This window comes from Saccoglossus kowalevskii, chromosome 6 (assembly GCF_978046115.1).
Source record: "Saccoglossus kowalevskii chromosome 6, keSacKowa6.1, whole genome shotgun sequence".
Taxonomy (NCBI): Eukaryota; Metazoa; Hemichordata; class Enteropneusta; family Harrimaniidae; genus Saccoglossus; species Saccoglossus kowalevskii.
In genome coordinates, this window is record NC_140646.1 from 23116418 (window position 1) to 23179580 (window position 63163).

General features: G+C 33.8%; 1 protein-coding gene across 3 annotated transcripts; it reads left to right on the forward strand.

Annotated features, from left to right (window-relative positions):
* The first annotated feature begins 1957 nt into the window (after nt 1-1957).
* On the forward strand, nt 1958-46026 carry LOC102809674 (lysophosphatidylcholine acyltransferase 2-like). Of its 3 annotated transcripts, none has more exons than XM_085500213.1 (11): nt 1958-2219; nt 5468-5610; nt 8577-8791; nt 14426-14599; nt 14913-15006; nt 15746-15883; nt 16262-16387; nt 36965-37115; nt 38257-38355; nt 43238-43379; nt 43596-46026. In XM_085500213.1, the coding sequence occupies exons 1-11, from the start codon at nt 2106-2108 to the stop codon at nt 43718-43720; spliced, it is 1521 nt and encodes a 506-aa protein (XP_085356339.1). In that variant the 5' UTR covers nt 1958-2105; the 3' UTR covers nt 43721-46026. The 3 variants fall into 3 exon arrangements, with proteins under 3 accessions (XP_085356339.1, XP_085356337.1, XP_085356338.1); XM_085500211.1 differs by lacking the exon at nt 8577-8791 and adding an exon at nt 9361-9584; XM_085500212.1 differs by lacking the exon at nt 8577-8791 and adding an exon at nt 11724-11941.
* The last annotated feature ends 17137 nt before the right edge of the window (nt 46027-63163 follow it).

Below are 63163 nucleotides of genomic sequence, written 5' to 3' on the forward strand. Positions count from 1 at the left end.
TCTTTTAAGGGGATTCTGTGGATATTTTAAAAGTGGACACACTTCCAGCAAAATAGGCAAAAATTAGTACCCACTTACTTAATAAACATAATTATATAAAATTTAGAACTTACTTCTGAACCAAAACTAACGTGAAATGAAGTGGGACTATATGCCCTAAAAAAGACTGGGGTAAACACTGAGTATATACAAAACATTATAATTTCAGTAAAATCAATTCCATGGCGGACGATGAATGTCTAATCATTGAGAACATGAACACCGCGGCAAAATGTATTCACATTTCTTAGTCTTTCAAAGGTGTTTTTATTTGCAGCGGTTTCTTTGTTATCAGTCAACACAGAAAAAACTAAAATTATGGTTTTCAACAAATCGAATAGACTATTAGAAGATAACATATTTTTCTATGAAAGCAAAGAAATTTATATTGTTAAAAAAATCAATTATCTTGGTATCACTTTAAGCCCAAATGGGAAATTCAAAGAAGCCATAAAAAACTTAAAACGTAAAGGTCAAAGGGCCATGTTCTCTTTAATAGGGAAACTAGGACAAAATCCTAATATAAATATAAAAACATTGATGTCCCTATTCCATAGGCTCGTAAGACCTATTCTGACATATGGCAGTGATATATGGGGCCATGAGAGTTCTTATAAATCGGAAGTTGAAGATACCCATTTACATTTCTGCAGATTTATTCTCGGTATCAAGAGAAACACTCCCATAATGGCAATATACGGAGAATTGGGTGAATAACCGCTACATTTAATTATACAAAGCAAATGATCAAATACTACAACCGCGCAATAAACTCGCCTAACGTACTAATTAAAGAAGCAGCAATACTAAACAAGCAAATGAACAGTAAATGGTATATCGCAATAACGACACAATTAAACAACATCAATGAAAGTGACAAAATTAATTTGGACAGAATAACAACAACTGCTGAAAACAAAAATTTACAAATACAGTTGGAAAAACAATTTAAACAGTACTGGAAAGAAGAATTGAATAATGATCGAGAGGGTAATAAATTGAGAACATACAGAAAAATAAAAAAATAAATTTGAATTAGAAAACTATTTGATATCACTGAAAAATGTTGAACTAAGACAAGCATTATGTAAATTCCGACTAAGCAACCACAATTTAAAAATAGAAACAGGACGACATTCCAAACCAAAAACATCTGTAAAAGAAAGAGTATGTGAACTGTGCACAAAAAAACAACTAGAAGACGAACAACATTTCATCATGACTTGTTCATTTTACAATGACCAAAGAAAATTAATATTTGAGAAATGTAAGAAACAAATTAGAAATTTTGATAATTTTACAATTAATGAACAATTTGCACTGACAATGAGTTATAATTTTACCTCATTTCATATCACACTCTGACAATTCATTAAAATTGCCCTCGACTTAAGACAGCAACACCTCCACAATTTTTAACCCTTAATGCATTAACGCATCATTATTGTTATTACTTTTTTAACAATGGTTTCTTCTACCTTTATTATTGCTGTTAGTGGGATTTATTACTATTCATGTTTGTTTTTTTTAAGTTTTTTTTTTTTTTTATTTCGATTATTATTATTATTGTTTTTTAATCATTACTTTAGTCTTAATGTTTTGTATTATTAGTCTAGTTTTGTTTAGTGTAAATGTAACCATTTTAATTCCTCCTGGGGAATTTTACGTGTTTAATAAAGTATAAGTATTGCAGTCTATACTAAAATCGCACAATGGGATATGGTTTTAATAACAATATTATGTTATTAGTCAAATTAGTAACATCTCCATCAGTACCGGGTCATTACGTCACTCACAGTCGTTCAATGAAACTGAATAGCGCCATGTTGTTGATAACGCCTAGTATCATAAGGTGTCTACATCAGGTGACCCTCCCCAGTAACCGGAAGTGATATTTTTTACATCAGTTAGGGGACTCGGGGTTAACATATCCTTGATCGTTAATAAGCAATAAACTATAATATGTGACGATGCTCCAAATTAAGTTGCTGAAAGTGTCCATCGCTCATTAACCAGGCTCGTATCATCTCTCGCATACAGACCAAGTGTTGTACAAGTTTACAACAATGTCAAATATGACGGACAAGTCGAAAATCTTGCGACAAGAGTCGCTGATGATGCCGACGGTACACAACCCGTTCGTGCACAAGATCGAGCTATCCATACTAGACAAAATACGGGTAAGTATCAACCAAGGTAATTCTTCATATATAAATGTCTATTTTTAAATGAAACATATGGTATACATTGCTAAAATAATGTGCATTCGCCTGTCACGTTATGATTGTTTTGAAACGTCCGATCCGATCTCCGTGGTACGACCAGCACGAACCGCCCATCCCTTTCCAAGGTTCGTTCGTCCACGCTATACCATTTATGATGTCACATCATTGTCATGATTTAGCCGAAAGAGAGTAAGTTGGGTCACCACAGTTGGGGGACTGTGCTTTCCAACCGGGTGTTGAGGGACTACATGCATGTATGAATTAAATTCAGGGAAGAATCGACCTCGAAGTTATTTATGGCAGAACTAGCAAAGGCTGGTTTATCAATTCCCAGGTGATATGCTAATGAGGTACAGATGGGGACCCAATCAAAGTAAGGCTTTTAGAGTTGGTGACTCATTTGCCAATCAGAAAGGTTGCATCAAAAATCGGGTTGACTTATTCTAGGCTGCCAGAACTTGCCTTTTTCGCCACATGTAATCTTTTTTGGAGGTGCCCACTTCTTCCCTTCCTCCACCCAAAGTTTTTCTAATATGGGTGACATGGTTTGTCTCCAATCCCTTAGCCGTAATTTATTCTAATGAAAGATATTGTATTTTACCAAGGGTTTATAAGAATAGGGGTTGATAAGTTTGCATGCAAATTGAAGAAGTTGCACGAATTCTGAAATGACCACAGACTTGTGAGAGAACTTTAGAAATCTAAATGTAAACTTGTGAGTCTACAAAAGAACCGATTTGTGTTCATCTCAGACAGTTTTAGTTGTGTCCTTGCTCGCAATGCATTTAATGCACGTGTTTTTGAATATGATGAAAATCAAACATTTCTAAGCACCAACTGTGTTCTGTATTGCTGTTGGTTAAAACTATGTATTAGAAGCTGCGGCTTCTATTAAAATGGTACAATGCAACAGAGGGGATGCGGCTTCTATTAGAGCCTCTACACATATGAGAAATGATGAATTTTGAGTTCTCAATTATTAAAAACAAATGGATGCGACTTGTATAAATACAGATTTTATGGTACTATTCGTATGTACATGTATTTAAATAATGTTATTTGGTAATAAATGACGTTTTAGTTGATTTTATGAATTTATACCATTTGATATTTGAATGACATTTTCACTACTGCAGCAGTGTTTATGTGTGCCTTGTATTTATACATTATTAATGTATTGTATATAATTATATATTATTTCATATATTATCATATTATTCTAACTGTGTACATTTTGTATAAGTGTCATGAATACATTATTGTGATTGAGATCCTGTTTTATTTATGCAAGCCATGATTAAATAGAGCCATGATTTATAAGATAATGGTTACACAAATGGTGGGATAAAATATGCAATAAAAATCTCACAAGAATTGAAGAAAAGTGGCATGGATTGTAAGATAATCTCATAATCACATGGCAAATATGCAAGTTTTTAGAGGTTCTACATTATTTTGTGCTAAATAACATTAGGGATTATTCTTTTAAAAAAAACTAAAATATAAATTTAACCAGTTAGAAATATTAAAGCGAGAGGGTCATTACCTGTGCACACGCGCAGGAATTGAGTTCCATGCGACGATAGCAACACACCCTAAAAATGCAAAAGCTCATGGGTAGATGCTTGTTTGTAAACAATGATACGCTATGGCCATCTGATGCATGCGCAGGTGACGACTCCCCCGCTTTAACCTCTGGAATATCGGTATTGTTTTCATGATCTCGGATCTTATATTTATGTATATCACAATAGCACTATAATGCCCAATTTAAACGAATCCATTGAGTAAGATATGTTTAGGCCTGTCATGAATACATTCATTTTGTAATAATACTATAAGGTTATTACGAAGATACCTTAAAGTATGCACGAAGACAGTACAGCGGCAGTATCGACCGATGCAACAGCGTACTGTCTGAGTGCATACTTTGAGGTATCTTCATAATAACCTTATTATTATACATCTTTTCCTTCCAAGGATACATCATGGGAATGTCAAAATCCAAAAAATTTAGAACAGAATCAGCGAACTTCTTTGTATGGAGTCCGGTCAAATCCTGGTGGCAGCCATGTTTGTTTTTATTATTAGAGGATGCTTATGCGTGTAATCATTCCATATTTGGAATTTGCATTTCCTAATATGGTAGTATGAAAATACCCTGTAAAATACCGCAAAATTACGACACGCTGTAATTTATGGCGTTACGGTGACAGATGTATAATACTACCTATTATTGTATTATTATATATTCATTCACATATTTTTAATTGCTCTTGTTTTGTTAATAATTAAAATTCATGAAATTGTAAAACCATATTATTAGAAGCGTATCTCAAATAGAAACTACCATAAACAATTTATTGTATACTGAATTATCTGTGTTATTTATCTAGTAAAGCTACTAATAGAGCAAATATGGTAGCTCTAATATGAGCAGAGTGAAATTTGAAAGCCTGTGAAAATAAATATGTTATGTATGGCATATGTTCTGAATACAACAAGTCTCAGTCATAATAAAAATAATAATTATAATAATAATAATAATGGCAAGGTCATACAATACCAGTAGAATATGTTTATGTTATTATATAATAATTCAGATGTACAGTGAAAGGATACAAAGGCAGGCACCTTTTAAATTATTTTATTTATAAATATTAAGTATTCAGAAATTCAAAACAATAAATATAGTGGCCATCGTGGAGACAAAGCTTTGAGATTCCTTGTAGACATTACGTGTGGAAAGTTACATCCTTATGACACAATGTTAAAGATTGCTGTAGAACATGTAGAGCCATCAAAACATACACCATGTCATTCCCTACTGATGTAAGTAGTCAGAGATGCATGAATTACTGGATTTTGAACAATATATGTAGTAATACACTACTCAGTTTATACACTATGATTACTCAGTGATATACTATGAATACTACTGTGCCGAGTAATATGATTACAGAGTACTTTGTCAAATACTACTTAGTTATTAATTATGATTATTTACTACTGTGCTTCGTAATACACTATGAGTACTTCCTTGTCAGTTGTAAAATGTCCTAAAATTGTCAAAATTCTTATAAATATTTACATCAATTTTAATTTCTATGGTAACCCATATTTTCATTTAATTTTCATCGCATATATCTAAATAAAGAAAATTACCTCATTTTTTACTGTTTAAACTTCATTATTTATTTCAGATTGCAGTGTGTACAGTGACAATATTCCCAATCCGACTCATCATCTTACTTATATTGTTACTGTTAGCATGGTTAATAGCCCGTATAGCACTCCTAGGACTCAAAGATGAAGATTTCAAAGAACCATTTTCTGGCTGGCGAAAGTATGTAACTTTGCATAGAATATACATTGATTTTTTTATGTTCGGATTTAGTCCCCTGAATTAAAACTGTTAATAAATATTGGTAAATATTAATTATTTTCTTAAGTTAAGAAGTAATGAAGTTGATTACTTTTTTTAATCTGGCATAATTTTGAGAAGCTGCAGTCAACTTTTGTCACTTTTTCCAACAAGAATTTTTTTTTCTTGATAAAGTTCTATCAACAGTTGCAAATTTAGAACTTATTATGATCAAATAATTATTTACTGAGATAATAGTGGGAAAAAAGGGATTGCAATTATGGCCATGAAGGAAAAACTGTCAGAAAGCCATGTAATTGTTAATTTTACGTTTTACTTTGGGTTGGGTAAAAAATTACGCAGTTTATTTTTCTTGATTTTCATTTAAAATTTGAAGCACGTTCCATACATTTACATACACTACAAATTTATTAGATGATGTCTCATTAAATTTGCCCATAAACACATTCACGTAAACATGTGCTATTAATAGAACAAATAAGGTAATATATTTCAGGTTTCCAGTGTGCATTTTACTGTTTACAAAAACACCTTTCCTTTAGTAGCCTTTTCTGGTGAAGGGGCAATGCCCTCTTTTCACTCAAAATCATTTAACGATAGTGATGGCCCTACTTCTAAGCACATACAACACATACAATCTCTTTATGATAGCAATGGCCATCCTTTCATTCACATACAACATATAATCTCTTTATGATAGCAATGGCCATCCTTTCATTCACATACAACATAGAATCTCTTTATGATAGCAATGGCCATCCTTTCATTCACATACAACATATAATCTCTTTATGATAGCAATGGCCATCCTTTCATCCACATACAACATAGAATCTCTTTATGATAGCAATGGCCATCCTTTCATTCACATACAACATAGAATCTCTTTATGATAGCAATGGCCATCTTTTCATCAACATACAACATAGAATCTCTTTATGATAGCAATGGCCATCCTTTCATTCACACACAACATAGAATCTCTTTATGATAGCAATGGCCATCCTTTCATTCACATACAACATAGAATCTCTTTATGATAGCAATGGCCATCCTTTCATTCACATACAACATAGAATCTCTTTATGATAGCAATGGACATCCTTTTATTCACATACAACATAGAATCTCTTTATAATAGTAATGGCCATCCTTTCATTCACATACAACATAGAATCTCTTTATGATAGCAATGGCCATCCTTTCATTCACATACAACATATAATCTCTTTATGATAGCAATGGCCATCCTTTCATTCACATACAACATAGAATCTCTTTATGATAGCAAAGGCCATCCTTTCATTCACATACAACATAGAATCTCTTTATGATAGCAATGGCCATCCTTTCATTCACATACAACATAGAATCTCTTTATGATAGCAATGGCCATCCTTTCATCCACATACAACATAGAATCTCTTTATGATAGCAATGGCCATCCTTTCATTCACATACAACATAGAATCTCTTTATGATAGCAATGGCCATCCTTTCATTCACATACAACATAGAATCTCTTTATGATAGCAAAGGCCATCCTTTCATTCACATACAACATAGAATCTCTTTATGATAGCAATGGCCATCCTTTCATTCACATACAACATAGAATCACTTTATGATAGCAATGGCCATCCTTTCATTTACATACAACTTAGAATCTCTTTATGATAGCAATGGCCATCCTTTCATTCACATACAAAATAGAATCTCTTTATGATAGCAATGGCCATCCTTTCATTCACATACAACATAGAATCTTGTCACACGCAACATAAATATTACCGTAATTGGTATAGTACAGGTGTGATGGTTCAAATACCAAAATGGCAACAGTAACAGAAAGACTTCCCTGGCGGCGATGATAACATACGAACACGGAGCCAACAGATGAGGTTTCAACTGGTACTAATATTATTATACTCTGCAAACATCAAGTACAATAACGCGGTAAAACTCCAAACCTCCAATAACTAGATACTTAATCTCCAATACAATTCAACGAGATCTCCGATCTGAACTCAGTGCTGAACCATTACATCAGCATACATAATGAGTCTGGAATTTTCTATAAATTTCTAGAATGTTCCATTACCTTCTATTGCCTCCTACAGTGTTCTATTACCTATTCAACTAGTTTCTAAAAAAAATCTAGAATATTCCACCCAGACACAGTACGGTTCTAGAACATTCTCAGTGACACGGAAGTGGTAAATAAGTCATATGCAACAAATCTCTTTATGATAATACAAGATAGCCACTTCCAGCATTTTGTGAGATCATGGCAAATAAACTGTCCACATGTCATATTTTTCATTCTAAAGTATATCCATGTTTTGTAATTATTTATTTATTTAAATGATAGAAATACTGTATAAAACATTATTTTCAATTCACTCATGGTTTACATGTGTGATATTATTCTGGATATACTTACTTTGAACTATGACAGTGCTGCCATTTAAGTGTCTTTTGTCACATGATTTAGAATAGACAAGACGCGCTTCTTGCGAGATCTTGTTAGAAGCTTGAACTGATTTCATTACCAACCCACAGTGTACAGCTTTAATACTGCGTTTTCACCTACGTACCAAGTACAAGTAATTCCTCACTTTGAAGCTACGTCTTGAGTCTGGACTGAAGTTATGTATATACATGTATACCCCCCCCCCCCCCCGTATATATATATTTGCGATGTTCACTTAACTGCGTCTAACTAGTTTATCTCTCTTCCTTATTTTAGTTCTGCATTATTATTAATGCATTCAATTTAGACATTTGCTCCATATTGCAGCGATGCCTTCTTGCTTTTCACATTGTTTAATTTGCATATAATAATTTACCTGCTGCTGTTAACATAGTCGTTTAACTCGCCTACTAACCCAGGCTGACCAGCACCTTGTTCTTATCACCATCTTTAGGAAGCTTCATAAACCCTACGTATCTGTTTGTTGCCTCGGACGCTTGTTTGCTGGATTCAGAGTTGCTGTCAAAGGTCAAAGGGCATCTAGAGAGGAGGTCACCCTCTTGGTCGTTGCACCACACTCCAGCTATTTTGACTCTGCCGTTGTTTCTGGCTTAGGAATGCCATCGGCGGTGTCGAAATTAGAAATGCGATCAGTTCCAATAATTGGAAGTATGTTTTTTTAAGAGCCAAGGATTTATATAGTGCCTAGAAGATCTCTTTCACGGTTCTGGTGTTAATGCCTTTATGTTTTTGTGTTTTATGTTTGTTTACTGACATGAGATTCTCTTTTTTACCAATCCTGTATTTCTTTGGAGTTTAAAATTCTAAAAAGATCCAAATCTCATATGTGCACCAGAACCATGAAAATTTATCAAAAGCAAATAATTAAAAATAATAATTTTAACACCAGCTGTTTTTTTAAGGGTGTATAAGTTCAATGTCATAGTCACAGTTAATGGACGGATTTCATTACATTCTCCTAAATGATCATTTTACTAATATTAGTATTCTCTGTATAAGAGTAATCTTCTGATTATCTCAGATCTTACTCGTAATCTTCTGATTATCTCAACGCTTAGTGTGTACATATGCACGTATATTGCACCCATACATTTGTGACTCGCATTGCCTTGGAATGTCATCAGTGTCAGAATGCATGGAGTGTATTGAACACTCAAAAAATGTTTGTTGATCTTAATTTTCTCTCTCTCCTCTCATTTTCGGTTACTACCGATAAGATGGATGAAGGAACACCCGTTCTATTACATCCTCCGAGCTTCATTCTTTGTAAGTGGAATTCACTGGGTCACTATCAAGGGTACACGTGCCTCGTCGCAAGAGGCGCCTATGGCGGTTATTGCTCCACATTCTTCTTATTGTGATCCTCTTGTGGTCCTTGTGGCATTCAAAGTTTGTAGTGGTGTTGGAAGGGTGGAAACAGCTGATACACCTTTTATTGGAAGTATGTGCATGTTTTTTTCTCAAATTACTAATTCTCCTTTTCTTACTTCATAATTTACATATGGATATGTTTTTATGTCCATTACCCTTATTTAGATTTAGACTTCTTATTTGCATATGCATTTTTCTACTTGCATATGCATTTCACTCATTTGAATATGCATTTCTCTCATTTGCCTATGCATTCCCTTATTTGGATATGCATTTTCCTTATTTGGATATGCATTTCTCTCATTTGCATATGCATTTTCCTTATTTGCATATGCATTTTCCTTTTTTGCATATGACTTTCTCCAGGATAACTTTGATTTGTATATAGAAGTCTCATTTGCGTATATTGGAAATTATTCAACTAGTTTACTATAATTAATAATTGTTATACAAAAAAATAATTATTTTACCTTATTTAGTTTTATTACAAAGATTTAAACTATCATTGAGAACGAAGGTATGATTTCATTTTTGTTCTCTGGATGCCTGTTTGTCCTTTTCACAAGTTGTGTAATGAACTTGTATAGTAAGGCTTCTCACACGTGCTTGTCAGTCGACAGCACTATGTTACTGCTATAGTTTAACTTGGATAATATATCATATCAATTGTACATGTATATCAACCAAGAGATCAAGTAAGTTGCAGTAATGTCTGGGTTCTTCTTCTATATTTAAAAGCATCATTAAATGGAAATTAGTTTCTTCATTGCAAATTTATAGTTATCACTTTGTTCCTTTTTGAAAGGCACTATTTATATTTTATTGTACATGCTAGGAATGACCCTAGGAAATGAAATATTTTATTCAAAAATAACGAAATTGAGCCAAAATATAGATCATAACACAAGTTGTGTTGTATTTCTGGTGTTCATTGGGAAACATATGGTGTCTATTTCATATCTTATAGTATTTGGTGCTCATTGGGAAATATATCTATATCATTAAAGAAAGTTATTAACAAAATAATGTACATTATACAATGAAGGTGTTGTTCGACAATCCCGAAGCGTATGATGTATGATTGCTCATTCATTTTTGCTTGGCTTGTATGAAACTCAAGTAGAAATTAATTAGTTAAATTATTTAAAGCTGGTTGGCTAGCATTTTTTTTCATTTGAATTTATTTTTTTGGCTGTTGAAGATCACACAGAATATCGATTATTTGACGCCATGAAAACTGTGTCATAATTGGCCATTGTGCGGACATGCCGTGGTGGATGTTGGTTCCAAATCACTATTGTTTGTGGTCAAACAAATTGACTACCGGTAGTATTTCACATCTTCTGCATGATGTAACTTTCTAATGCACTGTTACGTCTACTTTATATCGCTTTAGAATGAACATTGTACCTGAAATACTTCTCATAATATTTCTTGGACTAGATATTTATGTATTGAAAATAACTATAAACAACTAAATTTTTGTGATAATTTTTTACCAAATAGACATAATTTCTCATCGACTACAAGGGTTGATTAAAATTCATGAAAAAAAATATCACCAAAAATGATGTGGGTTTTGTGAAAGGTGAATATGACGCTCAAGGAGTTAAATAGATTTGTTTAGACCAGCCAGCATGTGGCATTTGTAGCGGAATTATGTGTACCGATACATGGCGGGAAATATACAGGTATAAATATTTTATAATATGACAGTATTTGCCATCAGACAGAAATCACTGGTGAAAACATGATCAAAAAGTAGTAGGAAGCATGTGACAAAAGTTGACAATTGCATTAAAAATAAAAGATGATAAAAGGAAAGAAATCACTTCAACATTTCTTGACCCGTCTTTCTTCAGATTTAAAAAAAATGGAAATAACCAGATTTTGATATTTATATGGAAACAGGAATTTCTGTTTTGCTAGTGCACCCACAGCTGTGAAATATTTTGCATAATCAAGATTAAAAATGCGTAAAATATGCAAGATTATGTGTTAACAGAAAGACTGCAGTCATTTTAAACAAAACTGTGTCAAATTTTGATCAAGGTTGATTACATGTAATTGTTTAGAGAGTGATTTTGCAAATTGCCAGCAAAGTTCAGAAACTTCTTCTCACATTCACACCATGCATGTCCATCTTTTCTTTGTAGATCAACACAATTACTGCATACTGCATGCCTTTTTCCATGTATCTCCTAACTAGGGTTGTCAAGTCACCTTTAGTCCACATTGGTCGCTTTCAGCTCTTTCTAGCGGGATTTCATTACGTCACTATAAAGGGCAAACAGGCATCGTCCGCAGAGGCTCCTCTTCTGGCCATCGCCCCACACAGTTCTTATTTTGATAGTCTCTGCTGGTTTATCGCGGGTTTACCCGGCGCTGTATCTAAAGAAGGCAATAAACAGACGCCTATATTTGGAAGTAGGTGTTAGAGTGGTTTTGTCTTTTTTTATTTTGTTGGTAGCTCATTTACATGTATAAAGAAATCAAATCTAATGGTTACACTGTTTGCAAATATTATTAAAATCTTTTTTTTTTCACAAATAGTGAAAAAATTACCGACTTTTTCCATGCTTGTGATAGAGTTGATCAGAAAGCTTCAAGATTCGTCACGAATAACTCATGAACGATGTAACTTTTGTATTTGGTTTATGGCTCAAGGTACTTCATATGTTAATGGCTTTCAACAAAATAAAGCAGACATGACGATTTCAAGAAAAGTGTTCTTGTTTATTTTTAAAACTGTTATTAATAATAGTGACTCAAATTAACATTAAAGTCCATTTTTCTGGATTATAATAATTTATCTTTCGTCATACCGGTATGTAATGTTGAGAATTGACTGGGTTTCAGTTTTTGTAATTGGTGAACTTGGAATGAAGAGAATGTAAAGTTAAATATTGATAAGAATGTAAATTTAAAATTCCAAACATCAAAACAATAAAATGAAACCCAGTTAACATTTTAACTCCTTTTAATTTTTTCCGTACATTAACTTCTTTTTAAAACATGATACTTTTGTGAAGAAGTTCAATTTCCTGGACTTGTTTACATAACAAAACTCTATTCTCGACCGACTGGAATCGTGGATTCGTACAGCAAACAACTGAACATTGAAATGTCTGTGATGATTTTCTTGCTGAATTTGAGTTCACTTCAGACTGTGACATTCCTGAATAAAGTGTCCTTTTCGTTAAAATTTTAATACAAGTTATTAGTGCAGGATGAAGTAAATTTGCAACTCAAGTTTAATTTGTATGCTTCACCCTGCCTTTCTTAGGTACATTAACGTTCCAAAGTCTTACAGGGAAGCTGGAAATTGTTCGTGGTCGAGAATTAAGTTTTATGAATCTAGCAATTTTTCGAGTATTTTTGTTGTTTGATTTGGACAGGTTTTATTGTATTTCTGTAAACAAAACCATTTCATATAAACTCCACACATGTATTTAACGGGCAGTTACTTCACTAAATTAACATGCTGCTTTCTGCTTTTCACAAGCGGTTTGCCTTAAGCAGCGCCCCCTAGTGACAATATTTGATTGAACTGCTGTTTTAGGTTATGCTTGTTTTAAAAACAGAAATTACTGTATTTGATAGGAAATCCCTAATTCCTGTTTTGCTAGAACTCCTTAAACACATACAATGTGGGGGGGGGAGTATGAAATTGGTTTTAACATAAATAGATTAATCTATGATTTTCATAGTTTGCCTGATCTTGAATTTGATTCCATTCTGGCAATTATCATATCAGAACTAGAATTTAAAATGCCACACATTACAACTTCGCCACTGGTATCCCACTTCCTTATATCAGACTGTTCTGTTCAAGGGAACAGCACCCTCTTGGACATCTTCTATTCATATGTTAATTGAAAACCTCTGTCAACAGATCGTACGTATCTGACGCACCTCGCATTTACACACACTCATTCATATACTTGACACATCCGATTGGTCGGATTCATACCGTGGATGGATTTGAACAGTGCACACATACTCACCATAATATAATTTCAATGAAACGTTATTGTTTTATAAAAACAACTACAGATGCTAATGTACATACAACTATTGAATGTTTGCCGTAATGCACATATTAAAGTAACAATGGAAATATGGAACATCTGAGAATTGCCTCCATGTTTGGCCACAACAAGAATAACATTTTTTTTTTAAATCTTGACCTTGCTGTACCAAACTGAACACGACTTCCATGGAGAAAAATGCATACCGTTAAATCTTATATAAAATGCATGATTTAATATTTGAAACATTTGTAATTGCAAACTTGACTGTGTCTAAACTGAATACAGTTAGACGAATGGGTCAAGTTGAATTATAGTGCTGTTATATCACTATGAAATGACACTCTTGGCTACTGAATCCTAATTGTACATTGCACATTCATTTATCCCCAATTACTGTCTCAAATTTGTGTTCATATTTTTAGGTAGTAAAAGAGACATCAATTTGAGTACAGTGAAAAATTAAATGAAAAACGTCTCAAATATATTTTACTAATTTCAGCCAAAATAAACCACACAAAATCATATGCAATTTATAGTTCTATGGTCATTGAGTATAGCCTTGAATAGCATGTTCATTTATTCATTTATTCATTCATTTATTAGTGTATTAGCTAGGCTGTCCACTCATAAAAATTAGCATACTTAATTAACTTAATTATCCTAAGTTTACTGAGTTTTGCTGGAGCAGAGGAGGAAGTGGGATACCAGTGACATTTTTGTAATGTTTTTTTCACACACGTTGTATTCCCCATGTTGGATATGACGTGTTGCAAAGTTCGTGGCACTTTAAGATCAAGAGTTGTACATTTACAGTAAAATTGTAAAATGGATAGATATGTGGAGATGATAGTGTTTAATACAATCCTTTCCATATCAGGTTTAGTTTCTGTGCTACAGCCAGTTTTTGTGTCCAGAAATGATCCAGAATCTAGACAAAAAACAATAAAGGAAATTAAGCGTCGGGCACAGTCTGGTGGCAAATGGCCACAAATTATCATATTTCCCGAGGGGACGTGCACCAATAGAAGTTGTCTCATAGGATTCAAAGGAGGTACGTACGTTAGATTATATTAACCGTTTTTGACAAAGCATAACATGCGTATCATCACAGTTTGACAGTGTTGCGTTACATACTGCTAAACTTTGTTTATTGTACGTCCCCGTCATTTCACTGTTTCACTCGGCCTGCGCCTCCGATTGGGACACAATTCTGGTGGCAATCACTGATATCAACGTACAAAAACCAATATTCAGATTTTAATGAAACTTGGTGCATGGGTGTTTCATGTCTACAGGACCATTTTAATGAAGTCCCTTGGGTAGTCGATATTCACAGGTTTGATTGTATGTGCATTTGCTTGCAGGTGCGTTTTACCCAGGTGTAGCTGTACAGCCAGCGGTTATAAGATACCATATATTCCCAGACACTGTCACATGGACATGGGAGGGACCAGGAGCGTAAGTGCAATTCTCACTTTCAGACAATTTTGCAGCATTTATTCTTTTTTGAGAGTTGGCGCGGCTACAACTACTGATAGTAAAAACATGCATCAAAGTGTGATAAAAAAAATCTGATGCCTAAAACACGAAGTTAGGCTGAGTTATTTGTCAAAAATGCTCTGATTGGATGAAGAGATGCAAACTGATTGGTCAGAAACAAAAGGGCAGTGATTGGCTGAGTGAAATGTACTAGTGTTTATACGCAAGTATGTTCATATTATATCCTAAAAAAGAGACTCACTATTGTACATGTCTGCACCTGTATCTTGTTCATTCGTGGACTGATCAAAGCTCATATACACATCATGCATCCTAGTGGAATACATATGGTATTTTTTATAAATTAAATCCTGTTTTAAAAATGTAGGATCGTTGAAGCCTACACTAGATACCAGCCGATATCCGTCCACTCCTTGCACATTATTATTATATTATAGTTTAAAGAAACATACTTTTATAGTATGTCTACCAACTCCAAGTGGGGTTGCATAAAATTGTTTTTGTTTTTTGGAAATATTGACAATTTGATAATGGCCCTCAAATTAAATAAATAATGAAGTACCCACACACGCACAATGACAGGGATTTTTTTCATCTTTATTCAAAGATGTATGTTTCAGGCCATGGGCATAAATATTTGGGTAAACAAAAACTCTTGACTTTAATGTTTTCCAAACAACTCTCTTTAATTCTGCAGTTACACAATACTGTGGCTTACACTGTGTAATTTCAATAATCAAGTTGAAGTGGAGTTTCTACCAGTTTATCATCCAAGCGAAGAAGAAATCAACGATCCTAAGCTTTATGCTAGAAACGTACGAGCTGTCATGGCAAAGTATGTATATTTCACTTGTACTAAGAAGGAGAGGGAAAGGAAAAGGGGCCTTTTTTTATCCAAATGATGAATCGTATTGATCTTACTACCTACTATTAGTAATTTTCTGGTAATTTCTCCAGTGTGTATACATATTACATGATTGTTGAACAAAATTCTAACCTACAATTCAAAAGACATGTTCCAGGGCCTCATGCCATATTTAGGTAATCCTTGACTTTTATTTGAGACATGTTCCAGGGCCTTATACAAATGTACTATTTTATTTGAGACATGTTCCAGGGCCTTATACTATTTATTTTAATCCCTAAATTTTATTCAAGACATCTAATTCTAGGGCCTTGTATCATTTTTAGTAATTTCTACTTTAACTTTTAGGGCCCTCAACGTACCCGTAACAGACCACACTTACGAAGATATCAGACTAATGCTTCAGGCCACTGAGGAAGGATTACCTTTACATTCTGGATTAGTGGAATTTCAAAAGCTCAGAACGAAACTTGGGTAAGAAATTATTGCACTTTATATCATATTTCTCCAAACCAGCCAATGTGTAATTTTATCCAAAGTCCTGAAGTTGAGCAAAGTGTGCCCTCTGGTGTTGATAGTTTATACCAAGAGTACTGCCCTCTAGTGGTGATACAGTATAAACTTTCTTATAATCCTTTTTGGTTTGCCAAGTTGATTGGTATTGTATTGTGTCGAAGAATTCTGAATTGAGGAGATTAATTGTGATGTACAGACAAAATTATTAAAAACCTGATATATTATACAACTTAAGTATAGAGTAAAATTTTGACATTGCAATGTTATCTTCATTATTGTTGAGTTTTTAGTGTAGAGGAAATTTTTTGGAAAATTCCTCATTGAAACTTTAAAAAAAATTGTCAATCCTTTTTGATGCGTTTATGTTAGTGTTATTAGAATGATGACCTGCTAATAATAATTAATAATAATAACACTTTATTTATTGAGGGTAATCAAATTTACATACATAATTTTAAATTTTTTAATTTCGGAGAAAATGTGTTCATTCAATTTCATTTTAGAGGAATATTCACTTATACAGCTTATAATATCGTCTGGCGATGAGTTCCAAAGCCAAGGAACTGTATAACAGAACGTGTATTGACCTTGGTTAGTGATAAAATTAGATTAAATGCATTTACGAAACAAGTAACATAATCGTGAATATGAGCTGTAAACTTAAACCTGCTGGCAAGATAATCGGTTGCATTACCAGATAATGACTTGAAAGTCTGAAGGGCTGTAAAATAGAAGATAGTCGATCCTGTGAGCGGCATGATTTGCATACGACAAAACATTTCAGATGGACGGAAATTTCAGTGAACTTCTAAACCGATCATTTCTGTGAAAACTTGGGTAGTGATATAGATTAAATATTAAAAAAAATATATATATATATTACGGGGGAAAGTCAAAGTTTAAACTGTTTATAGTTATTAATTAGATAATTCATTTCATGAAATATACCTGCTAAAGCACATGGCATTTGTAATTATTCTTGCACTGATAACAGCTGAACTTGTTTTTGGCGATAATGAGTGATCGTTTGACTGGTATAATTTTCAGTCGTTCACTTGTTTCTTATCATTTACTAGTTTGCATTATTACCATTATAATCTTTTTTAAATATTTTTTTTTTTTTAATAAATCAGGCGACAATTTTATAAAATGAAACCATTGTGTGAAATTCATGGAATTCTAAATATCTGTTCTAATACCCACGTACGACCTGGATTTTGAACTGTGTAGATTAAAATATGAAATAAATGAAGCCGTTTGTTGTTTGTTTTGTAATAAGTAATAAAAAAGTAAGATACTATTTCTATAACAAATGGTTGTATGTTTTCAGATATCGGCTAAATGCAGCAATTTTCACAGAAAACCCAAATGTCTGCATGATCAACAATTAAAGACGAGTACGATTGATTAACGATTGAACTTTTAGTGACGTCATTGATAATATCTCAATTTGGTCATGCTCTGTCGTATAATCTATTCTGGTCATTATACTGGCTTTTTTAGTTGTTTTGTAATTGACTTTGATAACGATTATTGCCAAAAGGCTGTATGTATAGCGCATGGTTGACTGAAGTCAAATTGATTATAATTATTGACCCCCATGTAGTGTGTTTAACTAATGGTGTAGGTACATAACATGGCCAATATGTTGCTGTTATATATAAACTCTGTATACTCAAAGGGGACAATTATAGTAATTTTAACCGATTTTCTCATCAGATAGGTGATTAGACAATCCTGACCTTGACATTGTCGATATAAGCATGGCCGTCTATTTTTTCAAAGTTGTTGAATCACATACTAAAAACTGCATGTTACTCATAATCCTGATCAATATATGTCATGGGGGTTAATCCTGTAGTGATTGACCTGCAAAAGTTTGTTGTTACGCTGGAAATTATCATTACAGTGGATTACCATACCTTAAATTTTAAGTGTCAGTGACTTTCACTTAATCTTGTTTTCAAGAATGTCATAAAATCATTAAAATGCATAAAATTCCCATTAGTAAAAAATAAGCAATTTACAGTATTTGTGTGTCGCAAATATTGAAGCTGTAAAACTTATATACAAACCTACATTTAACACTGTTGTTCGATTCATAAACTATTTTGATATGGTTTTTACATGAACTGACATGCTTTGAATAAAGAAAATACAGTATATGTCATAGTAATCTGGATGAAATGTTACGTGTGTAAGTATATGCTCAGTTGGTGTATGTCGCCGCTAACTACATTACATCAATTCGTTATGGAGAAAGAGCGTCTTACTGGTTAACAGTATGTAACTTCAGAGCATACTTTTGGTTTTCCTGGTATGTCTAATATGCTTTTCGTGCTGCTCAACAGTGTGTGCTGTTTCCATTATTGAGAACTCTACACTATCGAGAGTTTTGTACATGCAGGAATGTTGGAAAATATATTTCACCTAATACATTGTGTTTTGTTTGATTCTGTGATTCTGTTTTCTCATCCCTAGAGCAATAGTTTGGTATGCTTAGTCAAAAATAAATTAATCATAATCGTTATTAATTCCCCAAAAATAATGATCCAATGTGACATAACGCTCAATGTTCAAAAAAAATGTTCATGACATTTTTTAGCTCCGCTGTCGAGCAGAGCTTATATGAGTGATTGTTCGTCGTCGTCTGTGTCAATGTTTTACTTTTTCGACTTCTTCTTGAAAACTACAAGCCTGAATGCTTTGATACTTGATGTATATGTACCTTGGGTAGACCTCTCTTAGGTTTGTTCATTTCATATTGATATCTTCAATTCTCTAATTTTGGTGAATATTTTTGTCATTTTTGGTAAAAAGTGATATTTTCGACTTCTTGTTAAAAACCACAACTGCAATTACTTTGATATTACATATATAGGTACTACATGTGGACCTTTCTCAGATTTGTTCATTTTGTAATGATATCTTTAATTCTCTAATTTTGGTGAATATTTTTGTCATTTTTGGTAAAAAGTGATATTTTCGACTTCTTGTTAAAAACCGCAAGTCCAATTGCTTTGATACTACATATATAGGTACTACATGTGGACCTCTCTCAGATTTGTTCATTTTGTGATGATATCTTCAATTCTCTAATTTTGGTGAATATTTTTGTCATTTTTGGTAAAAAGTGATATTTTCGACTTCTTGTTAAAAACCGCAAGTCCAATTGCTTTGATACTACATATATAGGTACTACATGTGGACCTCTCTCAGATTTGTTCATTTTGTGATGATATCTTCAATTCTCTAATTTTGGTGAATATTTTTGTCATTTTTGGTAAAAAGTGATATTTTCGACTTCTTGTTAAAAACCGCAAGTCCGATTGCTTTGATATTACATATATAGGTACTACACGTGGACCTTTCTCAGATTTGTTCATTTTGTGATGATATCTTCAATTCTCTAATTTTGGTGAATATTTTTGTAATCTTTGGTAAAAAGTGATATTTTCGACTTCTTGTTAAAAATCAATAGTTCAATTGCTTTGATATTACATATATAGATACTATATGTAGACCTTTCTCAGATTTGTTCATTTTGTGATGATATCTTCAATTTTCTAATTTTGGTGAATATTTTTGTAATTTTTGGTAAAAAGTGATATTTTCGACTTCTTGTTAAAAATCAATAGTTCAATTGCTTTGATATTACATATATAGATACTACATGTAGACCTTTCTCAGATTTGTTCATTTTGTGATGATATCTTCAGTTCTTTAATTTTGGTGAATATTTTTGCCATTTTTGGTAAAAAGTGATATTTTCGACTTCTTGTTGAAAACTGTAAGTCCGATTGCTTTGATATTACATATAGAGGTACTGCATGTGGACCTCTCTCAGATTTGTTCATTTTGTGATGATATCTTCAATTCTCTAATTAATTTATTTTGGTGAATATTTTTGTAATTTTTGGTAAAAAGTGATATTTGCGACTTCTTGTTAAAAACTGTAAGTCCGATTGTTGTGATACTATACATATTGTTCATTTTCTAATGATATCTTCAGTTCTTCAATTGAAATGTGCATTGCTAACAGCGGAGCTATCTCAGCCGATAGGCTGCTTGTTTAGCTCCGCTGTCGACTTTGTCGAGCGGAGCTTATGATATGAGTGATTGTCCGTCGTCGTCCGTGTCAATGTTTTACTTTTTTGACTTCTTCTTGAAAACTACAAGCCTGAATGCTTTGATACTTGGTGTATATGTACCTTGGGTAGACCTCTCTTAGATTTGCTCATTTCATGATGATATCTTCAATTCTCTAATTTTGGTGAATATTTTTGTCATTTTTGGTAAAAAGTGATATTTTCAATTTCTTGTTGAAAACCACAAGTCCAATTGCTTTGATATTACATACATAGGTACTACAAGTGGACCTCTCCCAGATTTTTTCATTTTGTAATGATATCTTTCATTCTCTAGTTTCGGTGATTATTTTTGTCATTTTTGGTAAAAAGTGATATTTTCAACTTCTTGTTGAAAACCGCAAGTCCAATTGCTTTGATATTACATATACATATACAGGTACTACATGTGGACCTCTTTCAGATTTGTCAATTTCGTGGTGATATCTTCAATTACTTAATTTTGATGATTATTTTTGTCATTTTTGGTGAAAAGTGATATTTTTGAATTCTTATTGAAAACAGCAAGTCCCGTTGCTTTGATACTATACATATTGTTCATTTTCTAATGATATCTTCTGTTCTTTAATTGAAATGTGCATTGCTAACAGCGGAGCTATCTCAGCCGAGAGGCTGCTTGTTTATAAATTTATGTAATTTTATCTATTTTAATGAAATATTAAAACAAAAAGCTGCAATCTTAAATTGACGTTAGAATTTGATCAATATTTAGATTAACTTTCTCTATTTTCTGTGTGAAAGAATGTGATATGTTTGTTGGAAAATGGCAATATCTAGAGATTACAATTTTTGGCAGTTTGTTTCTTTAATCAAGGGAAGTTTTAATCTGAAAATTTCCACTATATTGTATAATCTTTTTATGTTGATTAGGTCACAATATTACACATTAATTGCTTTCTTTCAAAAATAAATATATATCCTCGATCTGAAGAAGCCGCATAAAAAAAGCATTTACTCTTATAATCTATTTCCTTTTGGGAGATTATACATATATGTGTGTGCTACCGTTGTAAACTAAGATTATGGTTGCTTATCATGAAATACCGACGCAATACAGTTCTCTGTTTTTTTCTATTACCATCAGCAAGACATATAAGCTTGCCAACATTCTATTCTGAGTATGTGTGTGATATCTCGGGTGGTAATAGATAAAGCGTATGCAAGTAATAAGATACAGAAATAGTTCCGTATTGATTGAGTGATGAGTAACATGTATGTACCTTGTAAAAAAAAAAAATTGTTATACCCGCTGGTACATGTACATCTATTTACTTGGATGGTATTGAAATGCATTGTCAGTTAATGTTGTGAGTCTATGTGTATTGATTGTTAGAGTGGTCGTAACTATTGCCTACTTATAAAAAGGAATGTCTTTTAAGTCTTCATTCAAAGACATTGATTTATTTTCCTTCATTCAATTTCTGTTAGTGATTTTGTGTTCATTTTCATTTTTCATGTGTACATTTCCCCATTTTGTTGATTTCATTTTTATTCATGATCCACCTGATAATTTTTTTTATCTGCTTCAAATTTCCAAAAATAGTGACTTTTGTATTGCTTTTTCATGCATATATGTGGGCCATTCTGAGTTCGAGTTTGTAATGTACTTGCATGCACACACTTTGGTGATTTTTCATGTGTTTGAGGCTATCAGACTGGTGCCATTTTAATTTGAAAAATTCATGTTTATTGATTGAAACATTGTGATTACCATAATTTTCTCTTTCTTAAAGTTGGTTGATTACTCTCATCAACTTTTTGTCAATAACAAAATTTGTCTGGCAAAAGTCGATGATGTGCAATCAGATGATCCTTTTACTTCTTAATATTGAACTGAGTAACTCTGTTAACTCTAGTGAGTAACTCTCTGTTAACTCTAGTGAATAACTCTGTTAACTCTAGTGAGTAACTCTCTGTTAACTCTAGTGAATAACTCTGTTAACTCTAGTGAGTAACTCTCTGTTAACTCTAGTGAGTAACTCTCTGTTAACCTTAGTGAGTAACTCTCTGTTAACTCTAGTGAGTATTTCTTTGTTAACTCTGGTGAGTAACTCTCTGTTAACCTTAGTGAGTAACTCTCTGTTAACTCTAGTGAGTAACTCTCTGTTAACTCTGGTGAGTAACTCTCTGTTAACTCTAGTAACTCTCTGTTAACTCTAGTGAGTTACTGTCTGTTAACTCTAGTGAGTAACTCTCTGTTAACTCTAGTGAGTAACTCTGTTAACTCTAGTGAGTAACTCTCTGTTAACTCTAGTGAGTAACTCTGTTAACTTTAGCGAGTAACTCTAGTACAGCAGTATGTCATTTGAAATGAATTTCTGAATTTCCTGATAGTAAGGTTTTTATAGGTACACTATGTTCCATGCGACACAAAAGTAATAATATGATTGCCCAAAGATATAATATCCCAACTTTCTGAAAATATATTTAATTAATTTTATTGAAAATTAAATGTCTGTATGCTGGAAGAATCCTACATGGTTTAAATACAAATATAATTACTGTTGTTTTTTGCCTGTAGGGGTTTCGTGACATGTAAAAAAAACCATTGACTGTTCAAATACTGTTTGTGTTTAACTCAGATTTGATTGCGAGAATAAGAAAAGGAAAACAGTCAGTAAATACTTTTCATAAAAACGACAAAGTTTTCTTATGTACTGAGCCATGTGTGTATGGATGCAACAATTTCTTATACATGTAGATACATTTCATTCTAATTTGGCACACATTTCAAATACTCAAGACTTAATGTTGAAATTATTTGGACTTTAACTTGAACTTGTTAAATCTTATTAGCACTCAAGTGTTGCCAAATGTTTTCTTATTAGTAAAGCCCTTTGATCTGAACCTGTGGAATCGTGATCTGAGACTGTATTAAATTTGACCTCTGACCTCATGAATAAATGTTGGTAGCACTAATTATTCACAGACTATGCCTATACCGATTTGGATGTATATATTCTGTTTTCTTTTAAATGTTACCTTTTTCATTCTTTGAAATCTCCATATAATATTCAGATAACTAATATTGGTATTTTTGACCAAAAATACCTTTATGCTAAAGGGCGGTAGTCGTCGTGCCACGTCCTGTTTGATATATGGGACTCATAGCGACGTATACAACATGTTTAAAATACATTGCTTGTTTACATGAAATTCGACATCCACCGTTCATTTCTCTTATTATCTTCTACATGTCCAGAGTACTGTGGCTTTCACAGTGTGTATCTCAAAATGCAGAGCTGTCAGACAATGGGCTGTTTTGTTTTTTTCGTCATGGAGCACATAATTATCAGATCCAATTATATATCATTTGACATTTTAAAATTTCTTCTCTCTGTAATTTCTTGGATAAACTGTTATTACATGATGACAAATCTTTATCTGGAAGTCAATCTTCCCGTAAACTGTTTGAAGCATCCATATCTATGTAGCCAGGGGCAGTTCTGCGGATATACATTGAATGCATATCATGTAAATTGCGTTTTTTGTATGATTACAATCTCTTTTAATATGTCATTATCTATGTTGACTGTTCAAAAACAATTTATCTTAATGGATCTGTGTTCGTAAATGCTGTACTTGCTAAATTAGAAATGCATCCATACGGCCTTTGCCGTTTGTGTTTGCCAATCTAATGCATTATTTGGTTCCTACATGGTAAGTTTGACAAAAACAGTTTTCGGTGAAAACAAACCTTTTTTTTTAGCTCCGCTGTCAACTTTGTCAAGCGGAGCTTATCATATGAGTGATTGTCCGTCGTCGTCGTCCATCGTCGTCGTCGTCCGTGTCAATGTTTTACTTTTTCGACTTCTTCTTGAAAACTACAAGCCTGAATGCTTTGATACTTGGTGTATATGTACCTTGGGTAGACCTCTCTTAGGTTTGTTCATTTCATGTTGATATCTTCAATTCTCTAATTTTGGTGAATATTTTTGTCATTTTTGGTAAAAAGTGATATTTTCGACTTCTTGTTAAAAACCGCAAGTGCAATTGCTTTGATATTACATATATAGGTACTACATGTGGACCTCTCTCAGATTTGTTCATTTTGTAATGATATCTTTAATTCTCTAATTTTGGTGAATATTTTTGTCATTTTTGGTAAAAAGTGATATTTTCGACTTCTTGTTAAAAACCGCAAGTGCAATTGCTTTGATATTACATATATAGGTACTACATGTGGACCTCTCTCAGATTTGTTCATTTTGTAATGATATCTTTAATTCTCTAATTTTGGTGAATATTTTTGTCATTTTTGGTAAAAAGTGATATTTTCGACTTCTTGTTAAAAACCGCAAGTGCAATTGCTTTGATATTACATATATAGGTACTACATGTGGACCTCTCTCAGAATTGTTCATTTTGTAATGATATCTTTAATTCTCTAATTTTGGTGAATATTTTTATCATTTTTGGTAAAAAGTGATATTTTCGACTTCTTGTTAAAAACCGCAAGTCCAATTGCTTTGATATTACATATATAGGTACTACAAATACATGTGGACCTTTCTCAGATTTGTTCATTTTGTGATGATATCCTCAATTCTCTAATTTTGGTGAATATTTTTGTAATTTTTGGTAAAAAGTGATATTTTCGACTTCTTGTTAAAAACCACAAGTCCGATTGCTTTGATATTACATATATAGGTACCACATGTGGACCTCTCTCAGATTTGTTCATTTTGTGATGATGTCTTCAATTCTCTAATTTTCGTGAATATTTTTGTAATTTTTGGTAAAAGTGATATTTTCGACTTCTTGTTAAAAACCAATAGTTCAATTGCTTTGATATTACATATTTAGATACTACATGTAGACCTTTCTTAGATTTGTTCATTTCGTGTTGATATCTTGGATTCTATAATTTTGGTGAATATTTTTGTCATATTTGTTAAAAAGTGATATTTTCGACTTCTTGTTAAAAACCAAAAGTTCAATTGCTTTGATATTACATATATAGATACTACATGTAGACCTTTCTCAGATTTGTTCATTTCGTGATGATATCTTCAATTCTCTAATTTTGGTGAATATTTTGGTCATTTTTGGTAGAAAGTGATATTTTCGACTTCTTGTTAAAAACTGTAAGTCCGATTGCTTTGATACTATACATATTGTTCATTTTCTGATGATGTCTTCAGTTCTTTAATTGAAATGTGCATTTCTAACAGCGAAGCTATCTCAGCCGTTAGGCTGCTTGTTTGAAATTAAACATTTTCACACAATTTTCGTTAATAGCTGGGCCGTGGTTTGGTGATCAGATAAAAGCTACTCAGATACTGTGTACTGCAAAATACTTTAATTTCGCTTGGAATTAATTTTCGCTATTTTTGCTGAAAAAATGATTCAGTGAAAATAAAATTCAGCAAAATATACCTTTTTTGCATTCAACTCGTCAAAAATCAGTGAAAATAAATTCCATACAAAACACCCAAAAAGTCTTAAAGCGCGGTAGTTGACCTGGGCTCCACTTGCACTAATTACTGCCGGTGACTTCTTCGATACCTTCCAATCACCTAAAAAAATACCTAATTAAAGCTTGGTAACATCTCAGTTTGTACTCGTTGATCTGCGCAACAGTCAAAGTCGCCATCTTTGTTTATATGAGACCCATAGATCTCGCGCATGCGTGGCGTGACGACTACCGCGCTTTAAGCGAAAATTTATTCCAGCTAGCTTGGCAGGGGATTGGGGCTGCTATATAAGACACTCATAACAGTCACAATTTAAGCCACTATAAATTATGTCCATTTTAAATTAACTGCTGTTGATATAGTTAAAACATGATCATTTAATATTCATCCATGTTGCAATCACACTTTTTAGCGATGAAGCGTTATAACTCTGTAGTTACGTGATATTTACTGTAATATAGTGACGCATAAGAAGTGAATATACCATTATTAGAATATGGGATACAACTCTAAAAACTATATTTGGAATGACTGGTGATATACATATGCACCTCGGGGTGGACTGACTACAGTCACATGAAATGTTACATATGTCCCAAATTTTTCAATTTCCATTATTTTAGCGTTTCTTGAATATTATTTCGCTAAGGTTTTAACACAGTGTTCCCAAATGCATGGGGACTAAACCTCAAATATTTCTTGCAATCTTAATAATAATGGGATCAGAGCAAGCCTACATTAATTTCACTATGTTTTCAATTACACCCTGGATACATGTAAAGAAAAGCTCAAGTGATAAACTGATCTTTAATCGTCAATTTAATTCATAGCTGGAAATCTAGTTAAATATTTGAAAGTTTTACAATTGATGATAGCTAAGCCCTTATGAGTAGGTTTCTCTGTTCTAAGGATAATAATGAAATAAGAGTTTAATATGTATCTCCCTGATATCCATCACAATAATCCTCAGTTCACTTAAGATGCTTGCTGAAACAGATAAGTTGATTTGAAAGCTGAACGTATATCTTCAGTATAAGATGATTCCAAAGAGAAGGTGAAGAACACTAGATGGATCGGTCGCCATGGATATTAACTTTATTTCAGTCTTTTAGAGAACAATTTGATATTATAATCAAAGTTGTATTTTGTGTCAAAAATCACCAAACCGATTACAAATATTGATTATGAAATCATTTGTCATTTCTAGTAGCTTCATCAATTGTGGATGTCATATTTCACTATTAGATATACCGCTAATATACATGTTTTTCTTATGTTCATTTTGCCATGAAATTATTTTTTTTTACTTTTTTTGCTGTATTTTTTTTTAGCAAAAGTATAATAACTCTTACCTTACATATTAATCTATTGTTTTGTTTGTTTTTTTTTTGCAATCAAGATGCGTGGGATTCATAGACAGAATGTTTATGTAAATTTTCAGTACGTTTTATCCATTCTCATCAATTAGGACTTTTGATGACATGTACTGATAAGAGTCGTTTATTATTTATATAAACCCTGACATTATTAAAAGATTTAATTGATTTCAGCGAATTTCCAATAAAGCAATATTTTACCATAATAATATAATTGTTAATTAGAAATTTTTCATAATGCATTGTGCGTAAATGGAGTACTCAGTCATAGTCGAAAATTGAATTCAACAATAATGTGATTGTTGAAATCCTTGCTCAGGGTTGAACAGGCGTAAATGGATCAACAGAACAGGCACCCAGCCCTGTCATGTAGTCTCTCTGTGGTGAAGTGTACTGTAGTTATGTAAAGAAGTAGCAACTTACACTTCACGCATAAAAAATGGAGGAATGACAGCACTAACAGTCAAATAAAAAAAACAATTGCGCTAAAGCTCTCTTGAATATTAATAAAGACGAGAAGCGATTACAGATACATTGTTTGTCACTTGCAGTATTTCTAACAGTTCCCTACCTGTTTGCAGCATTGTTACGAGCCGCGACATCGTAATTGGTTTATTAGTAATTCTGTGAAGTGATTGGAAAATTGATAACAAGATGTGTTGATTGAAATGTGTTGCATGTGCACTGAGTTCAACTTTGATTATCAATCACCATGCCAACAGCTACATGTAGATGAAACTACTTCCTGGATTGATGTCCCATGCCATTGTCTGCTGTGATCTACATAACTTACATTGCAAGCATATTTCTTTTTTCAGAAGCTGTGCAAGTGTAATATTCTTTAATTCTGATGAATATTTGTAGAATTTTAGGTAAAAAGAGATATTTTCGAGTTTTTGTTAAAAACCGTATTTAAAGTCCAATTGCTTTAATATTATACATACAAGTACCTCAGGTAGACCTCTCTCAGATTTATTCATTTTGTGATGATATTTTCAATTCTCCAATTTCATAAATATTTTTCTATTTTGGGTAAAAAGTGATATTTTTGACTTTTTGTTGAAAACTGCAATCTGATATCTTTAATTCTTTAATTAAAATTTGCATTGCTAACAGCAGGGTTATCTCGGCTGAGAGGCTGCTTGTTCAGTTTTTACCTCGTCCATATTCTACATATATAATGCGAAAAGAGATGGGGGAGGGGAGGCAAAAAAAATGATGATGACGTCAAAGAGAATGTTTTAGACAGACTCATCAAATTCTTCACACAACTGAGCATTGTAGTTATCTGTGCTGCAATCACCCACAGAAAACGAATTATTTTTTTGCCATGTTCAAACTCTCTTTATATAGATTTGACTCATCTTTGTTGAATAGGGTTTCTTTAATTGCCTCCATCATAGACTCCCTCTGGATTTTCATTGTAACAAAAACACATTTCGCATTTATAATGTCAGCCAGGTTGAAAAATGTACTTTTCCAGGCGTGTTCAATAGCATGAGAAAGGTCAGATACTTGTGTAAATTACATGTCGCATAGTTATTCCTATTTCTGAAATTTACGACCCTAGGAAATAATTTAGTGAAAATCACACCCACACCAAGAAATAATGGGGGAATCACAAAATGTTATTATCATCTTTATTTGGGTACCTATAATTTTCAGAAAGTTGTACTGTCACAGAGCAATTTACCAAGCGATTTGGCAACTGTTATTATATCTCTTTGTCCTCGGGGGTATTTTCATCATTTCATTCAGACATGCGTTTTGGTTTTAGTCCAGTGAGAGACACCTCATTAGACTGATGCAGAATATAACAACTCAAGTAAAACAAGACTGTAAACAGACTTTATGTCAGTGCCAGTTTACTGTCTCTGCCATATTGTTCAAGGCCCTGTCGCACCATGACGTTCTGGCTAGCGTTCTCTGGCGTTTGAGGAAACGTTGGTAGTCGCCCAAAGTCGCTGGGACAGCGCCAGAAGAGCGCCGTGAGAACGCTAGTGAACGTCGGTAATCGTTGCTGATCGTCGGGAATCGGCGGATAACGCTGATCCAAAAAAAAAGTTTTGAACATGCACAAAAGTTTTCATTTGAGACCAGCGTTCTTCAACGTTTATTTTTAAAGGCTGTTAAACGTTAAATAACGTTCTTCGATCATTTTGCTAACGTTCGACGCATTCGACAATCGTTAGTCAGTCGTTGCTCTAGCGTTACTTAGTTGTTACCAATTGTTCGCTTTGCAGTGAACAACTCACTAGCAGCCTGTCAACGACCGCTGAACGTACCCCTAGCGCACATAAAGCATGCGACTAACGTCAAATTAACGACCAAACGTTAGATACATGCTCAACGCGCTCACTTAATGTTTAAAAGTCGTTTGTCGCGCGCTAGTGACACGTTAGCACACGTAAATGATTTCCAGGGGTATCTTACCCGGTTTAACGCGCAAATATGCAAAATAGCCTTTTTCTCGTCTTCTATTTTTGGTGAATTCTTGGGTTTTAAATTAAAATAGCTGATAGACGCTTTGGCCATTTGCCTCGAAATTTTCACACATTATTGACAAGGTGTTCCCCCTTCAAAATGCGTCCGGACAGTTTATTACGGTGAGTGGAACAAAAATAACAAGTCCGCAATTAACATGGATATATAAATTATGCAAAAATAGAAAAGAGTGAACTTTGAGGTCATGCTGTGCGACTTTGAAAGTCGTTAGAGAGATGACTGGACGCATTTGAATTAGTAGTATACCAAGGTATCCAGTGATGTCATTTTACCCACAAATGGACTTGAAGTTTTTAAGCTAATTTTTTTTAAACCACTTTTGTCCAAAAAAGCATATTTTTGACCCAAAATCAAAAACGCATTCTGGATATTTATAATAAAGACAAGTTTTACAAAGTTTGTATAATAAGCTTTCAGAAAATATATAACATGTTGGATATATAATACCATCTTCATTGTCTAATTACTCAATTAAAAAGCAAGCCAAATAAACTGCATCTCTACCTTAAATGCTCCTCGTGCGTTAGGAACACACTAGTCATACGTTAGGCACTCGTTAATCGAACGCTGGATGTGTTTACCTCGTTCCAGAATGCTCGGAAATTGGACGATTGGAACGTTCAGAGAACGCTGACCAAAATGTTATGGTGTGACGGGGCTATCAGAACACCAAAACAGCGACATTGCCAGTTATGAGTGTCACCAGATGCAACTGTATTGTGATATTTCATACTGTGTCAGTACATACATTTTGTTTAGATAACTTTGCCTTTTATTATATACAAATTTATAAGATTGAATGAAATAAATTGAAAGGCAATCGCATCGTTATATTTTATTTATAGTCAATGTCCCAACTATTAGTTTGACATCTCCCGTTGAAGTTGGTTTGACTCGGATTGTTCTAATTGTTTAACAATCTCCAGGCATGCATAGCAAACCAGTAACATGTTCTCCTATCAGTAATGCTGGTTTTCTGAATCTCTCGTCAGAGGTGTTGACTGTTTGCTGATTAAGGACATTATCATTGCCAGTGTTCTAGGTGCAATAATTATACAGTCAGATTGGAGGTTTAAGACAATTTCCTGCTTTTTCAAACAAACAGAATCTGTTTTATACTTTTGGGACTGTCTTCATCAAGAAACAGGCAAACATGTTTGTTCTCATTCTCTGTACTTGATAGAAGGTGAAACTCAAATCTCAATTCTCAGAATTTTCCGCTATCTTAATTGGCAGTACTGAATGTTGCCTGCTTTCCAAATGAGATTAATTTTGTGAAGCGAACAGGGTACTATTTGGTGGAAGGTTACGAATCAAAGTTGAGATTAGTTGTGAAAGGGTTCAGTGCTCTCACTGTGATGCAAATATAATAAGATAAGATTGTGCGTGAGCACGCATGTGTTGAGCGGGATAAAATGAAGGCTTTGATAAAATAACATGAGGGGGTCTTAATTAACTGTGGAAATATCAAATGAAAGCACTCCACTCTGGTGAGAGAGATAATATATGCTATTCCATTTTCATTATGGCTCCTTTTTTTAGCTTCACTAACATTGAGCGGAGCTGTTAACTTGGGTGCATGATTGTCGAAAGTTATATTAATGAAAACTACCATAATATAGTCTCGGTATTTTTTATGTCGGAGCAGTAGATACTTTTGACGATTTTGATAATTAGTTAGTATTAGAACGCAATTTTGTGATAAGTCGAAATTTTTTAATCAAATTACGAAAATTTGGTAAATAATTAGGATAAAAAAATATATTTGATTTCTTCTAGAAACTGCATATCTCTATTTTAAGTCACTGTGCAGACAAAGTCTGTTTATCTGACATGTTCAAAATTATCACACAGATGCAATTTCATAAAATACTATTTTTTTTTAGCTCCGATATCGACTTTGTCGAGCGGAGCTTATCATATGAGTGATTGTCCGTCGTCGTCCGTGTCAATGTTTTACTTTTTCGACTTCTTCTTGAAAACTACAAGCCTGAATGCTTTGATACTTGGTGTATATGTACCTTGGGTAGACCTCTCTTAGATTTGTTCATTTCATGTTGATATCTTCAATTTTCTAATTTTGGTGAATATTTTTGTCATTTTTGGTAAAAAGTGATATTTTCGACTTCTTGTTAAAAACCGCAAGTGCAATTGCTTTGATATTACATATATAGGTACTACATGTGGACCTCTCTCAGATTTGTTCATTTCGTGATGATATCTTCAATTCTCTAATTTTGGTGAATATTTTTGTAATTTTTGGTAAAAAGTGATATTTTCGACTTCTTGTTAAAAACCGCAAGTCCAATTGCTTTGATACTACATATATAGGTACTACATGTGGACCTCTCTCAGATTTGTTCATTTCGTGATGATATCTTCAATTCTCTAATTTTGGTGAATATTTTTGTCATTTTTGGTAAAAAGTGATATTTTCGACTTCTTGTTAAAAACCAATAGTTCAATTGCTTTGATATTACATATATAGATACTACATGTAGACCTTTCTCAGATTTGTTCATTTTGTGATGATATCTTCAATTCTCTAATTAATTTATTTTGGTGAATATTTTTGTTATTTTTGGTAAAAAGTGATATTTTCGACTTCTTGTTAAAAACTGTAAGTCCAATTGCTTTGACACTATTCATATTGTTCATTTTCTAATGATGTCTTCAGTTCTTTAATTGAAATGTGCATTGCTAACAGCGGAGCTATCTCAGCCGATAGGCTGCTTGTTTAGCTCCGCTGTCGACTTTGTCGAGCGGAGCTTATCATATGAGTGATTGTCCGTCGTCCGTGTCAATGTTTTACTTTTTCGACTTGTTCTTGAAAACTACAAGCCTGAATGGTTTGATACTTGGTGTATATGTACCTTGGGTAAACCTCTCTCAGATTTGTTCATTTCATGATGATATCTTTAATTCTCTAATTTTGATGAATATTTTTGTCATTTTTGGTAAAAAGTGATATTTTCCACATCTTGTTGAAAACCGCAAGTCTAATTGTTTTGATACTATACATATTGTTCATTTTTTAATGATACTTTTGTTCTTTAATTGAAATGTGCGTTGCTAACAGCGGAGCTGTCTCAGCCGAGAGGCTGCTTGTTTTTTCACCTGATTGAATTTGTCTGACTGGTAAATCATTTTGATAGTAAAATTGTTAAATCTCATTGATTGAACATGTCTGCAATCTGATTTCTAAGATGACTGGGTTAATCAAACTTGATATATGTCTACTATTCAATATTGATTTGCAGGTGCGCATAGTTATTTTTAGCTCCGCTGTCGACTTTGTCGAGCGGAGCTTATCATATGAGTGATTGTCCATCGGCGTCCGTCGTCCGTGTCAATGTTTTACTTTTTCGACTTCTTCTTGAAAACTACAAGCCTGAATGCTTTGATACTTGGTGTATATGTACCTTGGATAGATCTCTCTTAGGTTTGTTCATTTCATGTTGATATCTTCAATTCTCTAATTTTGGTGAATATTTTTGTCATTTTTGGTAAAAAGGGATATTTACGACTTCTTGTTAAAAACCAATAGTTCAATTGCTTTGATATTACATATATAGATACTACATGTAGACCTTTCTCAGATTTGTTCATTTCGTGATGATATCTTCAATTCTCTAATTTTGGTGAATATTTTTGTCATTTTTGGTAAAAAGTGATATTTTCGACTTCTTGTTAAAAACCGAAAATTTAATTGCTTTGACATTACATATATAGATACTACATTTAGACCTTTCTCAGATTTGTTCATTTTGTGATGATATCTTCAATTCTCTAATTTTGGTGAATATTTTTGTAATTTTTGGTAAAAAGTGATATTTTCGACTTCTTGTTAAAAAACAAAAATTCAGTTGCTTTGATATTACATATATAGATACTACATGTAGACCTTTCTCAGATTTGTTCATTTCGTGATGATATCTTCAATTCTCTAATTTTGGTGAATATTTTTGTAATTTTTGGTAAAAAGTGATATTTTCGACTTCTTGTTAAAAACCGAAAATTTAATTGCTTTGACATTACATATATAGATACTACATTTAGACCTTTCTCAGATTTGTTCATTTTGTGATGATATCTTCAATTCTCTAATTTTGGTGAATATTTTTGTAATTTTTGGTAAAAAGTGATATTTTCGACTTCTTGTTAAAAAACAAAAATTCAGTTGCTTTGATATTACATATATAGATACTACATGTAGACCTTTCTCAGATTTGTTCATTTCGTGATGATATCTTCAATTCTCTAATTTTGGTGAATATTTTTGTCATTTTTGGTAGAAAGTGATATTTTCGACTTCTTGTTAAAAACTGTAAGTCCGATTACTTTGATACTATACATATTGTTCATTTTCTAATGATGTCTTCAGTTCTTTAATTAAAATGTGCATTGCTAACAGCGGAGCTATCTCAGCCGATAGGCTGCTTGTTTGAGATACCTTGCTTATATTTCTCTGACCTTTACTTTTAAGCCTAATCTCAGTCGCGAGTAGGATTATGCATTTATTGCATGCATATATCTACAGTATGACATGATGGAATCTTGAATGTAGATTTATTGCTGAAATCACAATCATTTCAAATATCAGTATGTGCGACTCTTATGCAAATTTGTATGCAAAGTTTTATGTATTATAAGACTGTCAGTTGGATGGGTGCACCTCTGCATGTTAGATATCCCATAGTAAAGTAACCAATGCAAATGAAATTCGAACACCCACTGTGCAATAGACATCCTTTAAGTAAGTATTCACGACACAAACACTCAAGTTACAGTTTAAAATACTTAATTAGCATAAAGGACGCTCACCGTGTCCCACCTAAGCTGCACTACACAAGAAAAAACAGCGAACATAACAATAGGCGATACACACTGCATGGTAACACGGTGAGCACCCAGACATGACAATAGGCGATACACACTGCATGGTAACACGGTGAGCACCCAGACATGAAAACAGTAGAATAAACACAAAGTGAAGTAAATATTTAACTGAAATAAAAGCATGTAAAAGACGACATTGTTCAAAAAACTATACTAGCCCTCGATTGATATTGTTAGAATTAGTAAATGTAGGTAGAAGCAGCATGACTGCAACTACAAGTAGAAACGCCATGACTGCAACTACAAGGTAAAAAATAATCAAAATGAAACAATTTCTAGCAGTGCAGTTTTTCATTCATTTGATTTTGCAAACTATTTCATTTTCTCTAAAAAAAACTGAAAGTTGGTACCATTATGTCTATTGTAGATGGAATTTCTTGTGCATATGCAGCTTTTTTTTTGTATTTCAATATTTGATAAGAATGTGAAATTAATTCATGCATATTTAATTTGCAACTTGAGATCATTAATATATCATTACGACATGTTGCTTTGAAATCTTTGCAATAAATGGTTTCATTGAAATCTAATTTAGGACTAATATTTTATTACTAATAATCTTTATTACTTTGCTTGTATTAATAATAAGATGCAAGGTATGTGGGGTTACCATGTCTGTTGTCATCGTCGTTAACACTTTCAGGATAACTTAATAATGATTTTTGTCGAATCTCACTCAAACTCTGGAATATTATCTACATACTATATTTATTATCTCTTTTCACTGTTATTGTGAAATGGTTTAAAGTGTTGATGGTTTATATGCTTTTGAAGATATTGCTAAAAATTGGGTAGTTTGTAATTGAAAAATGTAACAATATCTTGTCCAAAAGTCTGTCTGTGGAAACATAACACCAACAGTGTAATTAAATACATTTGGATACTGATAAGATTCTTTTGGGCACAGATCAGATCTGCTTTAGCTTTGCCTGAAAGTTTAAACAAAGTGAAGAAAACGTATCCATATAAAATGCTCTTCAAGATCTTTTATTTAGGTAGTCATTTCATGTCATTTTTTTAAGAGAACACAAAATATAAAGTACTTGTAGTTTTAACCAGAAGATTATTTATTTATTTGTATGAATAAATATTGATAACTCATTGTTCATGTTTTATACCATTGTTAGTTCAGTTTGTATAATGTTCTTAGATCTGTCTGTATCTGTGTTCAAACATCTTTATGTGTGTCTGTATGAGCTTCTGCGTGTGTGTATGTGTGTGTGTGAGTGAATTTAATTTTTCACCAAGTATGGTTCAAAGTTTTTTGTTTGTTTTTTTAGCTCCGCTGTCGACTTTGTCGAGCGGAGCTTATCATATGAGTGATTGTCCGTCGTCGTCCGTGTCAATGTTTTACTTTTTCGACTTCTTCTTGAAAACTAAAAGCCTGAATGCTTTGATACTTGGTGTATATGTAGCTTGGATAGACCCCTCTCAGATTTGTTCATTTCATGATGATATCTTTAATTCACTAATTTTGATGAATATTTTTGTAATTTTTGGTAAAAAGTGATATTTTCAACTTCTTGTTGAAAACCGCAAGTCCAATTGCTTTGATATTACATATATAGGTATTACATGTGGACCTCTCTCAGATTTGTTCATTTCATGATGATATCTTTAATTCACTAATTTTGATGAATATTTTTGTAATTTTTGGTAAAAAGTGATATTTTTGACTTCTTGTTGAAAACCGCAAGTCCAATTGCTTTGATATATTATGCATATAGGTACTACATGTGAACCTCTTTCAGATTTGCTCATTTTCTAATGATATCTTCTGTTCTTTAATTGAAATGTGCATTGCTAACAGCGGAGCTATCTCAGCCGACAGGCTGCTTGTTTAACAACAAAAATAAAAATTATTTGTGGCACACAATATATAAAACAAATATGCTAATAAATATAGGGAATATACATGACAGAAATCAAACAATCTTTGTAGTAAATTTCACTTACAAAAATAAAAACTGACACAATCTGGTGTCAGCATAAACCCTTACTTTGCCAATCACATTAATTAATATCTTCAATACATCCATGTGTCTGGGGGTCAAAGTTCATATCTTGGACTGCATGGTGACATTTCAGTATTTTGCGATTTTCTTTTATTTAGAGGTTTTTATTTTTTGTTTGTTTTTTACTCATCACTATAGTTTTCTTTTTTCCTCTATTTTTTTTTTTTTTTTGCAGTTTATCGCTAGAGAATATGACTGATCTTCTGGCCATCTACTCGGAAATTGCAAGATCAGATGATAACACGATTCATATTGACGACTTTGCTAAATATCTCAACGTTCCTGTTAGCCCAGCGCTAAAGGAAATGTTTGAATTATACGACAGGGTAAGATTTAATTTATTCAATGTTTGATATCCTAATTTCTGATCACCAGAATTTAACTGTTCAGTAATGCATTGATTAAATTATCAATAATAATAAATTAATTCAGCTCAGAGTTATATAATTAAAAACACCATAGTGCATGTGCTGTAGTTTAACTCTTTGAGTGGCAAACTTCAGGCGCTATCCACAAAATACTTTATAGTCGGCTCTTTTCCACATTAAGTGGTGTGAAATTTTCAATTTTTTTGATCAAAAGCTAGAAATAATGTCAAATTTGGTCTATTTGGTTCAAAATCATGATTGAATTCTGTCAAATTTACAGAAACTATGAACAAATTCACCCAAATTTGAGCAGAAGAAAAAATTGTTCTCAAAGGGTTATTTTTAATTGGATTAATTAAAAATTGTGCTCAAAGGGTTAATTATTGTACCGGTAGTGTGTGAGTCACAAAATATTGTGGAAGTAGCAATTTCACTGGAATTGTAAAGGCAGTTGCATCAATGATTTTCACAAACTTTTGTTCTCAGGAATGCCATTGATTCATCAAATCACAGAAATTTCAAAAAATTAAAATTATAATGTTCATAGCATAATAACAGTGTCTAACAATGTACATGTATGTTGATTTTCACAAAGCTTATTACTGTAAAATACTTAATTTTCGCTTGAAATTAATTTTTGGTGAAGGAATGATTTAGTGAAAATAAAATCCAGCGAATATACCTTTTTTTCCTATGTTTTACATTCAACTTGTCAAAAATCAGTGAAAATAAATTCCTTAGAAAACACCCAAAAATTCTTTTCAGCGAAAATTAATTCCAGCTAAAATAAATTATTTTATAGTATTTCTTACAAAAATTGTCCAAACTTTTGATCTTAGTGTCCATTTGCTTTAAAATTAAAAGTAGTGGAAATTACAGGAAACCAGTACAATAGTTATGACAGGAACACAGGTCATACAAGGTGTTAGATGATAAAAATATCTGTCATATTAAAATATATAAAATATCACATAATGAGGAAACGCATATTAAATTTATGTATATCATATTCACTTAAAAAGATTTCAATCTTGGTTTTTATTGAGGCATCCACATCATTATTTTCAATATTAATTTTTTTTTTTTTGTTTTTTTGTAGAATCAATCTGGAAAGATTGATTTCCGCGAATATATTATAGGATGTTCATTACTTTCACAGCCGGCGAATTCAGAGGATACGATACAACTTGCCTTCCAGGTATTTGCACTAATACATCTCGGAATATATAATATATATAGGAATAGATACTTTGGTGTGTAGGATTTAATATGTGTGTCCATATATTCATGTATTGTTAAAACTTTCTATTTGATGTGATTTTAACATGAATATGACTTTGACGGTGCTTACACTGGATATGTAAATACTGCATTATTAGTAATATGATTGTGAATTTTATTCTCTTTTCTGACACACCTTGCCTTCAAGGCTGATACTGATTTATTAAACTTGAAGAGTGTACTATGCATTCAGTTTTTCACCTATTTCATTTTATCCATTTTCATTTACATATATTCCTATGTAATACATTTGCGCTTCTTTCATTGCGATGATTGCTGCATGCTGTTGACAGGTCGTATGAGCTCTCCTTTTCATCGCCTGCCTGCCTGCTGGTTATTTGCCGGTATAGATGAAATGAAACCAATGTTGTCTGTATATCTATTCCCTGTCTCTTATCAATTTCTGTTCACATTATAAAATTACTGTGAATAATTAATGTAGGAGGAAAATAACCCTCTAATGGATTTAACAACGTTTTCATCTACATCTAATTACGAAATGAATGCAGTACAGTATGAGAATGACATTCTGCTTTCTGCGAATATGTAAAAAATCACTCCGAGAATAACCATAACATTTTTTTCAAATGATGTTGTTTAAGCTGAAAAATGTGATATGTGATTATAACTTTTCCTACCATTTTATTTTGAGCATACTGAGGGGTTTTATTTTTTAGACAAACATAACTACAATGTAACTGGGCTTCAAGGACAAACAAAGCCCCCTAGGTTGCTTAAATTCATATTCTGCGGCTAATTTCTCATTACTGGTACATAATCTGAAAATTTGATGGTGTGTATACTGGTATGTATTGAGATGACATATTTTTATTGGTCGATCAGTACCATATGCAGTCCTGTTATCACATAATAACCAGGCCAGTGCTCAAAGTAAATGTATGAATAGGTGAACAAGACTGAATATTTCTCATATTTGTTTGGATCATCAAACAAATTTATCAGGATTTATACATTAATGACGAGATTAAAAAGATCATCTTGAGCAGACTGCTCTTGTGAATAGGTGGGATGCTAGAGGCTGGCAAAGTGGACAAAGTGGTGTGAGCTGGACTAGAGATAGAAGCATCACCAGAACCAGAAGTTGAGATATTCAGGAACTACTAGCCAAGTGGAATAAAACGCATACATATAGTTTATTCAGAATGGCAATCTGATATGAGGAAAGTTATGGATAGAGGGGAACAGCTGGAGATCAAGAAAACTACTACCTTGGTAAATCAACATTCAATGCAATGGTGCTGCTAGCATGGGATTGTAGTAGCAAAGCAGTATGGAGGACAGAATGGTACCTTGAGATGATAGATGAAACGAGATTGGGGACTATTGATCTTGAAGGATGGTGATGATTGAATGATGATGATGATGATGATGACCTGAACGAGATGATGGTCAGTGAGATACACCGCCTCAATGTACTTCCATCTCAAGCTGTCTAACTCAGAGAGGTCTTATGTCGTGAGTAAACTAACTGGGGATACCCTAGTCTGACTATCACTGTCTATCAAACATATGAGAGAGCAAACAAGTGTTATGTTTGTGCTGGGTCGCATGAACCATGTTCCTGGGCTGCTTCTCTTGGACTCTCATGTCCTGGCACTCAACAATAGAAGCATAACATGGCTTGTAGTCCATCTTGGACCAGTTTCAGAAAGAAGTGATTACAACAGACGGCAGTCCAATGCCTCAGTATGTGGGAGGGAAAATTTAGATCCAAATTGGCAAACATCAGACCACATTGAGTGTTATCATGGTAGTCATTCCCATAGGCGCTTTGTTGATGTTCTATCATCAAGAAACTGAAATTATTGTTGCAAGTTAAGAAGGTACCATGTTGCAACTGGGCCAGTAGATAGTTTAGCACAGTGGTGTAGCGCTGCCTGACCCTGTTTTGTTGAATGTGTCAACAGGAGATGGTATACTATTGAGACTTTGCTTGTTGTCTCTCGGCTGAAAGTTTGAACCAACACATGATGCAGCATCAAAAAGGGAATGATTATACCAGTTATTTGGAGAGATTGAAACATGTGTGGAAACCCCAAGAAACAAGATAGCATCTTAAAGTATTATTCCATCCAGCATCCAGTGTGACAACACCAATACGAACTTACCACGAACTAGTGGTGAACTGAACCTGCAGAACAATGTCATTAATTACACAAATATTACGCTTTTGGCCAATGTCAAGAGTAACAATACAAAGCCAGATATAGCTGAACGATCAGATTACTGTATCATTACTGTCAATGAGATGATAAAGGGGGATAAGAATTACCACATGTTCTGTTAGATTCTAACAACATGGCATTCAAAGAGCCAAACAAATCAGCCATGACTCGCACAACACAAACAGTATCTTAGAGCATAAACACTGGGACCAGGACTTGCTATAGTTTGGCTGACAGGGACCTGTGAAGGAAACGAAAACCAATAATCAATGTAAACGAGTCCATTTCAACAAAACTTGTTAAACAAGTTAACGTTAATCGTTTATTTAACAGTAGTTTATCCATAATAATCATAGTTACAATTATACTGATATATCAAGCTATAACAAGATTACAGAAATAACGAGAGTTAAAACAAAATGAAGCAGCAGTTCGTTCGACGACGACAACAATATTGTGTTCATTTTTCATAACACAATAACAGTGCACTTTCGTTTTACAACTTTAATGATAGCTCAAAATAAGACTGCAATATGATCGTCAATTAAATGTAGATATTATTACACCAATAGCATGTCCCATATTTTAATTATCTCAGTCAATTATAGTTTCCCATAAGCCTAGTTGATGGGGTATTTCCATTACTGCAGAGTCTAGAGGTCAAATGTCACACACATAAATGGATGTTAATATTACTTTTATGAGAAAATTACAGCAATTATTTTATTAATAAAATTCTACAAATGGGTTTTATTTGCGTCATTTAAGCTGGAACCCTGAAGGTGGCCTTGTTTTCCGATCAGTTTTGTGTTCTTATAGAAAGTAGTGAACCAGAAACTGGAAGTTTGTGAGTTGTGTCTGTATTAACTATTTTGTCTGAATTACCTGACTAGTAAGTGATTCATGTACATGAATGAACAAATACTAAAGAATGGCCAAAGTGACAGTTAAATTCATGTTGGTTAGGTTATGTTTTTACCTTGCCCATATAATAAAAGATGAAACGGAAAGGTGTATTATAGGAAAAATGTCTGTCGTTGTCGTCGTCGTTGTCGTTGTTAATAATTGTTAATATGTGCACAATAACTTCACTAATTCTATTCCAAACTTTATCAAACTTGGTCACCTAATTCAACAGTATAGAATGTTCCCCTAGTTCGAATGACAGATGTCCTGTGTGAAAATATCATGCAAAAATTGAGAAAACCTGATAAAAAATGTTGACTGTTTCTACTTGCGGATTAATAGTGAACAAAGGTCACTGGTCCCTGTGGGAATATGCATTGGTATGTTTTCAATTATTCAAAAATTTATTTATCTTGTAATCAATATCATTGTTAATTTCTCTCCCAAATCCCATGGGAATACTAGACTGGGTGTCACATGGTTTGTTGCACAGTCTAATACACATTTGCAAACATACCAATAAAATACATAAACTATCTAAACAGAAAACTAGATGTCAAATAATCGATATAAGCAGTCCTATGAATAACCCTTTTGGGTGCCAAACTTTTGATCAAGATCTGGAGCTGATAGACAATTATGTCTATTTAGTCCAAAGTTATCTAAACAAAAATAATGCACCCCCTATCAAATTTATGTTCTATATTTTTTTAAAGTGGTGCACCGTAGTTGAATGTAGGTTGACATACATTTGTGATTCAAGACCGAATTCATGGAAAACCATACCTCCTCTGCAAATATTTGTTCTATATTTTTTTTTTCTATATTTTTTTTTCTTCAATAAGTAAAATGTCATTCACACTGTAGTGCAGACCTTTTAGAGAAACATAAAAATACAGTCTGCTCACAATTTGTGCCCTGAACTAACCCCTCTTCCCTCAGAGTTTTAAATTATACCCTCTTGTATGCAGATACACTGCCTCCAATATGTGCCTGAATTAAACCCCCCACACGGAGATATGCTAATTTTATGTCCCCAACATGTGTAGTTCTGCTCCCAATATGAATTATATCCCCCTTCCTGAACAGATTTTCTGCCCCCAATATGTGATGTGAATTACCCCTTCACAGACTGTGAATGATAATTCTCTTGGCCCCAATATAATCCTAAAACTTGTATGTATTCCAAATTAATTATGACAATGCATATTCATATTTTAACAAACTACGATAAAGGAAATAATATTATAAAACAAAGGGCAAGGTCACCAGAGTTAAACTATGTTTTATCTGAATTCTGATATGATATAATTTTTAAATGTGTGATTATCATTTGACCTTGTTCCATTAAAAATGATTTATGCTATTACAGTTGAACCTTTGTACAGTGAACACCCAAGGTGGTCGTTATACGGAGGATGGTAATAATACTAATTATATTGCGAATGACTTATCAGTTCATTTGACCAAACCTATGACAAAAAGTTACTTTAAACACAGGTTACTTAAAAGCCTGCCCAGCGCTGGCAATGGTCTGCAAATAGTGTTTTTATAAAAGTGGTCATTAATAATATTAATGTATTTTTTCTTCAAAAAAAATTAGGTAACATGATTTTTTATCATAACACGTACGTGTGTACGCATTGGGTTTTATGTGGTTATCCTGTCTGATTGTCTGTCTGTTTTTCTTTTGTCTCCTGCTCACAGATGTTTGATGATGGAGAGAAGGGTTACATTACACAAGACGAGTTATCACAAATCCTACACAATGCATTTGGCATGACTGAAACCGATGTCGCTAAACTCTTCCAGCAGGTGGACTCCGATGGGTGTGGTCGAATCACTTATGGTAAGTTGTAGCTACGGTATTACTGCTAAAAAAATAATATTCATTCATATTTCAGTAAATAACTCAGAAGTCATGAAATCACCTTTGCCAACCATGAAAACCTTTCTGTAGTTAATTGTATGTCTAATTTGCAACAGATACAATTTGCAGGGGAAACAATTGTGACAACATCTAGTGGCTATCATACAATACTAAGATTTAACTGTACTCTTTCAGATGAGTTCAAAATGTACGCACAGAAGAAACCAGAGTATGCTATGTTATTCAAGACATATCAGGAAATGAAAGTCAAAGAGGATAGCGCAGAAACACCAAAAGACGGCAAATTAAAAAGTGAATAAACGAAAACCAAATTCATTAGCATCTGGAACAAGCATTTTGTTTTTTATAGTTGAATCTCATGTGAATGAGTTGATTGTGTTCTTTAATGCTTGAATCTTTCAATCTGTTGGAAATAGAATACAAACGTATTTTATTGACAATCTTGCATGTAGTCTGTTTATATTTTTAAATGGTTGAATGAAGAAACAATCGAATCTTGTCTTGTGTGTATAAGCATTTAAACATTTCCAAAATTTTAAGAAACTATGATTTGTTCTTTCCATCTTAGTCAGGTGGCTTATTTCCTTATGTAGGTATGTTCGTTTTACTTGCTCTGCATGTGAACGTAGTTAGTTGCAATGATTATGTACAGTTTAAAATATATGTTAAAAAAATAGTGGTTCATTAAACTTTCTCGCTCTGCATGCAAAGGACGCAGTGCAGTCAAAGGAAAAGATGATAAGGAAAAGCTTGTGATGACAAATGATGGGGGAGATCCGATCTCTGGACGGAGTAATTTAGCTTTCATTTCATCCAATGGTAATGGACATGGTGAGGAAGAAATGAAAACTGAAGACATTCATAATTTGTTTTTCTGACGTTTAAATCATTTTATTGACACGCAGCGTTCGTTGCAATTGCCTAATTAAATTATTAAACATTAACAGAAAATATTATTATTCAATTGAATTTATATTGAAATTGAAAGCTTTTCATCTACCTGTGACATTCTTAAAATGTATTAGTGTCAACTGTTTTAATATTTGACAGAAGCCTTGATTAGTTTGGTTTCATTAGATTAATTATGAATAATAGGATATATTCAGATGAACGGGATCTAAGTTCATAAATTTCATTTATAGGATAGGATATTTCAATTCTCATTTGCGCATATTTCAATAAAAATTAATTCATAATGTTACATACGCTAAATGTAAAGAAAAACTGCAACAATTGTAAACATTGCAATAAGTTTAAAAAAACAAATAGATAACAAATATATAGCAGTTATTTAAATTATTGAAGTGCATATTCAGATTGACTTTGTATATTTATTAATTTCATATACATTTTTATCCCCTAATTAAACACATCTCTCAAACTCGATTTATATATCCCTGGAATATGAATCAACCATCTTATCCTGGTAGACTGTTCATCTATCCTTGATATGCAGTTTGTCTATCCCATGCGGACAGTTCCATTATTGCATAGGTAGAGTAGCACCCAAAAGCTAGACTTCTCGGCGTGACTGTCATATTGAGTCATTCATATAATCAAAACTACTACAGATATGTGGTAATTACTGCACACTGATTATATTGCTAACATAGTGCATCATCAACAATCAAATTTGTAGGTGTACACATTTTTGTGTATTGTGTTTGCTTTATTACTATGTTACATAATCAAACTGTTAGATGTGCCAATACCGTCAAGATTGCCTTTTTTTTTACTTGACTGTTTTTTGTTTGTTTTTGTTTTTTGTTTTTTTATGCACAAGTACATCAATGCATGTTAATATTCATGTTGTTTTTTTCAAGTAAAGTTATTGTAGTTGTAAGTGCTTTAAGACTGGTAGCAGTAGAAATAATGTGAGTACACTAAATAAGTAAATTTGCTTGTATCCTGACGAGTTGCACCCTCTTGTTATGACTATTTTTGAGTTTTGAATGGTTTCAATTGATATCTCACCTTGTATATGTACATAGGCTATAATGTATTTGTGTGTATACGAATTGAATCTGCCTTTCATCAGCTGATGTGAAGATATTTATATATAATGTATATTATATATTGCTGTTTCTATTTTTGGTTTGTGCAGTGTATTATTGTTAATGCGTTATCAATGTGTTTAATGACACTTTGCCAAATTTATATATTTGCATCGAAAGTTTTGATAATCATGGATAACTTTTTGTGGAAGTAAACCTATATTATATCGACAAAAGCAGTGATGATACACTACGAATTATTAAGGCGATGTATGAGGGCAGAGACTTGATGTATTTATTTATGGGTATATACACAAAAAGGCAGAGTTTAAATAATTTTAGATATTTTCCAGAAATAAGGTGCTTATGATATTAATAATAGATATTTATAATTTTGAAAGGGAATTTAGCATTTAAAGTTTGTTTTTTATAATCATGTTTATTTTGCATAGTGTTTTAACATCCAATAAAAAGAAGAAAATGTGCAATTGTTTCAATTATTTGTGTAAAGCAATACACATGTAATTTATTGTCAGGTTTCCAGATGTTTCAATTCATGCAGTTGAGTCAAAATAAACGTAATGCTAAATACCAGAATATGGATTGCCAAACGTGTCGATCTAATATATTTGTATGTAGTTCTACTGTAGTATGGCATTTACATAAGCTCATTTACATACTCATTTACATATGTCCACATGTATCACATTGACAGTATAAGGGTTATTCTACTGAAAATGTATATACATTTGTCGTCTATTATAATTTGGATAGGACATGCTGGGCTTGTGTTTTTGTTTTGTTTTTCGAAATATAGGAATCTTATTTGAAAATCATAAATGCAAACATGACTTGCACTGTTAATGTTATTTGTGGGGAATGTCATCAGTATACTTGAGGGCATGTCAAACGGTTTATTTTGAGTTAACAGTTTACTCAATTTAGAAACCATATGACGAGTTTTGTAACCGTGGCTTTTTTGTACTGGGTTTTGTAGCACAAACAGAACGGTCTTAGAATTATTTGTATTTCTCAGTGGCTTTGTAAATATCAAAATGTTTTTTGTATTAAATTTCCAATTTAAAATAAGATTTAATCACTGCATACAAAGCAAATCAACTGTTGCTTTTAGACAGATATAAGGGTGTCTACATTTATACAAAACATACCTACATAAGTCTGCTTTGCCTTGATATATAGTCACAAAAGTAGTAGTTTGGACGTCTACAGTAGTCTTTTTTTTGAGAAGCAAATAAGATATAATGTAGACAATCTCGTAGATCAACACCTATACTTAATAGGTCTAATTGGTATATAAAATATAATGTACACGACTGGTGCAAGTTAATTAGAAAAAGGATAATTAATTCTATGTTACAAAATTTAACACATGCGCACAAGTGTTTTAGAGGTTACTATAAAATTGTATATTATCATTACACGTATTAGTCAATTTGTATTTTCCGCTTATGGTTGCCATAGTTACTTGGTGTAAAAGATTGTATGCTCTGCATTGGATAAATGCGTGTGAGTTCGATAACACATTATATAAAGTCAATATTTTATCCGAAGATGTTTCGATCGTCCACGAATAACCTAAATAGCCATCATAGGACATGATTTGAATTACAATTAGAACATGTCTTCATTATTATGCCGCCAGTACGAACCTCATCGTAACTATAAAGAAATAATAGACTGTCGGTATGTAACAGGCGTGTAGCAATACAGACTACCTGGGTATGTACAGCGTGTTTTGAAAGAAAAAGAAAGATAAAATAACGTCGATACGTATAATTTATTAATCAATAACAAATGGCATTTGGTGCAAATCAAGAACAGAGAGAGACGATAAGAAATGCATAGTTTACCAAACCACGCACAATACTCAAAAAGCTTGAGATAGAATATCACATGATATAATGAGGTATTATTTTAATAAAAGTTAATTTGATATATGCCAATAAGAGTAATTTAAGTACATTGCATTAGCAATGGGACTATTAGTATACGTAAAACTACAGCGCTGGTAAAGTGGGTCTCGCTTCATTGCGCTGAATAAGATTTTCTTTTTTACTATGGCTATTCGGAATAACTGAAATGTCGGTCATTGCCGTTTTCTGGAATGAGGTCTCCCGTGTGAAATGTTATAAATATGTACGCAGTAAACACTATAGCATGCCTATGTTATTTATAATCCTAGATAATACATAATAATGGACGTGCGTCATAAATAAAGATTATCCTAAATCATGGCTCAGGATCATATTTTATTTTTTTTAAATGATTTTAGTCATGTTATAACTGATAACGTACATGCATGTGAACTGTGCAAAGGGTGGTTGTTTTCACTTTTTTTTTTAAAGCGCCGTGGTCGTCGCGCAGCGCGTGTTCGAATTTCATGTAAATAAATAATGTATTTTACACGCGTTGTATACGTCGCTATGAGTCCCATATCGAACAGGACGCGGCACGACGACTGCCGCCCTTTAAATGTTGTCATACATCGTTGGGGATTTTCTAGTAGTCGCAATTGGTTCAATTCGACATCGTTTTTATGAATATTGATTTGTTTGTGGTTCATGATCATTTTTCGTTTGTTTCTTTTTATTAAATAAGTTGGTATTGTATGGAATTTGAATATTTGTAGATTTTAGCAAAGTGATGAGTTCAAGAATGCTATTTCCGCTTGAGGTTTGTGAACTTCATATATAACGTTGATATTGTTGGCATATTAGGCATTTTTAAATTAATTGGAACCTTTTCATTTTCCTTCAATACAAGCCGTAATATGATCACGTTCGAAGATAAAGACGAAGGATATTTCACTGCCTGATATTAACGCCCGGCCGAAGCGTGATTGCAATTACCATAAATGGGAGCCAATTTTATGCCGCACTGCACAGTCGCGATACTCCTTCAGAGAGAAATCATCGCAGTATTTCTGACAAAAAATACCTTGGAGTACCGACGTGCCTTTTCCTGAGTGTCAGTTGGAATACCGATTTAGGATGCGTGTTCGGTCTTTTATCTATCTGGACCGGGGTACTATAAGCAGCTTTATCCCTTTTTAGAAGTGCTTTTAGGCTCAGTCGTGACGACAGGGGGAGATTTGGTCGTCGATGAATGTGCATGACTCTTAGAATAAGACGCTATTAAACGAGGATTATTGCAACGTTGGCTGATTGCTATTCTTCCCCGCAAGCGTCCGTACCGAGATGTTGGCATTGCGCGACTGGTTAACAGGAAGGGTTTGTAATTCGCCTTCGGGGAATAAATAGTCATTTATTCGTGGGTAGTTTGGCAATACCGTGTTCATTGCGTGCCGGCTATCGAATTCAGTCACGCGGATTGATTATTTTGCCAGGGGGTCCAGAACCCAAGGAACCTATATTGACACCAGTTACGCTAGTAATTAGATATCGTTAATTACTCGTATATACGTTTCCGGCAATTTGTGGCTATGAGTGAAATCATCTTTCATTTTGTGGCAATACTGGCAGAAAGGGGTATATAGTTCGCTTATGCACTTTGAAGCTTCTTAATTTTGAATCGGTTCTTTCGATGTCTATTCTCCGTATGCCATGATTAGTGTGTGTTCACAATTTTAGCTTAGTTTAGGAAAATTTGAATTGATTTTTCCTCAGATACTTCAGTTTTTTTTCTAGCCTTGCCAATCAGTGATGACATTCTTGTTTTTTCTTCATTTCTGTCAGTTCATATTAAGGTATGTGAGAATACGTTGAATTGTAGGGGCACTCTTTTCCATGTCCATTTGTACCCCAATGCTGCTTGCTTTTATTATATGTCTTCAGTAACTTGGGTGGATTTTTTCTTTTCTGTTTTGTTCCAATTTTTTATTTGTTCATGTCCATCTTAACTCACCATTGTAAGTATGGGCAGTTGTGTGGTTTAAAATAGTTTGTATTCGATCGACACTAGATTGTTTGAGAAGGATGTTAGATTATGATATTTTTATAATGATCATTGGACATTGCAGTCATTTCAGTTTAGAGAGACCATTGAAACGACATTGTCTGAGTATCGTGGTCTCGTGCTTATACATTGCATACTAACGCAAAACAGAATATTTCCAGGAGACTGGAGCGGATCTAAAATACAATGTGTTTCATGAAGTAATTGGTGATTTTCCGTACAATTGCGAGATCTCGTGAGATGCATGAAAGACGCGCGTCGAACGTCTGCCGCAAAAGTCGAACGATTTGATTTTGTACTCGAATTTCTTTATTTCGTAACTCATATCGACCGGCCGATCTTCGGCAGAGGAATATTGCTTCCGAATACCCTCACTGAATCGAAATTGTCTATCATCAAATGTGGACAGCACATTATTAAGCATGGAAATGTCCCCGAAATACTTTCGCGTTTGTCGAATCCCACGCGATGTTTGACGCCACTACGACGCTATGACCTTTGTTTGTCCTGTTTTTACGTTCGATTTCACGCATAACGCATGATTCTGGCAGTGAACGGAAAATGGTATATTTATACTTGTATAAAGTTAGTATCAATATAATGAACAGTTTTAGTGTGACACGGTGCTAATTGACTTCGGATGATAATTATGTTACCTCGGTAACTGAGATATGTCCTCATCATGAAACGTGGTCGATGTGTTCGGAATGAGCTGGGGGCGTTTTAACCAGGGATATTGCTCAAGGGACGTGGTAGACGGGGTTTGCCGTCTAACGACTCCTAGTACCTGAGCTCAATCACCGTGACACGTCACGCAGGATTCTGCAACTACTACCGTATCTACAGTGACTTCAGTTCCGCGTTGCCAAGGTGACAGGTTTACGTAGGACGGGAGAGGGGAGTTTCATTGTTGGGCTGACTGTTGATACGACAGAAAACGCGTGTGCCATGCAAACACATGGTGTCTTCATTATAGCATGTGTTATGCTGCGCCACGCCATCCTTCGACATTGCTTGAGCCATAACTAGACACTTTCGCATTCGTGTTTTAATATCTATGTACGTATCCTGTTTCTATTATAATATGAATAGACATTTTTATAATAATTTTCTTAGCTTTTTGAAGGATGCCAGATACTGTTATATGTATCAAATATGTGCATTTTCATTTTTTAGTAAAACACTACATTGTTGATTATTTTGTTCTGGATCAGTTTAAAATTTTGAATTTATGTTTAAAAAAAAACATGTTAGGGAATAATTCGCTCCTTATTGTTCACACGCGCTGTAAAGTATTCACCCGATGTGAATCGATTTTATCTTCTATCATTCTATGGATCTAGTGTTGTATCGATCACATTTTAGCCACCAGTCGAAGAACGAAAACGAAAACGAAAAACAAACATTGCAAAATTTTGTTTTCAAATAAATGTCCAAACGTAGACACAGTCGAGATAATCGATGAATACATTTTAATCAACGTAAAATGAGATGTTTGGCACTGATGACATTCCCATCTGTACATGTACACTACCTTCACACCACCCCCGCAACTAATGGTTTGTCCCAGTTCTGATGGATCGGTATTATTATATTCGTCTGTTAAATTATTCATATTCATCGCAGTTAGTACTAGTCGGGATCGCCGTCTGCTATTCCAGTGACGTCGTGATGTCTCCTCTCACGCCGGTTGAACGCCCAAGGCGACTTCACACAGGTGACATAGCCATGATGTGATCTGAGTTCGCAACTGCGGAAGGGAGTTTTACATCATCAAGAAAACAGCTACGCTGAAATCTCCGAGATGTGTTTGCTTTGTGTGTGATGTTAAGTTGTCGGTGCTACTCGTGGTTTAAGTTGTAGTAGTGGTAGTAGTAGTAAGTAGAAGTGATGGTGGTGGAAAGGAAACGGAAACCGTGCAAAGACAAGGTAAACACACAGGAAACATAATCACACCTGTCGGTCCAAATGACAACTGTTTACTTGGAGAATTGAGCAGCAAAAGGAGACAATCGTAAACAATACGATTCCCGATACAACGTTCACATATTTCATGCCTGCACTTTATTATATGCATATCCATAATCATGACTTCACGAATGAAGTACGGTGGTGCGTTTACATACTCGCTCGAATAGTGAGTACAATGACCAGAGTACGTAACAACGAGTATCGTAGACTACAACACACGCTTTGTCAAATAAGGTGACAACCGGATGTTCTGTAAATCGTAAGATGGAAAGGAAAATTGGTAGTGCTACGTGAGGGCTCAACAGATACATTCACCGTATATTTTGCGTAATACTCAAAGAAAGCCGGTGTTTTCGTTTATGATGCCCAAACGATTGTTAACATGCAACCAGGAGCACGCATGCCACTTGAACAACGTCGGCGTTTTAATCAGACCTTCTTCGCTCATCGGGTGTTAACTATTTTAATATTGCTAACGACACTCCTTGTGGGAGATGTTTCATTACATCCAGCTCAAACCCTATCAACGCTGTGCAGCGACTTGGCATCCTTCATCGAGCATCTTACGATCGTGCCAAACAACGCTACATACATTATTTCTGTTGACCACGCGGTTTTAGACGTTTCACAGGGCTACATCAGCCAAGTTCTTTACAGGGGTAAGTCACTTCACCTCAAATCGTCCATAGATGATTATTCTGGCAGCACTGCCCTCTGTTGTAAACGCCAGTGTAGCATAGTATGGTGTTATTATTAGATTTCCCATTCTCATTTACGTGTACGTTACATTTGGGCAGCGGCTAACGTGCGAGTATTACGGAAAGCGTCGTAAATATCCCATTATGATTATAAATATTTACATTGTGTACTACTTCATAGGCAATGGAAATTAACATATTTATGTTTGCGCAAATGACGCAATAGTCTTTCTTGCACTCACTCTACATGCATCGTAAATACCTAAAGTAACAGCGAAAGGTACTTTGTTGACATTATTATAGGTTATTTAGTATCAATTTCCATAGCGTTAATGGCTATTGACTTATATTTAAAATGGGGCGGGTGGTTCGAGTGGAACAGGTGGCATGATAGTCACGATTCTCATCTACCGTGTATATTCTCCAGTGGCTGCCTTGACGATTCCGTAAGTTACGCACCGGGACGTTCACCACTCAGTTCTTACACCAACATCACGAATATAACTAGGTGCTCATAGTCGCAAACCCACGATTTGTTTGCATGAATGCTAGACAAATTTAACGTACACAATATATTCAAAAACAGCCTCTATTGGGATGAGTCACATTGTATGAAAATGTCAATTTCTTCCGCAATGAATTTACTAAAATATCGAGCAAACATGGTCTATACCATCTTATTGTTTATCCATAAGCAGTTTTCAGGGAAGTTTTTGTTTTTATATAGGATTGATGTGTTGTGTTCATGTCACAGAAATGGAAGTTATAAAATGTTCAACAACTGATACGTACATTTCTCCCGACATTTCTGTTAAAGTACCCTGATTATAGCATGTTTCTCCCGTCTGCTAGATCCTGTGACGTGTATTCGTGTAAACAAGGTGAAACGCCGCAGTGTTGTTTGGCGTTCTCCATTAGTTAGCGGATAATCGATAGTACACAGCAATTAAGATTCAAGAAATAGACCCCATAACTGCATTATTGCCATCACTGTATTTGACCTAATCTTTCGTATTACGTTAATTGCTGAATTTACACAAACATACTATAAGGTTTCAGACATGCCCCGTTTGACGTCACCGTAAAAGATAACAACAAAAAAGATGTCAAACAATTTTTGATACTCGATTAATCTTTTTTTTTTTCCACGTCCTTGAATATAACATAAAAGTATATTTATAGCGATAGAAAGAACGCGGGCAGGGAAAGCAGTGAACCGTTCGGATTTCAAAGAATATGTGCGCTGATATAGCGAACGTTTCAAAATGTTAGTAATAGACAAAAACCTGGTTCAAGGAGTTAGAATTTACCATTGCTATATTGTGTATTGGCACACACAATACCCTAATTATTCACGCGCGGTAAGTACACGCGCGTCCTAAATATAGAAGCACGCACCGGTGCGCATACAGCACACTACAGGCTATTCACGCATGCGCTGAGATGGAGACACACGTAACACACACTCTTTATTTACGCGACATACAGCACGCTATTTGCGCATGAGGCACGTATACGTGAGCTGAGATGAGGTCCGGCTATTGTGCTACTCACGCCGTCCAGGTGGCGCAAACATCACCCTGCGCACTACTTACGCGCATGCGCGTTGATATAAGGGCGCATACAGAAAATTGAAATAAACAACTACGTACATCCCGGGACGCGATAAAAGAAACATGCGATGTGATAAAATTAAAAAGAAACCTTGTTGATGTCAACAAACTTTTTGCGAAATACAATGAAACGCATAACGATCAATCGAGGTATATTTTTAAGTGTCGTTCTTCATCATTTATTTACGTATAACAAAAACATTACATTATTTGCATATTTCATGACAACTGTGTCTTGTCATTGTCGAAAAATAGTGAAACATGATATGAAAATAACACCAATTAATATGCCAATCTAACTATGGCCGCTTCTAATTAATTGCTTTAGACGCGAGTGCGCGAAATGTGTGAAAACTAATTTGAAAATTAGAATTTGGCTCTGCCTGAGTAACTCACCAGTAATGTAACGCTCACCCACCCCAAAATGTGTGCCTAGCCGGAAAATCGAATTTACTTGAACACGAGAACCTCGTCTAAAAAACGTGAGACTAGAACCCGTCGTGTATTCATTGTTTTCATAAACACAACGTATTGTGAAAACGTGGTTCCTTCTACAAAGCAAATACCCATTAGGCTTTATTGCGTTGTCTAATCGCTTGATGACAGTCACGATTGCAGAACGAATTGAAGAATATGTCTGAAGATTGAGAATTTCTTGATCGCTCGGTTATTCAGCTGAATGTTTAAATTCCACGTAGTTTCTTTCGTCACTTTTGCTGCAGTTAATAAGTTGGTGTTTATCACATCGTAACGCCTTGAGTCGCAACAATGTATGTATCTTTTACGGGAGCGTTTTAAGATGGCGTCCCAGTATAACATGAATGCCACTCACAATCTCTCATCAGTGGAGGTAACTTCGCATATTAAAGGGCGGCGGTCGTCTCGACGCGTCCAGTTCGATATGGGACTCATAGGGGCGTATACAATATTTTTATTTATTGACACAACACTGACTTTGGAAAGTACAGCAGTAAGGTCACTAAAACTACAAGACAATAAAAACGTTACAAATTTTGTAGATATCATTTTTGGTCGTTTAGAAAATCGTTTCCCAATCGCCTCTAACCAGTTGGCAAGTAATTTCTTTCTTTGATCGTTGTTAAAAGGGCAAGTTATTATAAAAAAGGTAATCGTCTTCTACTTGATTTTTTGAGCCAAGATTACAGATTTTTTTTCTATTGGTAATTTCAGTTTCGTTACGATTTTAAACAGAACCGAGAGATTGACTCTCGCGGATCAATATTTGTTAACATTTATCTGTATGTCCTCAGTTTGTTTTTCGTTGGCTTGTTACAATGCGTGTGAAATACTTTGTTTGTTTACATGAAATTCGTACAGGCGCTGCGCGACGACCACCGCTCTTTAACGTAATTAGAGGGATACACAATATATGTAATTTCATCTCCTTACATCGTCCTATTCTCGCGGTTTCACTGAAGCCGACCATCTATGGCCGTCTCTATGAAACACTTGCGTGACCGTGTTAGAGAAATCTGTATTTGACCTCAGTTAAAGTGAATGATTTGATTAGGTGCGCAAAGGAGCTAGATCCTTTAATCCTGATTTTGCTGCATCATATCACGTGACAGCATAACTGACAAAACACGCGTTCGCTTTCCAATTGAAACGCTTCCCAACCCGTGACTTTGTGTTCCATTCGCCATGGAAATGAGCCAGAGCACGCGTCGTCGTGTTTGATTTCGTCGAAAGTGAACACAGGTTTATAGTCATAAGTTTGCCAAGGTAGAATGGTGAGTCAACGGCCAAAATGATAAATGAACATTGGCTGACGAAGATGATCACATTGTTGAATAAGTTCAAGGTCACGGTTTTAATGGAGAGCTTTAGATTGATAAGCCAAATGTTCAACAATTCGCATGTGCCTGAAGAAAGGCGTCCAAACTAATTTCGAGAAATCAATTGATGTTCGAAAAAAAAAATCGTTTGTATTATGTATATGGCATGATTACATTCATTTCATTCTCATTAGTACACGAAACCTGACACTGAATACTTTGGAGTAAACAAAAATTCTCAAACTTGTAGCTGAAAAAAATAACGGAAAATATAAATTTCTCTGCGAACATCCGAAACAGAAATATAATTCCGTTGAAATGTAACAGCTGCGAGCAATAAGTGTTTCAATTTTCATTTCAACCGATCTCCGGTCAAAGGTCGAGATAAATGGGTGGGCATATGCGTCACGGAATCAATTGAACCACTGTTTTTTTAATGATCAAATTGTGTTTTGTAAAATTGTGCATTTTATGCGTTTTTATATACGAGTTTCAAACAACACATACTTTTTTTCACTGGAGTCAGAATTATATGCTTGACATAAACTCAAGGCACAAATTATTCATGCTAATTAAAAACTTTACAAATATATTTAATATATAGGGCATGAAAGCCTGAGAAAACAAATAAACCGTGAACGCCAACACACTCTACTCTACACACAATGTTCGAGTTACGGATATCGAGTTAGAAAACATCGAGTTACAGAAATGACCACGCCCGTATTTTAGAAACCACGCCGAATTTTGCCAAACCACGCCCGAATTGTAACCCGATCTCCAATTAACAGTTAAAGAACAACAGACGGACAGCATACACTGCAATGTTAAACAAAATAAAAAATATACATGTTGCCCATAACTCGAAGTTCGGATTAATTAAAGTTCGTGTTAATAAATTGGGGGGTTAAAACAAAACAAAAGAACTCGATGTCCGTAACTCAAAAAATTCAGCATCACTTTTCAACTAGGGTGAATAATTTATATGTGTTTCAGCTTAGACTATATGAGAAACAATTATCGACGTACAGGCAATCATCTGCTAAACCATGTTACAATGGATGTCGTGGGACACGCCCACAAACAATTTGTCAACAACATGAATAAATGAGATATATTAGTCATATTTTTATGGGTATGTATATTTTCAAATGGTTGCCAGGCGACAACATGTTTCTTTTTATACCCGGTATAGTGTAAATTATTTTCATATTCTTCGATTACAAATATTGGTTGCTATGGGTTTTGGCCTGCCGTGGTTTCTATGGACAAGCCTGTTAAACACGGTAGGTTTTCAGAAATTAGATATGCGCGTAATTATTGAGGTCGCATGACTAACCAATAGTACTTTATAGTAAATGCATATCTATTAAAGATGATTCGGAATTAGATATGCACATAAATTATGAAGCCATATGTGACAAGCTAACAGTTTTTCGAAGTGTCGTTATTCATATGCACAATATCCAGTTGATAAATGAGTATAAATAATAGAAGACTCCACAATATCCACAATAAGACAAACAGCAGCCTTTCTATACTAGCACACGAGGAACTACTGACATTCTTTATGTATAATATATAGCGAAATGATATCATGGCATAGGCCATGCAATTTGCATATTTGTGGGTGAAATATGCCATTCTTTCTCTTAAATACCTACGCATCAAATCAAAAATCTAATTAATTAAAATGTCATTAATGATTGAATTGCACAACTTTTAATGCAATTAAGATTTACATTCTAACACCAATATTCACAATTGAGCGAAGGTTTGTAGAAAAATTATAATAATAATCTTAACCGAAATAAGAGGCTTATCAGCCGCCCCTGCGATTCCTGTATGCCTAACACGCAGTACAATTCTATGGATGTAGAACAAACAAACAACGAGACAGACAGACAGACAGACAGACAGACAGACAGACAGACAGACAGACAGACAGACAGACAGACAGACGTGCTCTGACTAACTACCAGTTAATGTACGCCAGACAAATATCTATGAGTTCAGTTTATTACAGTTTTCAACAATACATATGATAACAATAAATACACTAATATAGGCTATTGGCAGGACACGCTATAAGAATAGTGTTTTCAAATCGTGACAAAAACAGAAATTAGTTTAATTTGACAATTTTCAACCTTGCAGCAGATCTACACGTCATCATTACGTAGCCTACTTCTAGCTAAAATATACGCTTGTAATTGCATTGCATCACTACAGTCTGGTGTATCGTAACTTTTATTATGACACTATGAAAATGCGATGTATTTCCTAAACCTTAGGATATCACCTATACTTTGCGATAGAACATTTCGAGCCTACTTTCACAAACAAAAAACTTCTAATTTAATTAGTTAGTTACGATATAGAAATCAATGTGTTAGGCGTGCGAGAATAAAGTGAAACTCGGTATGAAGTGTCACTACTCTAGCAACTTGAGGTATCAAGGTACTGAACCGTTTCTACTTCACACGTGGTAAAAACATAAGTAGATAGACGTATATTTTCAATGGGCACGTGTGAAGTACGGTAGGCAGCCGAAGTGCCGAGGTTAGGCCACACGATGAGATATCTTGGGATATTATTAGACGTGCATTAATACTTGTCTCTTCGGACCATGCATAAAAAAAAAGCTTTTATCCGCCACTAATCACTTCTAAATCTCCGAGTATGCTTTGTTACAGTGCCTGGGCATCAAGTTAATCGCGGATATATCTAAATTTGGGTTTCCTTTTACCATGATGAGAATGAATACCGCCTAAATTGTTTGTTAAACGATAATTCACTCTTCCAGTTTATAATCAGCGATCCGCATTCAATGAATCAATACCTATCAAACATTTAAATTGACGACACACAGTAGAATTCGCCAAGGAAGCCTAGAGAATCTGCGGTCTTAGATAGTAATGGGAAAAGGAGAATTGTCTGACTTCGTGTCTGATCGGGATTTCCAGACATACTCGAATGAGAATATAGATTCACAGAGTACAATGACACTCGCACCTCACCCCTCAAATATCAAAGTTGATACGCTTCGTCGACTGTAAGATCTGAATTGTTAACAATCGCCTGGTACGCACTCTTGCGAAACACGTGATAGAAGACGGAATACTTTATGTTTTACAGTAATGGGAGCCACATAATGAATATTGAAAGAAATCTAAAGAGAAGCCGCCTAAAGTTACCATGGAGTTACATCATGCATTGCGGAAGGTGGGATGATTCCGTTTGTAAGCATCCTTATTATTCAACAGTGGAGGCTTACTAAATTATATTAAAAATGCAACCACGTGCCTGAGTTTTCATTTCGCATTTAGCATCTCGTTTTTTTTCTTCTTCTTGTCATCCCCGATTTAATCAGGATCTAATGCGTAACTATTCCCCAAGCTCTCACTCAATCCCATGTTACAGCTAAAAACAGAAATCTTGTCTCTCTCAGCGGCCTTACATAAAAAGTCTGACAAATACGAGGTCGCAATGCTAAGCATGCTGGATTCGGGCGCATTTATAATTACTGAATTATGAACATTTCGTGCATTTTTGTAATTTGCACAAATTCAGACAAATATCCCATACAATATACCCCAAAAATTTATATCTCATAGTGCAACTTTAACATCTTTAGATTTCTGTTTACAGTATATTTCATAAAAACGACGCCATATTGCATAACGTAGAAATCAATACGATGCAGACACTTATTTATGAAACGCCCAGACGTGTAGTACCATTAAATGTGCGGTTATAAGTTTGCTTTTCTATATTTGTTTCCATTCTCATTTTTGATATAAAATTAATGACGACCCGTCAAATTATGTCAACACTATTAATAAAAACATGGCACATATTGACTTTATGTAAATACATTTTGCGCTGGAACAAAAGACAGTACGTTTTATGTTTGTACCATCGAAGCTTTGTTTTTGAAATGGTGAACAGTGGTTTTATAACATTGTCAAAATTCTAAAATTACTACATTATTCATTGGAATTATTAGATGGAATTATATTTACTTTGGAAAATACAATGGTTTGCACTTTTTATTTGAAATCAAGATGGTCTTCGAGTAATGTCATATTCCTCGCCTCGTAGATTGTCGTAATGCGGTGTATACAATAGAGAGATAACGGCAGACATTGAAATCACGCTCTCAAATCAGATGACCAGCAAAGGTGCCCTCGCAATTCACGAGACGACGTAACCTGTCACTTTAAACCACCTAGTGTGTAAGGATTGTTTTTCATTACACAAATGATACTTGACGTGCCCATGCGTTGGTAGATGTGACAGCGCAGCGATTACAGATAAACTCGGCAATACTCTAGGATCAATAGAAGTCATCATGTTAATATTAATTCAATTTGTCCATCGTTTACTGGCGCTTATGTCTCTCTCGTATCCGTATTAGTATTGACGGAATGTGTGTCTTGAATCTTTGTCGATAATGATTGACGCAAATAGTCACATATGTGTATTTGTTGAGAAAATAAATTACAGTCATTGTTTACTGTATAACTATAAAAGTCAATTATTCCACAATTAATTTGACATTTATTAAATGAGCGTCAAATGCAGAAGTCATTTATTTCCAAAAGATATTTCTCTGAGTTTTATTGAGATAGTATGGCTTATTATAGATAAAAGAGGTACATATAAATTTATTTTGAGCTATTTATTTTAACGCACTAGAATATTGCGATTTTTATGTGCACTGAACAACACAAGAGAACTGTTAGCTTTAAGTCTACTCCGACCGGGCGTCATTTTACCAACTATAGGATGCCACCTACCTGGCAAGATTGTTGTATATACTGTTTTTCATATTCAAGTGAAGCAGCTGACCATGGAAACTTACTTCGCATATCAGGCGTTTACATAGGTGACTGTGGAGTTTATGTTCTCTGGTTTACATGACGGGTGGAGGCATTTGGTAAACGGCACGCATCAATTGTCTATGACAGATTTACTGAATAAATTAATAAACGTTATTTCACCATAAACAATCATAATATATTTTAAAATAAATAAATAATATAGTATATCTATTCATCTACATATCTACCACTACAAAATCTATAAAACTCATAAAACATAAGAAATACCCACTGTCACGGTGCAAATTCGCATATTAATAAGCATAGAAAATACTTCGCTGGTTGAATATTTAACATAGATAATACAAGTGATCGCATGTTTTAATCATAGACCATAATTTCTATGATTTAATGCACTTAAACAAAACAATACTTTTTAAATCAATCCACATAAGATCAGTAACTTGCAATCAGGCAAAATATTTGTAATGTGTGGTCAAGTTGTTCGTATCTTATATACACACATCGTCTACAGTCCGAATAAAATGGAGAAGAAATATCGTACATTAAACAATATGAAACATGAATATTCTGCAATTTGCAATATTGTGCCTGCATTTTATCATTCTGTAATAAATTCACTCAAAATATTTGATTTAAAAAAATACTAAATGAACACAAAAATCTTACATTTGCATCAATTCGTTTTAAACATTCTGTTATATATTATTATGCCTCTTTGTAGGTAAGTAATTCAACTAAGATGAAACTATCGAGCAGTTTCTGACAAAAAGTGGTGTCATTTAGGAACAGAACACATTCCATAGTATTATTGTTGAAGTTGTCATGTCCCTCCTTGTAACCAATAAGCTCAACTTTTTTGAACGCGTTGACATTTATGATAAGGCGTCCAAACGAAACAGACAACATTAGCGAAATAAAGAGATCTCAACGTCTTAATTTCATCAAATTTACTTGATGACGCCAATAATTATAAATGATCTCTAAACTATTTTTGTTTTATATAATACATCAAGACAATGTTTGTTAATACAGGCACTATCACCCAGTTTGCAGTTAGCACTACGTTATTTGCCGTCAATGAGGATGACATTGACCATGTGACGTAGTAAGTTTGTCAGGAATACAACCTAATATGTAAAACATATTGACTGAGACTCATGAACATCTTTCGTGTGGGTATTGTATAGTTAACTAGGCCAGGCAAAGCCCAGGTGTCTATTATGATCAAAATGAAAGAAATTACAAAATTGAGCGGATCTTTGTAGGCGTGGTTGATATATAACCGAGCCATTTCAGGTAAAACCCTGATTATTACATCACTGGCGTTGTGTAACTTTATTTGTGCGTTCAGTTCCAACGTGTCTTAAACATTGTTATTTGATCTTCTCTAAGGCAAGAAAGTGAACATTCGTGGGAGTGTACCAAAATAACTTCGTTACAAAGAAAGTGACCTGAGCGACTTTGTAAATCAGTTAACCTTTTGGAATGTAATTGCTTTAAAGAGTGGGTTTTACACTTAATCTAACAATACAACTGCACTTTCACAGATATTTGTTTCACCAATCCCTTTATATACTAGCATTTTAATCAAATGAAGAATAGAATAACATGTCGATTCTGATTTGTGATGCTATTGGTAATTTGGGAGACAGAAACACAGCTTTTGGGATTACGGTTTCAATTAATGTTGAGTTAATTGGCGAAAATATCATTTAATGATATCATAACTGTGGAATGTTTGCAATGTTATCTGAACTTAAATCGGTTAGATGTGAAAAGAGTGGCGGTGGTACATTCACCACATAATGAATTAAGAACAAGTTTATTTCACTATATAATAATATATAAATAAATAATATATATAAATAAATGAGTAAATATAATTAAGTAAATAAGTCTATAATTCGAATTTTAAATACATATATTTTTTAGATATTTATATAAATTGTTTATAGTGAGGGTCATGAAAATAGTTCCCTAGATAGAAAGCATTATATGTTATGTTAACAGAAATTCAGTGAAAGATCATATGCTATGGCTGAACCAGATCGTATTTATGGCGCATTTTTAATTACGATATATTTCACAACACACACTAATAAACTGCACGAATCTGTTGAAATGAGGTCGTTTTATGTGAATGATTGAAGATAATTGTAACTTTTGGAGTGAAATTAAATAAACTGCGGAGATGACTCGGTTTTTATAATATTAAGATTGACAAATAATTATGAGCAATATTACCAATAGTAACACATTTGAGGTTATAATTACGTTCGCTTGCTTTATGCAAATTATGTTATCTGGTGTAAAAAAAAATGATATATGCCGGGCGTATTTTAAATATACGGGACGAGTTTATGTTACATATATGTTTAGCAAGAGTCGTTCTCGCTTATCTTTCTTTTTGAATACTAGTACCATTATTCACGTAATTTATGTTCTAAATAAAAATGAAGTGTACTCGGAAGTATTTTTACCAATGTATACCGGTGGCTGATCACATCGAATTCGTTTGTTAAAAATAACACTACATTTGCTGTGATTGATATTATGTCTCCACGAATTGCATCACCTGCTTGTAAGTGTGGCATCAGGTGTATGTGTCTTGAATATGTTAGTGGTGTTTTCAGCGTACTTATATGAAAATTGACGAACGACATGTCTACAATAAAATGAAGGGGTCTCAAGAGTGATCTTTGGAGAACTCATGAAGAAGCACAAGACAGATTAGATTCATCGTTACCAAGAACAACCCTTTATGTTCTGTTATGCGACCAAAGATTGCCATGAATACTACGTCTCTGTAACAATAATTGATAGTCAAAGGTTTAAAGGCAAAGGGGAAAATACCATTGTATATCGACGATTGAACAACTGATTA

What these genes read in the sequence shown, in the direction of transcription:
- LOC102809674 (XM_085500211.1), top strand. Translation starts at nt 2,106, where the DNA reads ATGTCAAATATGACGGACAAGTCGAAAATCTTGCGACAAGAGTCGCTG. An exon ending in TGATACACCTTTTATTGGAA is followed by an intron (nt 9,585 to 14,425) that starts GTATGTGCATGT and finishes TTTCCATATCAG; the next exon opens with GTTTAGTTTCTGTGCTACAG. An exon ending in TCTCATAGGATTCAAAGGAG is followed by an intron (nt 14,600 to 14,912) that starts GTACGTACGTTA and finishes ATTTGCTTGCAG; the next exon opens with GTGCGTTTTACCCAGGTGTA.